The sequence below is a fragment of the Rhinolophus hipposideros genome (genome assembly GCF_964194185.1).
Source record: "Rhinolophus hipposideros genome assembly, chromosome: 10".
Classification (NCBI taxonomy): Eukaryota; Metazoa; Chordata; class Mammalia; order Chiroptera; family Rhinolophidae; genus Rhinolophus; species Rhinolophus hipposideros.
In genome coordinates this window covers 49,852,228-49,923,886 of record NC_138056.1, presented here as the reverse complement: position 1 = coordinate 49,923,886, position 71,659 = coordinate 49,852,228, and the positions used below count along the sequence as shown (strand labels likewise).

The following is a 71,659-nucleotide window of genomic DNA, read 5'->3' as shown; positions in this document are numbered from 1 at the left end:
TAATCATCAGAGAAATGCAAATAAAACCACAATGAGATACCACCTCACTCCTGTTAGATTGGCTATCATCAATAAGTCAAAAAACAACAAATGCTGGCGCGGATGTGGAAAAAAAGGAACTCTCATTCACTGTTGGTGGGATTGCAAATTGGTGCAGCCACTATGGAAAACAGTATGGAGGTTCCTCAAAAAAAATAAAAATAGAACTGTCTCATGAGCCAGCAATTCCACTCCTGGGTATTTATACAAAGAAATTCAAAACACTAATTAAAAAAAATATATAGGCACCCTTATGGTTACTGCACTGCTATTCACAATAGCCAAGATATGGAAACAAGCAAAATGACCTTCAATAGACAATTGGATAAAGAAATTGTGGTACATTTATACAATGGAGTATTACTCTGCCATAACAAAAAATGAAATCTTACCATTTGCAACAACATGGATGGATCTAGAAGATATGCTAAGTGAAATAAGTCAGATCGACAAAGATAAATACCATGTGATCTCACTTATATGTGGAATCTAAAGAACAATAAACGAGCAAAGAAAGCAGAAATAGACTCATAGATATGGAGGAAAAAACTGAAGGTTGCTAGATGGGCGGGGGTTGGGGAATGGGTAAGAAGGTGAAGGGATTAGAAATTGGTAGTCACAAAATAGTCACAGGGATGTGAAATACAGTATGGGGAATATAATCAATAATGTTGTAGACTATGTAGGGTGTCAGATGGGTACTGGACTTATCAGGGGGATCAGTTCCTAGATTATATAAATGCCTAACCACTGTGCTATACACCTGAAATTAATATAAAATAATATTGAATAGCAACTATAATTGAATATATATATGTGTGTGTGTGTGTGTGTGTGTGTGTGTGTGTGTGTGTGTATATATGTGTATATATATATATATATATATATATATATATATATATATATCTGTATATAGTCACGGGATGTAAGGTACTGCATAGGGAATATAGTCAATGGTATTGTAACAGCTATGGACAATGTCAGAGGGGGGTAGTAGACTTGAGAGGTTATCACTTTGTGAGGGGTGTAAATGTCTAATCATTATGTTGTTTTGTGCACCTGAAACTAATAATAAAATTAAATTAAATTTTGAAAGAAAAAAATTAAACCCATGGGTCTTTGTAAGCAGAGGTCTAACAACAGCACCAATCCGGAAAAACCAGCAGCAAAGCCAATCAGCGTCAGCCCTGGCACCCAGCCTCAGGGTCACTTCATCCTAGCAGCCTTAAATCTGAGGTTTTGTCCTTTGTCCCAGAAGCAGGAACTTTATGACCATCACCTCTAACAGACTGGATTTATCCAAGTGAAAGATCTGATGTAAGGTTTAGACTTCTTCAGAAACTAAAAATGTTTTTCATAAATGCAAGAGGAAGTATATCCACAGCTACTTCATCTGCTCTCCCCGCTTCCGCAGAGAGCCTAACATAATAGAAAGGAGAGTGGTTCTTGAAGCCACTAAATCAGCAACAACTTGCACCAGAGAAAATCACTTCTGCAGGATTTTCAGCATTTTTGTAAGGTCTGCGTAAACTGCGTCAGCTTTCTCGTGAGCTATGAGAAAGCGTGCTCCTGCTTGCTTCCAAACATGAGCCTCCTGGAATACGTTGCATATGGACCAATACGACTTCCATACAACTTGGACACTGCCCTCTCCACCCCTCATGGGCGAGCCATTCCTATGAAAGAAGCAAACATTTCGGCAGTATAGACTGTTTTGAGTCTTCCTTGGGGAGGGACATTGAAAGTGGCTTTTCCTTCAGGTGGTTTTCACAGAACCTCTGGCCTCTCCTTTCTCTCTGCTAATGGTCAGAGCCCACTCACCCTTCCCAGTGTGTGCGGCCCTTTATGACAGATGCTCCTGCACACTCTTTTCTTCAACCATCACACAGTTTCATGGATTAAGATGTGTAAGTGACAGACACTACCCCCACTGCTCCCTCTCAGTGAGGAGGGAGAGGGAATTAACCACTGCTGAGGGCTCCCAGGCCACAAGTCTTGTGCCAGACACCTGCCATATGCCACCTAATTTCATCATCACAACAGCGAGATGAGGCCAAGGAGGGTTTATTTGCCAGACAGTTTGATGTTGTCTTTACTTTTCAGGGGAAGAGTCAGGAGCTCAGAGATGTTTAAGGTCACCTCGCTGAGAAGTGACAGGGCAGGAAGGGAACCTGGCCCTGTGTGATAATACCTGTGGTCTTTCAGGGAGCCAAACTAGCAGTGGCAACGTAATGGGCAGGGTTATCCCACTACAGAACAGCCCTTGCAATCCTTCCAGACCCAGAGCAGGAAGCTCACATCTCAGCAGGACCTTGTGAATAATTCCATGTAGTGAACATTCATTTATTATAAGCCAGGCACTGCGCCAAATGCCCTGCAATGTTATCTCTCTAAACTTCTCCCAAGCCCCACGAAACAAGGATTTTTAAACTCAATTTACAAGCAAAGAACCCGAGGCAAAGAGAGGTTCAGCAACTTGCTCCAGGGGCTTGTTAGGCCATGGGCATGGATCTGAACCCACACCCCACTGACTCCTGGGAATCTAAGGAGTCTTGGAATCAGTGTAGTCTGACAAGGCTGAAACAACTTCCTGTTTTCTTCAGTGTTCAGGAGGCATCAAAAACCAAGGGTAGACAACCTACATGGGACATGCTTAGAGACTAAAACCCCCACAGTGAAGACATATGGAAGGCTGAGATTTTGGGGAATAAGAAAGGGGTGAGGAGGATCTCACTGGAGAATGGACAGTATTGTCCATCTCTGTCTCTGCCTGCGCCTCATTCTGACCCCCACGCGGGAAGGGTAAAGGGGAGCTTCTTCCTTACTTAAGCCAACCGAGGGGGGCTTCCAGGGAACCATCCAGAGAATGTGGCCTGTGTGCCTTGACATTTAGTGGTTATAGGGACTGGTCCCTGACCCATACCTGAAAATGTCTCTCAGTAGGAGGCTGACTTAGACTGCCCACTGGTGGCCGAGTCATGAGACGGGAGTTCTTTGGGAACAGCCCAGATTCTGGCTGGGCAAGGATGCCTGGGGTTTCCCATAGGCCAGATATGTCCCCTTGGAGAGGAGCTGGATTAAGAGGGACCACCAAGAAAAGCAGGTGACCCCTCAGAGGGGTCAAATGGGAGCTGAGCTAAGGGAAAAGGCATAGCTTTTAGCAAGACAAGGCAAAGCCAAATCAAGAGACTTCCTCAGGAATGGGGAAGGGCTATGAGGAACCCACGGACCCTCCCACAAGACAAAAATGCCAATGATTTCACACAACTATCTTGAATAAGTCCCCAGTGCTAAGTTATAACTTCGTCAGTCAAGTTAGACCTTGTATGTCCATTTTCTTTGCTCCTGTCCAACAAAGGGTTGGAGTTGGGGAGCGGGGAAAAACAACAGCTAGAGAATGGGGGTAGAGATTCCCAGCCTACCAAGGGGTCCCTCTGTCCCTTCTGAGGACAAGGGGGAAATCATTTAAAATAGTTATTATTATTATTTTTTGTAGTAATGAAACACTCCCCACCTGGAACGAATCACTTTTTTGTTTTATATTAGAAAGGTTCAGTCTAATATACATTTAAATATTGTCATTCCTTCACTCTGGAATAGGAGTGGGAGGGGCCTGTTGTTTTAAATTAATATCTGGTTATACTTTGGCTACTCAGTTCCATCCCTTACCTTCTGTGAGCACAGATGTACCTGATGGGAAAGCCTGGCTCTGAACAGGAGTCTATCTGCACATGTCATAGATGGGAGAAGACAGGGTGGAACCCAGCACTGAATCAACGTTGTGCACTGAGCAGGAACTTTCTCATGATTCTGCGAGATGGATGAGGAGTTTTGTGTGTATAAAGACATGAGGGAAAATGCCTATCCCCTCAGGCAGGGCTCACAGGTCACTGTGTCTCTGTGAGGACCCAGGGGGATTAAGCCCAAGGGAGACCCCAAGGCAAACATCGCTTACTTTGGGATGAGTAGGAAGCATATTGATTGCTTTACAAAAAGAAAGATATTATTTTTTTCCTTTTTCACATGTGTATTAACTTATTAATATTTATTGGCCTCACTATGAGCCAAGCACTGTGTTCCATTCTGTGTGTGATTGCAGATTTAACAAGAGCCTTCTTGGAAAACAAGAAATATTACTTCACTAAATGCATGTGTCAATTTCCAGATACATGTCAATTTAAAAAAAAACACAAAACAAGGAGAACAACGCACGTCTTGGAGGTAAGGAGCTATGGCAGTTTTCTGAGATGGGACTGCTCTGGGGCCATCCTGACTCTCTCCAGAGCTGGACCTACACATGGTTCCCCCACCTTGGCCAGGAAGCTGCCTGGGACCCTGGGGAGCAAATGCTCAGGACCCTGCCAAGGCCTACTCGGCCATCTGGGGAAGCCCTGGATGGCACAACAGGGTGGGGTCTGTGTCTCCAGATGGCTGCTGTGAACAGCTCAGTTTCTGGAAGCAGTCTGTGAGTGCTCTCCCGCTGACATATCAGGCTTTGCTGGGACTAAGAGGTTCAAGATGGATGATAATGGGATACGGTGAATTCCTTTACATTTTTTTCTTTTCATTACATAAGTCATATACTTGTGCCTTGTGGAAAAGTTGAAAAATGAAGAGAAAGTGAAAGAACAATAGCTATTAACCTCACTACCCAGAGATAAGCGCTTTTATCATTTCTGTGTGCTGTATGAAAACTGATTTACCTTCCCCCTGCCTGTCTGCTGCTTGCCCAACACACACACACACACACACACACACACACACCAGATGCACACATATTGCACACACAAATCGCACACACAAATCGCACACACATGCATACAACAGACACAACATACACATACCCACACCACACACAAGTCACACACGTACACATGCCCACATACAACACAGTCAACACACACCTCCATATCACACACATGCATACATATCACACACACCATACCACACTCACATACACACCACACACACACCATAAACACATGCAGACACACCCACACACCACACACACCAGGTGGAGAACTAAAGAATTCAATGAAATCCTTACTAGAATGGTCTATCTGAGTCCTTCCTTTATTTGAGGGAGAGAATCAAGAGGTAGAAGTTCCTAAGCCTCACTGGGTCTAAAAACCACTTGAGACCCCTGTTAAAAGCACAGATTTCTGGCCTCACCACCAAGGATCCTGGTTCAGTAGGTCTACGGTCAGGGGTTGGGGTGGATGGTGAGTCCCACGCTCTCTATGGTGGAACTGGAGTAGAGGCAGATGAGGCTTGTGAGAAAGAGGACCATGGAAGGCTCCTGGAGGAAGAGAGTTGTGACACTCAGAGCTGGGGAGGGAAGGTTAGAAACTGGGACATGCCCTGAGGGAGCCTCGTTCTTTATGAAAGATCCCAAGGATTCCCCTCACGAATGCTGGGAAATGTCAAGAGAATTAGAGCTTTAACTTTCTCTGCAGATATTGCAGTTCCTTTTAGGATTGTCCCAATCCTTCTGTGCAGAAGGGTTTATCCCATCTGGTTGGGTGTATAATCTTAGGGGGACAGAAGCAGTGAGAGGAAAGGAGGCTGTTCTTTCCCATCTCTTCCAGGACTTCTATGCAGAAGGGTGGTCACCATCTCATTGCAGTGGGGATGGGGGAGGGGGTGTGTGTGGCTGCAGCCCAGGTCCCTAGGCACAGACTTGTGGCTCAGTGGGCAGTGGTCCCAGCCAGGAGTGCTTCTGGGTGAACAACTCAAGAGAATCAAGAAGACTGAAATTCCCTGACCCCTGCCTGTCAGAAAGGGTTTCACTTCTGAAAGGAGAAAAAGCAAAAGGCACCAAGAGTACCAGGCTCCCTGTAGCCCACTTAGTGCCTTTGGGCAAATTAGAAAAAGGCACCCTTCCTCAACACACTTCACTTCCATCCATCAAAAACTGTCATAATATTTTTGCGAAAATAAGCACTTGATTACCATCCACCAGAAAGCTGTCATAACAAACACACAACTCTTAGTGGTGAAGGACACGTCCTTAGAAGGAGCACCGTGACACACTGCATGACTGCATGTGACAGCCCTGCTTCCAGGTGTCCATGAATTTTACAGATGAGGAGGCTGAGCTGAGAAAGGGCGTGACTAGGGTCACACAGCTGGTTCGAGGTGGATTGAATCTCAGGCAGTCTGACTCCAGAGCCCAAGCTCTGTTTTTATTGAAAATGTCTGTTACTCCCTCAACCCCTGACACACCCTTGACTATTATCCTTACAATGTCAGATTTTAAATGTTCAAATGCCACCTCCAAGCATTTGATGCCTTCTTGGACCTCACCAAGTCCAGCTGGCCATTCCCTCCTCCTGCCATGGTCCTCACTCCTAGACTTTATCCAGCTGCTATTAAAAAATTAGACTTTATCCAGCTGCTAATAAAATTTGATGAGTTTAAAGTCTGTCTCTACCTTCAGACTGTGAAAAACTCATCAAGGGCTGCTGAGGAGACTGAGGAATGCCAGCTCTGTGCCCAGAGCCTGGCACTGAGCCTAGCACAGAGGAACAGCTCGGTAGTGATGGACGAAAACAACTGAAATGAATTTGCCCATGAGAAGATTGGGCTCAACGCTCTCCCAGGATCCCTCCAGCTCTGACCTTCATGAGTGAGTGCATGGCTCAGTGTTTGATCCTAAACCACTGCCAATGCAGGGGGGCCAGAAACCACTCTATTTGGGGATCACTCTATTTGGTGAGTGGTGGACAACAGAGGGAGGCAAGATGAAGAGTAATTGCCAGGAAATGGCAACCACGTCTGCTCAGAACAGTCATTAGAGTAATTAGATGGGAATTGGTCTAGAAATCGAGGAGCTTCTTGGAAGGCTCACGTGAGCCCATGAAATACCCCTGAATGCACCAGGCTCCCTAGGCAGAGTGGCTGGAGAAGCTGTCAAGATCATTGCCAACTTTGAAATCCCCCAGATATGCCTACATTAATAGGTTTTCAGGAAAGGAAGAAAAAAACCAATGAGCTGCCATTCTGGAGTCAGGAAACATTAATAACGCTCTCATTAGGAAAAGGTCAGGGGCTTCCTGCCAACTTCAGTCAAGTGTCCAAGGACATCCCCTGTGTGCAGAACTTCTGGAAGGGAGTATAAGAAATTAATAAGTCCAGGGGAACGACAAGGCACTGCTAGTGAAGTCCCCAGTTCCATTCCCTTCTGTTCATTTAGTGGATTGTCACTGAGCTGCCATCATTGACTAGGCCCTGTCACAGGGAAGAGCGGGACTCAGCTGGACCTCCAGGGGCCAGTGGTGTCTCTTGTCCATTTGGATTTTACTAGGACTGAGTTCTGCTAATCAGGGGCTGCTGATATACAGCGACTAGCATTTGATGTTTTCATTAATTTCTTTATAATTCTGTTCAATTCACTTGTCATGTGAAAAAAAGAATTCCCAGTGTGTCCAAAAGATTCTTAAAGTTGATCTCTCCCCTTCATTAATTTGGTCAATCCATTTTTATCACACATCTACCATGTGCTCCTGGACCAGTTCAACCTTACCTTTGTCCTTTTCCTCTTCCACACTCTTGACCTTGGCCATACGCAAAGAAGATAGTAAAAGTATCCTTTGATTCATCATAAAAAAATAACCACTTTTAACTTTTTGAAGTTTGTTATTTCAGTTTTAAAAAATTCATATGCAGGTAGGTTGGCAGGTTGACCTCAACCCACTTGGAGTGAATTCCCAGGACCCTCCGAGGCCAGAGATCCTGATGTAATTTATGGTGATCTCTATCCCACCTGGAACACTTCCCAAAGATTAAGAGCGATTGTGCCACTCAGAATCTAGAGAAGCAGACACTCAGTCGGGCTGGGCCCCGGGGGTTGCTTCCCCATGTGACCAAGTGTCGTGCGGGGTGTCCGGCGGGGCGGCCTGCGGGGTCTCTGCTCCCGCTCCCCACATAAGAACGCAGGACATGGTGAGGCAAAAAAGGAACACCCAGGGGGCCATAGGTAGGGAAGTCATACCACTATGGTCTCACTGGAGGCTGGGTTTACACGACGTGCGACCTGCTGTCCGCTTTGCTGCCAACCGACCAACTCTCCTTGACTCTCCTTACTCTCCTTCAGTCTCCTCCTTCACTCTCCTCGGCTCCCCTCCGTAGCCGCGGCAGTTATATCAGTGACCAATGGCTTAATGGCTACAGCTGATGGCCAACCAGCCACAGCTGACGGCCATCCACTATCTGAGCCAGCACCTCTCCACATGAGGCCAAGAGCCTGGAAACTGCTTTCTGGGGCTCTGTCCCCACACCAAGCACCCAAGGTGTGGACACACACATGTGGGCAGAAGTATCTTCAGACCCTTTGGCATTGCTCTAAGGGACTGCCAGTCCAGACTTTATATTTCTTCATAGCAGAAGACATAGATAAGTAACATTTGTTGTTCCTTATGAAAGAATGGGGTAAATACACAAAGAAGATAGCAAAAACATCCTTTGATCCATCATCAAAAGATAACCGCTTTTAACATTTTGATGTTTATTATTTCCGTTTTAAAAATTCATATACAGACACATACAACTATTTTTACAAAAAAAGGATTATTCTGCAATACCTTTTCATGACCCCCTTTCAAAGCATAAGTTACTGTGACTATTTCCACATATCTCATATTTCATAATATTGCCTAGGATGGGTGCCACAGTTTATTTAACTTACCTTTTTAGTGACATCTCAATTATTTGCAATGTTTTTTTGCTATTATGCAAAGGGTGAATTTTTAAAAGAGACAATAACCATTTTCTGCTAACTCACAATGGATCCCTCTCCCCTGCCTTTTTCTTCTGCACTTCTACCACTAACTTGTCAGCCAGGCAAACCCTCTGGAGTCAACCCTGACTCATCCTTGTTTCTCACCCCCCCTCATCCAATCAGTCACCAGTCACCACATGGTCTCTTCCTCTCCCAACCCTCTGCCCTAGGTTGTACCTCATCATTCACTCTGAATGACCACAAAGGCTGGCCCTCTTAGAGACCTCCTCTGTTCCTCCTCCTCTCCATTCTGAATCATCTTAAAACCAGGATGATACCCAGTTTACACACCTACCATCCTTGAGGGCAGAGAAAGAAGCCAGAAGTCCCTCGTCTTGGCAGAGGAGGAGAACCATGTTTAATGGGGATCACTCTATTTGTGTTTTAGAGACGCAGGTCTCCAGGGGATAGGGGAGAAATTGGTGACTGCGCATCAGAATAAGATAGGACTTCTGATGACCTGGGTGCCTGTTAGGAGTCCTTGGGTTGAGGCAATGGGCTAGCTCTACTGCTGGGAGCTTAGCCGCTGGTCTTCCTTCTGCCCACACCTCTTTCACAAGTCCTCATTCTGGCAGGAGGAGTGGGGCCCAGGCCTTCCCAGGAGAAGCTCAGAATGGGATGCTAAAAGCTTGATTCTGGGAAGATGAGCCCCTCAAGACAGGAAAGGCTGTGCGTGGTTGAGGTGCCTGCAGTGGCATACAGACCTGACTTGTGAGTTCTGTAATCCTGTTACTTGGGCTGAATATCCTTTAGTCCTGAGATGTGACACTGCCTCTTGGGTGAAGAAGGAAAATAACCTTATGTTTTCCTTCTAATCAGGGTCAACTCAGACCTTAGAAAGGCCTGAAAGGCCTTTTATTCCAGCCTCTCTGTGCTCTGCCTCATGTTCTCTCCCCAGAGTATTCCAAACAAAGCGAGCTCCTTCCCAGGCCCTGACTTCACAGGAAGTCTTTTGGTCTTTGCGCAGTTCTTTAGAAATCTCTTCTTGGACCACAAGGGGGAGGCTCTTTCTCACATCCATGCCTTGGCTTTGTAAGTCGGCTATGCGATTCCCCAGTTTGCCCACCAGGGTAAACTCTCGTTCCTTCTTCAAATCCCAGCCGAAGTCACTTCCTCCTTCCTTGTATCATGCAGACTGAGTGGATTTCTTTTCTTTGGATTCTCCCACAATATCCTGAGTTTCCTTGTATCATTTGCAATTGTTGGTTTACTCAACTGCATTCTGGCCCTCTTCTCCACCTCCCTCTTGCCACCATGGACACTCCTGATTCATCGCTCTATCCCTAGTGCCTGGCCCTGGGCTTGGCTAAGAGAGGAAGAATGAATGAATGAATGAAAAGGGAAGAAAGGAGGGTGTCAGATCACTTCAAACAGGAATAGCTCCTGTGTCTCTTCTGTTATCCCATGTCTCTGATTTTTCTAAGCCCTTTCCTATCCCTGATCTTACTGGATCTTCACAGCAGCCCTGATGTGGTTTAGGGTAGAGACCTGCATCCTGGTTGGGAAACTTGGAGGCTGAGGTCCCAAGGGGAGAAGTGACTTGCTCAAGGTCACCTCAGAACCCTTTGTGGGATACCAGGAACTGTTTCCTTTCTTCCTCACATTTTCACCTCAGCTCCTCCCATCTGACACATTTCTATCAGGACTGAAAAGAGCAGAGCTGAGATTCCTGGTGGGACCTGAGGGATTTTTGGAGGCCTGGAAGTAGTTCTAAGCAATGAAGTATGTGCGTGGAGTATATGTAGACATTGTTGTCTCCCAAATTTTATAGATCTATTGATTATTCAGATTTCACCAGTTTTACATGTATTCATTTGCATTTGTGTGTGTGTGTGTGTATGTGTCTGTGCGTGGTTCTATGCAATGTTACCATTGGTATAGATTCATGTAACTACCACCACAATAAAAATACATAATGATTCCATTACCACAAGGTTCCCCCCTGCTACCTGTTTATAACCACACCAACTCCCCTCTCTCTACTCCTAACCCCTGCCAACCACTAATCTGTTCTCTATTTCTATAATTTTGCTATTTTAAGAATATTGTGCAAATAGAATAATATAATATGTAACCTTTTGGGATTGCTGTTTATAACAGCATAATTCCCTTGAAATCCATCCAAGTTGTTGCATGTATCAGTAATTTGTTCCTTTTTCATTTTACCAGTCATCACATGAATTAGATCTGAAGAATGTTACACATTTGCTGTCTCACTTTGTCTGCATGTGGGAGACAGCCTAAAGTGGGTGCTTAAGAATGTGGACTCTGGGCCCAGACTCTCCCATCTTTTGAATCCTAGCTGCACTTCTTAGCAGCTATGTGACCTTGGGCAACTTACCTTAATCCCTCTATGCCTCAGTTTCTTTATCTATAAAATAGGGTTAAAAGTCATGGGGTTCTGGGGAGACTAAATGAGATAATAATACTAAAGCAATTAGAATATTGCTTAGCATATAGTCGGCATTGTATTAGGGATTGCAATTGTTCTTATGCTTTCTCTGTCTCAGGACATGACCATTTTACATTTTAATGTAAAAAAGAAACTGTGAAACATTAAAATGAGAGGTAGAAAATTTAATAAACTAAAGAAAAAAATAATTTGTTTCTTTTTGGGAGAAGATCCAAGATGGTGGAGTAGATAAATACTATGTATGTTTCGTTCCATAAACACATTAAAATTACAACTAAATTATAAAACATAACCTGGAGGACCATCTGAAGTCTGGGTGAACAGAAGTTTTACAACTAAGGATATAACAAAGCCATGTCGAAACTGGTAGGAAGGGTGGTGATGTGAACAGGGCTGGCCCCAAACCTCTGTGTGGCGGTTGAGAATCAGGAGGCATATCTCCGCCACAGAGGTTCCCCCCAGAGGAGCGAGAGACCCCAGACCCACACCGGGCTCCCCCGTCTGGAGTACTGGTGCCAGGAAGTGGAGCCCCCACAACATCTGGCTGTGAAAAACACTGGGGATTCTGACCATCCTGGTGGGGTGGAAGGCAGCAGGAAACCCAGACGGCCTCTTAAACGGCCCAGCACAGACACTTCCACTTGCAGTCACTCACCCTGGTCTCCAGCGGATGGTTGGTAACTCAGGTGGGTGTTGGAGGCGTACGGTGAGGCAGACTGAGGTGTGTGTCTTCAGGGTGAGGACTGAAGAATAGGCGCCATTTTCCCTGTGTGGAGTCCCTCTCCTGTGCAGCTGACAGGCGGGAGCCATCTTTCCTGTGCTGAGCCATCCCTTTCCAGCAAATTCTGAATCTGAATCGGTCTGATGAGCTCTGCTAGGATTCCACCGTACCAACTGCCCCAATGCTGGAGGCACTTTCTCCCAAGCAACCAGTCCCATGCACATTGCATTCTTTCTTGGAAAACTGTCAGAGTCTGCAGACCCCAGAAGGGCAGCGACTGAACTAAATGTGCTCTGAGACCTTTGCTGGGTAGCTCCAGGCTCAGCACTGGCACCAAACCAGAGTCTACATTAACCTGGTCACAACTCTTCCCATTCTAGTGACTCCCTGAGACCCTGCCTCACCCAACTCATATACTATATGAGGCTTTATCAGTAGCTGAACCGTAAGGGAGCCAGCAGGTGGCACCAGGCCTCAGGGTATCCTGACTTTTTGAAGAGCTGCCTCAGGCCCAGTACTGGTGGCAGCAGTTCTTGTTTGAAAGCATGGCCTCTCCCACGTGGCTCCAGGTTTAGCACAGGTAGCAACAAATCACAGCTTTGTAACTCCTACCCTGGCTTGTCACAGGCAGTGAGTTACCTAGGCCTGCACCAGAGCCCTTCCCAAGAGACCCCAGAAACAACATACTTGAAGGTTGGCTTTAGATCACAAGTGAGCACTGCCCAATTAATCCCACAAGTAGCACACACAAAGGGTGGTCTCAACAGGCACCAGAGCCTTCAGGGGTGAATCCCACTCTGTGGGGCAGGCCCCCACACAGCAGCCTGTAAGCTGTAGATGTGGCCAAACCCCATAGCTAATCAGTCTGAAGGCCAATGCCACCCACTGATGTGCCAATAGCAATCAAGGCTGAACTATAACAGGAGGGCACATACAACCCACCCAAGGGGCACTCTTGGAGCACCCCGAGCAGGTGACCAGGGAGACTGTGCCAGGGCCCATAGGGCACCTCTACATAAGGCCACTGGCCAAGACTGGGAGACATAGCAGATCTACTTAATACATAGAAACAAACAGAAAGGCAGCCAAAATGAGGAAACAAAGAAATATGTCCCAAGTGAAGAAACAGGAGAAAACTCCAGAAAAAGAACTGAACATAATGGAGGCAAGCAGCCCACCAGAGACAGAATTCAAAACAATTTAATTCTGTAAGTATGCTCAAGAAACTTAGTGAGAACGTCAACAGAGAAATAGCAAGCATAAAAAAGGACATAGAAACCATAAAAAAATAACTCAGAAGTGAAGAATACAATAACTGAAATAAAGAATGTACTAGAAGGAATCACCGCAGGCTAGATGAAGCAGAGGATTGAATCAGTGATTTGGAAGGCATAGTAGCTGAAAACACCTAATCGGAACAGCAAAAATAGAAAAGAATCTAAAAAAAATAAAGATAGTTTAAGAGACCTCTGAGACAACATCAAGCATAACAGGGGTACCAGAAGAAAAAGAGAAAGCAAGGGATTGAGAAACTATTTGAAGAGATATGATTGAATATTTTCCTAACCTGGTGAAAGAAATAAACATACAAGTTCAGAAGGTGCAAAGAGTCCCAAACAAGATGAACCCAAACAGGCCCACATCAAGACACTTTAGAATTAAAATGGCAAAAGTGAAAGAAAGAGAGAATCCTAAAAGCAGCAAGAGAAAGGCAACTAGTAACTTATAAGGGAGACCCCATAAGACTGTCAGCTGATTTCTCAACAGCAACTTTGCAGGCCAGAAGGGATTGGCAGGAAGTATTCAAAGTGACAAAAAGGAAGGATCTACAAACAAGATTACACTACCCAGCAAGGCTATCATTTAAAATTGAAGGACAGATAAAGAGCTTCCCAGACAAGAAAAAGCTAAAGGAGTTAGTTCATCACCACCAAACCAGGAATGATAGAGGGACTTATGTGAGACAGAAAAAGAAAAAAGATCAAAATTATGAATAATAAAATGGCAATAGCTACATACCTATCAACAGTTACTTTCAATGTAAATGGATGAAATGCTCCAATTGAAAGACATAGGAGGGCTGAATGCATAAGAAAACAAAACCCTTACATATGCGGCCTACAAGAGACTCTCTTCAGATTAAAAGACACACACAGATGACAAGTAAAAAGATGGAAAAGTTGTTTCATGAAAATGGAAATGAAGACAAAACAAAAGCTGGGGTAGCAATTCTTATACCAGACAAAATAGACTTTAAAACAAAGGCAATAATAAGAGACAAAGAAGGACCCAGTAATACCACTTCTAGGTATTTATCTGAAGAAATGCGTGACACTACTTTAAGGGGACGTGTGCATCCATATATTCATTGCAGCAGTGTTTACAATGGCCAAGATGTGGAGGCAGCCTGGGTGTTTATCGATGGATGAAGGGATAAGGAGAAGATGGTACATATATACAATGGAATACTGCTCAGCCATGGAAGAGAATGGGTTCTTGCCGTCTGCAGCGGCATGGATGGACCTGGAGGGTGTTGTGCTGAGTGGAGTGTCAGACAGCGAAAGACAGTTACAATGTGATTTGCTTGTATATGGAATCTAAAGAACAAAACAAACAAACAAAAAAACCAGAAACAAACTCATAGATGCAGAAACATTTTTATGGTTGCCAGATGTGAGGGGGTTTGGGAGTGTGGGTGAAAAAAAAAGGAAGGGATTAAGAAGTACAAATTGGTTGTTAAAAAGTAGTTATAGGGATGTAGGGTATAGCATAAGGAATATAGTCAATAATATTGTAATAACTATGTATGGTGTCAGATGGGTACTAGATTTGTTGGGGTGATAGATGGGAGGGGGCTAAGGAGCAGGGTGAAAGAGGTGAAGGGATTCAGAAATACAAATTTGTAGTTACGAAATAGTCATGGGGATGTAAAGTAAAGCATAGGGAATATAGTCAATGAAATGGTAATAACTATGTATAGAGTCAGGTGGGTACTAGATTAGACAGGGGGATCACTTCTTAAATTATATAAATGTATAACCACTATGCTGTACACCGGAAATTAATATAAAATAATATTGAATGTCAACTGTAATTGAAAAATTAAAAGGGGGGAAGGTGAAGGGGAATAAGAGGTCCAAATTTCCAGGTATAAGTCATGGGACAAATAAGTAATGGGGATGTCATGTACAGCATAGGGAATACAGTCAATAATATTGTGAAAGCATGGTATAGTGTCAGAGGGTTCCTGGACTTATCATGGTGATCACTTCTTCAGGTATATAAATGTTGAGTAATTATGGTGTACCTCTGTAACTAATATAATAGTCTATATTTTTAATAAAAATCTGAATTAAAAATGTAGTGTCGATGGCAAGAGAAGAGAGGGAGACAGGTGGCCCTCACATTCTCAAGCAGGTGATGACGAGAATGGCCATTCCTTGAGTGTAATTGTGCCTCCCCAAGACACACCAGCCATAATGCAAGAGCAAACTTGTATTTCCCACCAAATTCTTCTCAATTATTTCATGATGTCATCAGGCAGTAGTTCACCTGATCCCCAAACACAGTTCTCTTGTCTACCACAGGCAGGTTGCTAGCCCCATTATTTCCTGCCTTAGCTATTTACAATGAATGAATTCCAGGAATTGGCTAACCTGGCTCATTCCTAATAATAATGATGGTAATAACACCCAATATTTACGGAAGACCAATGATATGAGTCAGTCAAGCACATTATCTTATTTATTCCTTACAACTCCAGATGAGAAATCGGAGGTACAGAGATTATGCATCTTATCCAAGGTCACACATCTGGTCAAGGTCAGAGCCATGATTCAAACCCAGGTCTGTCACACTCCACGGTATTGCCCTGAGACTAAGGACTATGTGTTATATCTTATATAGAGCTTTACAGCATGGAGCACATGGCCTGGCACAGAAAAATAATAATAATAATGTTTTTGAAAGGGTTAAAGGAATACAAAATCAGACACTCGAAGTCACATCCTTGTAGTTGTAAATATATATATATATGTACAAATAATTTCATATATTACATGTATATTTTTTAAGAGTGAGGGTCACATGTTAATGAATCAGGAAAACTGAGGTGGCGAGAAAGGGGCCTAAGAAATGTTAATGGTGGACATTGGAGGAAGAAAAGGTGGGTTTGCTGGGATCAGTAGTAAGTGGGGCAGTAGTTCTCTGAGCAGCAGGACAGACCTTCTCTCCAGTTGCCTGTAAAAAGGCAAGAGGGGTAGGTAGCGGGAGATACAGCGGTGGAATGAGAACCCAGACTAGGGTGGCAACAGTGGGAAAATAAATACTAGGGGCTGCTGAGTGAGTCAGGAGGGAACGCCAGAAAATTAGATGCAGGTGATAAAGACGGAGGCGTCCAGGATGACTCCAACTTTTCTAGGGAATGTGAACTTGATAAGAAACTTCTTGCCATTGCAATAGTCTAATAACACCTTATATTTTTATAGCCCTTTGTCATTTCTAAATAATCTCTGCATCTATTCAATTCCTGAAATCTATTTAACAAATGACACAACTAAGACTACTCAAAGGGTCTCAGACAAGTATCATCCACCCCAAAGCCTTCTTTTCACTTTGATGATCAGTCCTTGTGCCAACACACAGCTGGGAGCAAAGAAATCGAGGTAGCAGATATAGTTCATTAATTTAAAGGGAAAAAGTTCTGGGAGAAGGAGCCAGATAATTTCGGCTCCCTGTTGAGGACTGTATGAGATGTGAATTCACACTCAGTTCAGAGGCCAGTCTCTCTGCCCGAATGAAGACAGACCAGCAGGCTCTAAGAGAAGGGTGCATGTCCAGACTCAAACAAGGGACTATGGTCACAACACTCTGAAGAAATGAAAGTCATGAGGGGAAAAACCCTGACAGAAGAGGGACGATGGCTGCAAAACGTTACCATCTCTAACAAAATGTAATGGTTACTGTCGTTGGTTAACCACACCCAACCTCCTTTATGCAACTCCTGTCCTTTAAGTGAGAGACATAATAGGAAGCCTTTAGAATCAAGAGGGTAGGTCTTGAGTCCAATATCCCTCTCTTTACATAATTTTCACTATGTGGAAAGCATTGTCATTGGTGTGGTTCATGAGGATTAGACAAATAATCACATAATCCCATCAGATGAGTTATTATTACTAGAAAAAGAGACAGTCTTCATTCTTCTAACCTTTAATGAAACAATGTTTATTATTTCCTGTCAATTTTGTTCCTCTTTTTGTGTCTGTTTTTAAAAAATCGCCATATACTAGAAGTTAAAAAAAGTAAAGACATTTGTAAGATTCCACTTGGAACACCTAACAAGAAAAAAATTCTTTTCCTTTTTATTTCATGGTATAGATGTACCACAGTGTGTTTCACCATTTACCTGTTGAATAACATTTAAATTGTTTTCCCTTTTTGACTATTGTTAATTATTAATATGAATTTTGTATACAGGTTTTGTGTGAACATAGTTTTCATTACTCTGGGATGAATGCCCAAGAGCGTGATTGCTAGGTCATATGGTGAATGTATTGTTTAGTTTTGTAACAAACTGTAAAACTGTTTTCCAGAATAGGTATTCCCTTTTGCATTCCCACGAGCAATGCATGAGTGATCCAGTTTCTCCACATCCTCGGCAATATTTGGTGTTGTCACTATTTTTTATTTCAGCAATTCTGATAGGTGTGTGATGATACCTCATTGTGGTTTTAATTTTTATTTGATGGCCAATGATGTTGAACATCTCTTCACGTGCTTATTTGCCCCCTGTATTTGTATATCTTCTTCAGCAAAAATGTCTGTTCTTGTTTTGGGGTTTTTCTGGCCCATGTTTTACGTGGGGCGTTTGTTCTTTTATTATTGAGATGTCAGATATGTAGTTTCCAACTATTTTATCCCAGTCTGTATCTTGTCTTTTCCTCCTCTTCACAGAGCAAAAATCAAAATTCTGATGAGGTCTGACTTATCAGTTTTTTATTTTATAGATGGTGCTTTTGATATCAAGTCTTAAAATCTCTTTGCCCAGCCCTTGATCTTGAAGATTTTCTCTTGTATAGTTCCTGAAAGTTGTATAATTTTATGTGGTATATTTAGGTCTGTGATATATTTTGTCTAAAATGTGAAATTTTGATTAAGGGTTGTTTTTTGTTTGTTTTTGGTTTTGCCTATCTGCAGCTTAATTTTTAATAGTTAGCCAATATTTCTATCCTTAGCTAATTCATAAGTTACTTAAATAGCCGCCCTATTGACGATTCTTCAGATTATTTTCAATATTTTTTGCTATTGAGCAATACATGAGCAACAACTATCCTTATAGCTAAATTATTTACTTCTCCATGAACTTTTTCTGAGAAACGCATTTCAGAAGTGGAATTACTGTGGCAATTTTTAGGTCATTGGATGTGTATTGCCAAACTACTCTTCAGCAAAGCTTGTGCCAATGTTCTCTCTCTCAAACTGGGCATGAGACAGCGTACTTTTCCATCGCTTCCTCCGAGGAGGAATTACCTTCTAGAAACAAAATAAAAACAGTACAAATGGGATCTCCATGGTGTTTCCATTTGTCTTTCTTGATTACTAAAGGCAATTTGGGTGGGGGGCAGACATAGGGGGACTCTGTGCTCCCATGTCCTTTCCCCCTTCCCCATCTGAGCTTTCCCACTGACCCGTTCTCACCAGACCTGTGGAGCAGGACCAGATTTGACTTTTCTCTCTGTCACTAGATGTATGGCCGTGGACAAACCATAGACCTGACTTTCGGTTTCCTCTTTTGTAAAGGGAGCTAGCAATGCCATCCTAGCTCCTCAGAAGATTTTTGTGAAGATTAAAACCTATCATGAACGTGCAATTTCTTTGAAATGTTACATACTGTGCAGTGGTAGCTAGGCATTACTAATTTATTGTTACTTTTAGTTCTTTCACCTCCGTAATTTCTGGCTACACTTTGCATTCGTGTAATTTGTAATTTGTGTAATTTATCAGTGACCCTGGCTGAATGTCAATGAAATAATGACCCCATCCTCACTTGGGTCCAGATTAGACCTAATGGTGTAGAGGGCAGCAGGGAGCGGTGACAGCATTTAGGTACTAGCGCGGCACCAGTATTGCCCGGTCAAAACTGACATGTGGCCCTGTCCTGGGACATGCACCCTGAACCTCAGCCCTGGGCAGTGGAGGAAGCTGCTGACGCTAGTTGAGCCCCTCAGTGTGCCAGGCCATGTGATGGGACTCTGAGTGTGGTATAAATGTGTCATAAACAATGTTAATGTCCCCACTTCCTGGTGAAAAACTGGAGCTCAGGAGTAAGATGTTTTGTCTGGGGTGATGCAGCTAGAAAGTAGCAGGATTGGTTGGGATGCAAGATTCCCCCAACTTTCCTTACCATCCGGATTTGAAAAGCAAAAGATTTTCCCTGTTGCCCTACCTTAGTGCCTGGATATCACCACATAACCAAATCATTTTAGTTAAATCTCTGAGGTCCTTGCTAAAAAGCCACAAACTTGGGTGGGAACCATGTTGTGCCTTGATCTGCCATTAGCAGTAGCCCATGAGACATTGTTGGGGTTACCTTGTGCTGAGCAGGGACAGAGAGGAGACCTGGACAAGAAGGTCAAAGGATCCAGGTTCAACTCCATAACCACTGTCATGCAGGGTGTCATGCGGGGTCTCTGGTCCCCCGCCCCACATCAGAATGCAGAACATGGTGAGGCCAAAATGGAACAGCCAAGGAGCCATAGACAGGGGAGTCATACCACTATAGTCTCGCTGGCGGCTGGGTTGGAGACACAGGAGGCAGGAGCCACACGATCCGCAATCCGCCGTCTGCTTCTCTGCCAACCAGCCTCACTTGCCAACTGCAATCTGCCCTGCTACCTGCAATCCGCTTCTCTGCAATCCACAATCCACACTCCACGCTTGCTAGCTTAACCACGGCAGTTATATTAGTGGCCAATGGCTAACTGGTTACAGCTGATGGCCAACTAGTCACAGCTGATGGCCATCTACTACCCGAGACAGCAATCTTCCACGTGAGGCCGAGAGCCGGGAAACTGCTCTCTGGGGCCCTATTCCCACAACCACTCAGCTGGGTGGCCTTGAGCAGGTTACCCAAAAAGGGGCAGATGTAGACGGGCTTACAGGGCCTTTTGTTAGGAAGCTTCCCAACCCACAGTACCTGCCCTTGACCAGGAGAACAACCAAGCAGTGGTGACTAGAAGCTGCTCCAGAATGACCCTGCTTAGAGGTCAGTGGATTGGGCTGGAGCCTGTAGAACCTCAAGTCCCCAAGGTCTCCACCAAAACTCAGCCTTGGCTTCTCTGAGGGAAGAGCCAAGGAGGATAACACTCTATGATTCTCTGATCTGTGGGCTCCAGAGTTAGACAGACTTACTTTTAAAATCTGGAGTGTCTGTTGGTGGGAATGCAGACTGGTGCAGCCGCTATGGAAGGCAGTGTGGAGGTTCCTCAAGAAATTACGAATAGAATTAACATATGACCCAGCAATCGCTCTCCTGGGTATCTACCCCAAAAATATAAAAGCATTTCTCTATAGAGACACGTGTACGCCAATGTTCATTGCAGCTTTGTTTACGGTGGCCAAGACATGGAAACAACCAAAATGTCCTTTGATAGATGAATGGATAAAGAAGTTGTGGTACATATACACAATGGAATACTATTCGGCGTTAAGGAAAGATGATATAGGAGCATTTGTGACAACATGGATGGATCTCGAGAGAATAATGCTAAGTGAAATAAGTCAGACAGAAAAAGCAGAGAACCCTATGATTTCACTGATATGTGGTATATAAACCAAAAAGAACAAGACAAACAAATGAGAAACAAAAACTCATAGACACAGACAATAATTTAGTGGTTACCAGAGGGTAAGGGGGTGGGGGGTGGGTGATGAGGGTAAAGGGGATCAAATATATGGTGATGGAAGGAGAACTGACTCTGGGTGGTGAACACACAATGGGATTTATAGACGATGTAATACAGAATTGTACACCTGAAATCTATGTAAATTTACTAACAATTGTCACCCCAATAAAATTAATTAAAAAAAAAAAAAACAAGAAAAAAAAAATCTGGAGTGTCTCACTTACTTGCTGTGTGACCTGGGGCTAATTACTTAAGCTCTCTGAGCTTCACTTTTCTCATCTGTCAAACATCTTTTGTATAGGGAGAATGAAATAAGTCAATATATAACCATTGACTATTGGGTAAATGTTAATCCTAAAATTCTGTAAAACGCAAGATTGGAAGTTACTTTATCTGAGGCGAAGACGTGAAGGCAATGAAATTCTTGGTGACTGCCGAAAACCGCTGCTCATTTCTGCTTCTCTGAGTTTGCCTTCTGCTCTCTCCTCGTAGGGACACCCCCAAGCCTCAGGCCTGGGCTACAGCATCAACTCTAGGAACAGAGCAGGAAGAAAAGGGGCAAATGAGCTGAGAAAGGAAAGGGGAGTGCTGTAGGCAGCGCCCTCTGGTGGGGACAATGTTGTGACAGGTCAGAGACCCCGCGCCAAGCTTTGCCTGCAGCTCAGTTCTCTTTCCCCAGTTTACCCCTCTGTCAGATGGGAACTCCAATTCCAGCCCCGCTTACGTAAGCCACTTGCCACCTTGTACTGCCGTTAATGCGGAGCGGCTGGGACCAGCGCTGGGTTGGTCCACTTCTGGGTGCCCTGTGGCCAGGACTCTGGTGTCTTTCTGACAAACACAGGATTTAAAAGTGGAGTGTGTGTGTGTGTGTGTGTGTGTGTGTCCTGAGGCCTCGGGATTCACCCTCTGGGCTGTCCTAATCCTTTGAGTCACTCCATCAGCATCCTATTGCCTTTGTCCTAGAGTTTTATTATTCTTGTCACCTCCACCCCCATCTCCTAGAGAATGGGCTTAGTACCAAATGATTTAGTTCCCTGCCAGGGATAAGCAAGTTCTTTGGGTAGGTCTAACCAGCCAAGCAATTATGTTCGTCTTATTTATTTATTTATTTATTTTTTTTGAGCTTGAATCACCGCAGAGGAGTGGGAAGAAGGACAGTTGGAACAGGGCTTCTAAACACAAGTCCCAGGTTCTGCCACCTATTCTCTAGGCATCACGTTTCCCATTTGTGAAATGGGTTAGTGATAAGCCCTGCCCTGCTTTCCTCACGAGAAAGTTGTGAAGAACACATGAGGTGTGGGTGTGAAATGAAAGATCTGTGTAAACTCTCAAGTCTTGCCCACCTCTGATTACGCATTAGAACGATCTGGATTCATTTGCTTTTAAAACATGAGAACTACCACCACCATCATCTGTGTGTGTGTGTGTGCACATGCCCAAGAAAGTTAAAAAAACTTATGTATCATTGAAGTAAAATTCTACTACATTTGAAAAAAAAAGAGATGTCTGGGCCTTTCGGGTGTTGGATGAAGGTTTGTGCTTTGTGCCACACAGTAAGCAGCACGGAGCTGGGGTGCCAGCTTTTTCAGTCTTTTTCATAGGGGTTCACAGATCCTCAGTTAGAAGGAGCCTCCCCATCTCCTAGAGTGACTCATCTTCCAGCTGGGGGCAGCAGGCTCAGAGAGGTAGGACCATCCCTCCACAGCCAGTGGATGAGGTGGGGCACAGAGTTAGTCACCCAAAGGAAGTCAGAGCAGAGGAGATGGAGAGGAGGAGGTGGCACCTCACAAAGGACTCCTGCCCCACCCCAGCTTCAGGCCTGTCAGTGGGCACATCTGTCACCTGAGGGAGAGAGGAGGGGCAGGGAAGGGAGGTTCCTATTGCAAAGGAACTAGAAGTCTCAAGACCTGGTTTCTGCCATGAGTTCGCTGTGCAGCCTTAGGAAAGCCACTTACCCTCTCTGGGCCTGCATTTAATCATTGATAAAATGGATGTAACAGACCCATTTACTCATTTATCAGGCATGTATTGATGACCAAGTATGTGTTAGACACCAGCCTGGTTGCTAGGGACCCTTTGGGGAGCAATGTAGGCACAGTTCTTGCCCTCAGTGTAAAGTGGAAGCTAAAAAATAAACAGAAACTAAATGTGATGAGTGTGACTCCGGTGGGAAGATGAGGTACTGAGTTGGCACAAAGGAGGAGCATCTAACCTTGTCTGGGGTAGGATGGGGGGAGGCGGTCAGGGGAGGCCTTCCAGAGGAGGTGTCACAGAGGCTGAGACAGGAAGGATAAGGGGGAGGTAATCAGGATGGTGGGTGGGAGACCAGGGAAGCATTCATTGCCCCCTCCCCTACTTCTTCTAAGGTCACCTTCCTTTAGAAAACATTAGCAAGGGAGGTTCTGTGTCGCCCCTCCTGGGAGATCTGCTCTGAGTGGGGAGACACTGCCTCCTAGATCCCGTCCTGGAACCCATCCCTTACTTCCTCACGTGTCTGCACAAGATGTCAGATTTAACCAGCGGGTGGAGCAAGTCTAGGGAATTACAGTTTCTGTGTCTGTGTGGGAGAGTATTTTTAAAGCCTGTGCTAAGTATGACTTGTCCACAGTCTGCGGGAAGCACCCAAAAACTACGCCTTTCCCAGGGTCAGCTGGGAGTGCCCTGTGTTCCAGAGCAGCTTTTCTGTCACCTTCTCTAAGCAGCTCTCACAAGCCTCCACCCAGTGACTGGCCTCACCCCAACCTCAGCTCTCCTTATATAAGGCCCTGGGTCTGGAGGAAGCCCCCGAGGGAAAGGGAAGGCACCTTAGAAAGACAGTGGGTTTAGGTCTTTGTTCCTCCAGTTCCCAGCTGGGCTTCGGGGAGAGACAAAGGGGACTCCCCTCGTGAGAGGTGGGTCTGTCTGGGGATCTGCAAATCATTTATCTGGGCTGAGGGTGGGGGAGGGGCTGGGAGGAGAGTGTGAGGCTGAAGGGAGACAGGCCAAGCCTGCTGGGTGGCTGTGAGACAAAACCATAACAAGAGATGAACTCAAGTGCAGGGTGGTACCTCATAAACTTTAAAACATTGGGTACATGTGTTTCCTTTTCACTGTGTTTCTCTGCCTGGTCCCTTGGGATGGGCCATCTTCAAGAAGGCTCTGGCTGTTCGGCTTTGTCATTTGGCATCTTCAGCTGCTCATGTTTCATGGCGAGGTTAGCAACTCTTTAACCAAGGGAGCCAAAGGGGGAGGATAAGGGGTCCTGGGGCTGAGGGGACACGGAGCCTGTGACCTGGTTGTTTTGGTTGTCTATTGCCATGTAAGAATGGCAGAATGACTTTAGCACAAGGACCATTTTATTTGCTCATGATTCTGCAGTTGAGGCTGGAATCAGCTGGTTGGGTCTTCCGCTGGTTTTGTCGTGGTCACTTGTGTGCATTTAGCTAGGGGGTCAGCTGGGGTCTGTGATCTGCCAGATACTGAATAGTTGAGCTTTTCTCTCTCCATAGCCTTAGGGCTTCTCCACATGGTCTCACCAGGGCAGCCCCAGGCTTCCAAGATTGCAAAAGTGAAAGCTGCCAGGCTCCTTAAGACAGGTCTGGAACTGACCGGGAGCCACTTCTATTATGTTGTGTTGATTAAAGTAAATGCCAGGCCCACTCCAGATTCGAGAGGAAGGTTCTACACAGGGTGATAATACTAGGAGGTATGGGTCACTGGGGGGCCACCAATATAACAGGATATCAGATTGGGTGGTAGAGAAGCCAGCATATGTAAGAGACCTTATCTTTCAACTACTTTCTTTGTGGGTCTCGCCATCTCATCTCTAGCTTTGTGGTCTTCACAACTTTCATATCCACACAGCACCTTAACATTAGTTTTAGGATATATCATGTGTGGAGAAAGTGGTCAGGTACCCCTTGCTTCCCAGTAATAAGTGAATGAATGCCCTACTCCCACACAGGCACTTGTCTCTGTTCCCCCAATCACACGCTTGCTGTCCTAGGCCACTACTTATCTAGCAAGGACATCAGACAGCAATCATTGCTTAGGCCAAAGAGTAATGGAATTTCAGGCAGAGTGAGGCTCTCAGGGAGAATGAGACAAGTGAAAGGTTTTCAGTGTATCTCCAACCACAGAGGTCAGCCATTCCATCTGTGAGTGCCAGGCCTGCGAAGACAATTGTAGGGACATTTCCTAAGCACTGTGTCCTTACAAGAGTTGGGTCAGAAGGAAGCAGAATGGAGAGACAATTTTGAAATGCACTAGTGCGGGGGCTAGAACCTCTTTTCAGACCAATTCCTAAGCATAACAACTTTGATGACATTGCCTGCCGAGAGCTCATGGCCACTGAAGAAACCCTGAGAATATTTTGAGCCATACCATGCTTATCAGTTTGACTATAAAAGTAATTTTTTAAAAAATAGTTGTTCATATGATTTTTTAAATGGCACTGATTATATGCCAGGCACTATTCTAAGTGTTTTATGTACATTGACTGATTCGTATTCTCCACGATAACCCTGTGAGGTAGCTACTATCTTCATTTTACAGATGTGAAAACTGAGGCTCAAAGAGAGGTTCAGTGGCTTACCCCAGGCCACTTAACCGTAAACAGCAGAGCCGGGCTTCGGGCTTCGAGCCCGGGGAAGATTCCCTTTGGAGCCCGCGTCTTAATCTTTGGTCATGCTGAGCCCTGGTGTTGTGCCTCAACCTTATTAGGGAACCTGGCTTTTTTCAGCCCAATGTGGGGCTCTTTTAAAATTCTTCGCCTGAGCAGGAGGGCTGAGGCCTCCCTCCAATCATCACTCCTCTTTAGAAAAGTTGCTGCTTCTAAGAATCATCTGATTAGGAAGTTGTTCCAAGGTTGACACTTCTGTTCTCAAACTAGTTTCTCTTTTTCTCTGTCTTTCTGTATTGTGTACGTAATAATTATATACACATGTTATATATACAAATGTGTATATATCAAGAAACATAAATGTACGTTTGTATTCCTAATTCAGAATATTTTGACTAACGGGTATGTAAAATAAAATGATAAATAGCTTTTGGAATGAAACTGTAAACACAGGAAGAATTTCCCCTCTAGCTCAGCAAACACAATAATTCCTGTAAATACAACTTTTGGTACTTAAATAAATAAAATAGAAGAAAAAACACAGGGCATTTGACTTAACTGGGTGGCTATTTACTGTTTCCAGATGTTGACCTATGGATTGACATTAGGGCTTGATGCACAAAGCAATTATAATTGCAATTAGCTACCTGCAAACACCGGGTATTTGTACATTTGGAGCAGTAGTAGGCATTGCCACCACTGCATATCTGCCTTTGGTGAGAGCTGTCATTGATGGACATTAGGTGTTGATAACCATTAGGTATCGATGGACATTTGCTCCCTGGTGGACATTTGCCGACATGGAACATTAAGCATTGATAGGGAAAGTCCTATTAGCCCATGATGCCCTCTACTGTCTTGGTGGACATAAGGTATGAGCAGAAGGCAGGCTTCTGCCCCCCATGAATTTGGCAGTCTTGTCCAGAGACACATTCTGTGAGTTGGCATGGAGTCAGATGAGTATACACATATCCACCTACCCTCTCTCTCTCTCTCTGAAAGTCTTATAGCCATGGCAATTTGGGGAAATCAGAGGGTGGTATGGGTAACACCCATGGAAGGAAATTCCTGGGTTTGAAAGAATCTAATGAGCTCCCTGAGCTACAGAGAGATTGGGTTACATAAGAATCCACAGGCTCTCATCTGCTGTCCCGACTAACAATCTGAGTGTCCCTTCCTTCTCTGTAAATGGTATAATTTAAGCATGCCAAGCCTGGCTTCATGGGCAGTGGGACCTTAGAAGAGCCCTGCACTTGATTTAATGCTCTCCTTTTGCCATCTGGAAATTCTCAATAATTTTTAAACAAGAGGCCCCATATTTTCATTTTACACGAGTTTCCACAAATTATGCAGCCAGTACTGAAACACAGAATCCTGCCCATCTGCCAAGTGACCTTGGGCTGCTCCTCTCTGGGCCTCGGTCACCCCATCTGTAGGCGGGGAAGGACTTTGACTATGACCTTTGGCTTTTCATGCTCTAGGATCTAGAATCAAAGATCTGATTAAAGATATTTAGAGCTGCATAACTTGTCCAGTTTGTCAACAGAAAAATAAATGGAATCCCAGTGTCTTTTGGTTTCTCAGACCATCTCTGCCCTCTCTGACATGTGGGATCTGCACGGCTGGCCCCACTACTGAGGTAGGACAGGCAAAAGTGAGGGACAAATCATCTGACAGATGAAGCCATCCAGGCCCAGGCTGGTTTCTTCATCTGTACAATGACAATAATGCCAGGGGCAGTTGTTGGGAGGAGGAAATGATAGCGTACACACACACAAAGTCTGAGAAACATGTGCCTAGTAAATGGCAGCTGTATTATTAATGAAATTCAAGGAAATGTTTGTGACCCAGCCTGTGCCATGATGGCAAGCTGTGCCTCAGTTGTTTCTCCACCTCTAAAACCCAACTGACGTGTGCTTTGAAGCCCTACTCCATGTAAGGCACACAGAGCAAAGGTCCTGCGGATTATAGTTCTGTAATGCTAAATCTTAAAACTTTTATGAAATCCTTCAGTTCTGAGTCAGTTATCAAAACATGAGCCTAAGACTACATGGTTCTGTAATCTAATTCATAATTCTATGGCTAAATGAGGGAGTTCCAGAACAAGCATTTTTGGAGTGTCAGTTTTGTGCCAGGCACTATGCTTGATTTTTTTACACACTTACTTCATTTATGCTTCATACAATCATGTGGAGGGAGACATTTTCATCTCCATTTTCCAGGTTCAGAGAGGTAACGTGACTTGGCCAGTTACACAACTGGTTTGTGATGGACCCAGGATGGTAACCCTTTTCTGCAAACTCTAAGACGGAAACTTTGCACTCATTTCTATAATTGCACTAATTTCTGTAAGACTCTAATGACACCATTCTTGGCCCCAGGATTCCAGGAGGGTGGAGTATGGCGGGTTGAAAGCAGTCTAGCTAGACAGACAATAATTTAGTGGTTACCAGAGGGTAAGGGGGTCGGGGGTGGGTGATGAGGGTAAAGGGGATCAAATATATGGTGATGGAAGGAGAACTGACTCTGGGTGGTGAACACACAATGGGATTTATAGACGATGTAATACAGAATTGTACACCTGAAATCTATGTAAATTTACTAACAATTGTCACCCCAATAAAATTAATTTAAAAAAAAAAGAAAGAAAGCAGTCTAGCTAGGAGAAAGTGAGGCTGGCTGCACAAACTGTGTAGTTCCACTTTGGCCTTGCTCGGGCGACCCCTCTGACCAGGGGTGTCTGGTTTTGAGCGAACACGAGGTGGCGCTGTGGGATGAGAGCCTCGGGAGGGGCTGCAAGGATGCCCGATTCACCGCGGGGCTTCTGCTTTCCCTAAAACAGGCGGGAGGCCAGGGCTGGGGGTGCCAGGTAATGTCCCCACAGGAAAGAGGAACCCGCACAGTGTGATGGCGTCGGCGCCCAACCTCCCACTGCAGCTGTGTCTCAGGGAGGAGGCGACCTGCTTCAGAACTCACTCCTGTCCTGCAGGAGCCCCAGCCACCCCTCCCCTGCCTTGCAGGCAGCTTTGTCCCTAACTTTAAGACTCCTATGATCCACGTCCCTCCCCTAAGGGCTCCTTCCTCAAGCGTGGCTTTGGGAGAACCCAGCCCCACTGTGTGAAAGTCCCCTGTGTTCGAAGCCTCTTATCCAGGGGATGTGGGAGGTAGAGATCCAGAGGACAGGGCTGGGGTCTCACCCTGACAACACCCCCGCCCCTGCCTCAGCCCCTTCTCAGATTGGCTATGGGTGCTAGCCTTGGGCTTTTGGGGGGTGGTGGCTCAGCAACAAGCGAGGCAAAGCTCTCCACCCATACCTGTGGCCTGAAGGTGCTGGGTTCTTTGCTCATCTATGACCCCTCCCGAGTGCCAGCCCTTTCTGTGCAGGCCCATGTGTTCTTCTCAGCTGTGTGGTTGAACTTCCTCCAGGAAGCCCTCCTAACCCTACCACAGGGCTCTCAGCTCCCTGTGCTGTTTACTCATACATGCTCTGTGTGTCCTTCCCCCGCCCACCCCAGGAACATGAGTCTCCTTAGAGCAGAGATGGGGGTGGACCTGTGGTTGTGGGTGATGGACATTCCTGCAGACGTTAGCCAGTTAGAAGAAGCATTTGCTGACAGTAGAGCCACTTGGATGAGCTGGAAATGAGCTCCCTGTCCCTGGAAGTGTACAAGCAGGAGTTAGGGTACCACAGCAGTCAAAATGCCAAGATGGAATAGGTACTGTGGGAGCTGAGGAAGGAGGTGGAAAGGGACCTCAGGGAAAGCTTCTGAGAAGGCGAGGCAGGAACTGGGTCTACTAGGATGGGAAGGAGTTGAGATATAGGGACGAGGACAAGGGCAAGGTCCCAGAGTAACAGTCTGAGCAAAGGCAGAAGCATGCAAGGGCCTGACAAGTTCATGGAGTTGGTACAACAGGGACAGAGGAGATAGGAAGGTGAGTACGGGTGCAAGCTACAATGAAAGGTGCAACCCACCCCCACATAACTACCCCCTCATGTCACCTCACTTCCCCATCCTGAGAGGTTATTAGGCTTTTCAGGAAAAATGCACTGCCCAAGGCAGGGCTGGTCTGGATTCACCCTTGTAGCCCCACAGGCCAGCCCAGGGAATGTCAGTGGACACTGGTCAAGTGATAGAAAGAGGGACTCTTTATGTTTATTAAGCCAAGGACCAGTTAGGTATTGGGTGGGGCTGGTGGTGGAGGACAGAGCTTTCATTGTCCTGTGGGCATCTTTGTGGGACTGGCCTCCTGATGCCCACGGAGCCGCTGGATGGCTAGCTTCCACCCAACACCTCCTCCCCCAACACCTCCCCAGGACACACTATTACAAAAGTGAACAAATACAACTTTTTTTTCTTTTACAAATGAGACGTTGCCATCCCCTGCCAGCAGGGGTGGAGGGCTGGTTGAAAGTGACAGTCCATTAAAAAGGCAACAACTTGTATAAAAAGAGGACTGAGAGCCCATGGCTGGGAGTCTGAGATGCCACGCTGGTAGGAGATAAAACTTGGACGGGAGCTGCCTGCCTACTCCTGCTGCATTCTCCGCCAGGGGAGACAGGCTGTGGGGGCTGCATGGGCTCCGGCCGGTGGGGCCTCCGGGACCCAGCATCTTGGGGGGGTCCTGCATCAGCATCAGCATCTTGGGGGGGCATCAGAGGCAGTGCCTCAAGAATCAGTGGGTGCATTTCCAGTCCTGAGGCTGGGGGACCCCACCCCAGAGAGGGAAACTGGCAGGGCTGGATTGGCATGCCTGAAGCTACCAGAGGCTGAGAGATGAAGTGACCTGGCCCGTGCCACAGTTGGTCACTGGGCCCAGGCTCCCACCGCTGAGGCCCTTGCCTGTCCTTCTGGGGATAATAAGGGAAGGACACAAATGGCAGCAAGGGGGAGCCCAGCTGGGGAGAGGAAAGGCATGATTTAGAGAAGACAGCAAAGTGCAAAGGGGCCCAACTGGGAGGCCAGACGCTGGGTCCAGACAGGCCTCCATGGTAGTACCTCAGATTAGCAGTTTTCCTTCTCTAGGCCTCAGTTCCCTCATTTGTCACATGGAGGTGGACTTGATTTTTTTTTTTTCCAGTCTTTTCTATAACAAAAGTTCTACCCAAGGTTCAAGGGGAAGAGAAAAGGATAAAAGGGCCTCATGTGCCCAGAGCAAAAGAAACTCATGCCCCTGAGTGACTGGACCATGGGCCCAAGGGGGCACTCAGCCGTGGACCTGACCTTTGACCCTCCTCCTGTCATGATCAGGTTGGGCCAGACCTGAGGGAAGGCACTTTGGGGTCAAGTGGGGAAGAACAGCAGGGGACTGCTGTCTGGTTTGGCATCGAAGACCCTCTGCTTCCGGTTTGGGAGCAACGCAAAGGGGCAAGACTTTGCTCCTGGGTGTTGGTCCCAGGTCCAAAGCCTCTCCCCAGGTCCATAACTGTCTTTTGATGACGTTGCCACATAGGCCTGCAGAGTTCCCACTGGCATTGGCACATTAAAATATAAATTACCCGGGACTTGAGTCAACCCAGGGCAGAAGTCTGTTATGTGGCCCCAGGCCATACCGTTTGTCACAAGGTGTGGGGGTCCCTGGCAGCCGGTTCCCGGGTGTCTATGCAGTGCAGGGCTGCCTTGGGGCTGGAGCTAGGCTGCCGGGGGTAGGCACCTTCCCGTACAAGTCGCCGGCACCACACACCCTGGCCCACACTGACGCTCTGCAGCGTTGGCAGGTGGAGGAGCAACATGTCAGGCAGGGGCACCAGGCTTGTGCCCGACAGGTCCAGCTCCTGCAGGGAGCCCAGGCCGGAGAACACCTCAGCTCCTGCCCACTTGAGCTTGGGATTGCCTGACAGGTCCAGGACCTGCAGGCTCTGCAGCTCACGGAAACCATAGGGCTCCAATTGCGGGAGGCCCTGTAGGCTGCCCAGCGACAGGTGTGTCAGGCCCGCCAGCCCCGTGAAGGCACCTGGGCCGATGACAGCCAGCGGGTTCCCATCCAGGCTCAGGTAGCGCAGGGGCAAGTCCCGGAGGTTGGGCACGGTGCGGAGCCGATTCCAAGCCAGGTTCAGGCTCTGAATGGTGGGCGTGGGCAGGCTGGCCCGGGCAGGGTGGGGCACGACGCGGTGGATGAGGTTGTGGGAGAGGTCCACATGCAGTGCCCTGCCATGGCTGTGGGTAGTGAAGGCAGACACTGGGACCTCACGGAGCCGGTTGTGGTTGAGGTTCACGTCACTCAGGGGTGAGCTGGCAAAGCTCTCGGCTGGCAGGGCTGCCAGGCCATTGTGGCTGAGGTCAAGGGACTCCAGGTAACGAAGGCGGGAAAAGGCAGTGGGCGAGATGCTGGTGAGCAGGTTGTAGCTGAGATCCAGGCCGGCCAGCGTGGTATAGCCCGGCCCTGCCAACACGGACTCATTCACGGTCTCCAGCCGGTTGGAGGACAGGTCCAGGTGGGCCGTGTCCAGAGGGATGGGCACGGGCACAATGGAAGGACCCAGGCCGCTGCAATCCACTCGCGTCAGGCTGAAGCTATCAAACAGGCCGAAGGTCTCCACCTCACACTGGCATCCAGGGAAGCATGGCCGGGTAGTCTGGACTCCGCTCACGGCCAGCAATAGCAGTGGGGGCAGCAGCAGAGGCCACAGCATGGTGGGGGCTAGAAAGAGAGCCACAGGTGAGGGTTGACAGTAGGTGCCCCCGACGAGATGGTTCTAACCCCACCCCGTAAGACCTCAGCCAATGTGTCTAGGCACAGCTGAAAGTTGCCACCTGCATGCTGTCCTCTCAGGATGCTTTCCCTGAATACTACTCCTCTTATAATTCCTCCTCCTTGTGTCTCTCTGGCCTCAGAGTCCCAACCTGATTGGTAAATGGGGTGAGGCCAGATTGGTGGGTTTTACACTGGAAGCAGCAGAACCCTTTCTTAAGATTAGCAGATGAAAATGGGCCTGTTCTGGCTGAAGTGAGGGTGGGGACCTGGAGCCTTCCAGGCCTGCTCAGCATCTCTGCTGTAGGGTGTTAAGAAACCCAGCTGGGAACCCACTGAACCAGATGGGTCTTTGGCTGGCCTCTCCAGCTCTGATGATCTAGGACCATGGGCCGGTCCCAACCTAGGCCTTTTAGGTAGGGGGCGGGGCTCACAGCTGAGAGATCAGGGTCAGGGTGCCCCACTGACCTGGGCTGAGCATGTGCCATGTGTGGGTGCTGAGCTAGCTGCCTCACTACACGGTCTCACTTAACTCTCCCAACCACAAACATTACAAGACAGCAATTTGTCACCACTTCACAAAGAGGGAACTGAGACTTAGAGAGGTTCGGAAACTTACATTCCACCATAAGTAAATGTAAAGGGAAGCACAGAGATGGAGCAGAGAAAGCATGGCTCACTGTCACGATTTGGCAGTGGCTGAGCCATGCCTGAGACACGCACTCCAGCCTCTCAGACCAAGGCCTTTCCCTGCACTAGGGCTGGTCCTACCTCACCTCTTTTTGGGTGACAACGTCTGAGTCCACAGTTCTAAGCCCCCTCACCTGGCCTGGCCTGCAGAGGAGGGTCCTTCATTCCAATTGGGGACCATGTGTTTAGACTTCCAGATGGGCTATGGGGACGCCTGTACCAATCTCCTTTCCCCTGGCCCTGCCCCTACCCACTGCTGAGACAGGTATTACCCCTCTTTGGCTCTTCCTTTGACCTAGGGCAGGCAGCTGGACTGGTTCACCATTATATAGACGAAGAAATAGAGGCTCAAAAAGGAAAAGGGTTTACCCCAAACTAGTAAAAAGCAGGGCAGGACTAGAACCCAGGCCTGCTCAATTCCAATTCCTCTTTCATCTGCTGCCTCCAGCAGGAATGGCAGGGTGGTCAGCGGAGAGACTAGATCCAAGAGGGATTTTCCCCACTGCCACATGCTATGACACAGCCATCTCCCTTCTCCTGGCCTCAGTTTCCCTCCCTGTACAACTATCACAGTAGCTGCCACCGATGCCAGGCACTACATGTACGTTGCCACACGCAGTCCTCACATCCACGCACAGCTGTCTGACTCCAAGCCTCGCTCAGCAGATCTCTTCATCGAGGGTGGCCCCCCTCTGCCGCACTACCCTGTCTTCCCCCCCCCACTCATACCCCACATTGGCCTTCAGGGAGAGGTCGACCAGGGGCCTGCCCACCTCCTAGAATGGGGTGGGTGGGGAGGGAGCCGCGGGATGGTATCACCGTCCCTCCATGAAGCTGTAAAGGGGTTACCACTTGGTCCACAGTGACTGCCTGGGGCAGGGAGAAGTGGGGCTCTTTTCTCCACCCGCTCTGGGGGCCTTCCTCTCCCACCCCTTTCTTTTGTAGAGTCCGGTTTGAGGATTAAACCCAGTCCAGGTGCGTCCTGGGCTTGGCCCCAGCTGAGGCAGGACAGAGTGTTCCCATGTCTGGAGCCAAAAGGAAAATATTAAATTGCTTCAGGCCCCCTTTGTTCCCCTGGGTAAGCCTCTCACCACAGAGCTTCATTACCATTCAGGGCCCCACCTTCTCTGCTAAGCCGATCTGCTCATATCCACCCTTCCAGGGTTTAAACAAACACCACCCTTACAAAAAAGGGCCCTGAGATTACCCTTTGATTCCCAAAGGTGCTTATACAACATTCCTATTAAATGCCAAATGGCCTCTCTCGTGAGCGGCTGCTTATGTAACCAGGAGCCCAAACACAGCCAAATGTACTCCTCTCACCACCCCTCTCCAGGCCTCAGCCTTGTCCTCTGAACCCCAAGGCAGTAATGCTTGCTCTGCCGTCCTCACATAAGTTGACTGACTCTCACATTTAGTGCGATGCAAACTGTGAAGAGCTGTGCACACATGCAGGGTGGTCATCACTGGGCCACTGTACATATGGAACTGAGGCAATGGTTGGGACAGCTGATGGAAAGGGAGCAGGGGCGTAAAAGGAGACTTAGCTGCCTAACTGTGACCGTGCACGCTCCCCCAGGGACCCTGGAGAGATTCTTGCTCAGCCCTGCACAATGGACAGCTCTCCCCAGGCCCCATTCTGTGCCAGGCCTGGACATTCACATGAAAAGTGCTGATGGTGACAGCCGGAGCCAGTCCTCCTGTGTGCTCGTGCTCATATGTTCTCTCATACTGTCCCCTGTCATTCGAGGTCAGTGGCCTAATCTCTATTTTAGAGCGGAGGAAACAGGAGGAGCAAAGGAAGGTGGCGGAGCCGGAAACTGAACTGAAGCCTTTGTAACCTCCTAATTGGTCTGGTTCCAGAGGAATGTGTGCTTCTGTGTGTCGTTGGGAAAAGAAGAGCTAAGTGTCCAGAATCCTAGGGCCAAGCTCCAGCTGTCATTGACTGCTATGATGAGGTAGGTGCCAAGCTTTTTAGTACTTAATGGCTCCAAGGCTTTCCTGAGGTCACAGCAGAGCCCAGAGGCCTCTCAGGGGGTGTCCCAGGCTGTTGGGAGAAGAGAAGAGAGAAACCCCTGAGCGGCCTCACAACTTTGGATCCAGAAGGGGGCAAAGGCAGAGAGGTGTGGGTTAGTGGTCTTTGAGAGTCAGCGCCCCTGTTCTGCTCAGAGGAAATGTCCCTTTTGGGGTAACCCAAGGAAAGGTGCCTCCACGATGCTAGTGTCTGGCACTGCTGTTACAAGTCCCTTAGCAAAAGGCTCAGGAGCAGAGGGTGAGAGCATAGCTCCAAGGAGAAGACTGGGGAAGATAAGCAAAGTTCCTCCTGGGCCCCAGCCCTTTGTAGTTAAAAAAGGCCTTTATTCATTTGCTGCTGGGAGGGCCCAGAGCCAGTCATGCAATCCCTCACCTGAGTGAAGCGAGTATGCAGTGACTAGTCTGGGGATCCCCAGTGAGGTATGCCGGCCAGTACCTCAGAGCTCAGGCTCTGGCCTTCTGACTCCAGGCTCAGGGCTTCCCCAGCCCCTCACGATGGTTGCTGACTTTCCTAAGGATCTTAGGGAGCCAATAAAAATAACATGCAGGAGAGTTTGCAACCTCATGGAGGGGGCTGATGCCATAATGCAAGGTATCATAAAGATAAATTGCATAGTTATAGTCTAGGAAAACTATAACTATGCATTAAAAAAACAAAAAAAAACACCCAAATCCTAATTTTGGAAAGTCTAATATATATATCAACACAACAGTGGCTTTTATTTAAATGGTGGAACTTGGAGTGAATTAAATATGTCTTAATCTCCCTCCACCCCATGTCCTCTTAAACTAAATACACACACACACACACACACACACACACACACACACACACACACACAAAGTAACAAACACTGCTAATAGGACTGCCTCATGGCCATCTCTTTCTCTGGTCTTGGCGAGCCACACTCTCTGAGCCTGTCTATTTATCTGTAAAATGGGGTATTAATAGCCACCTCACAGGACTGTCATGACCATGAAACAAAATAGTGGAAATAATAAAAAGGCACCGAGCAGGGCTCCCAACACGTGGGAAGGGCATAGTGTGAGCTGCCCTACCTTCCTCCACAGACAGCGAAATGCTGGGGTGGGGATCAGTGGGTGGGCCTGACCCCTTCTTTCCTTTAGTAAACATGTATCAAATACGTCAAAGCTCTTATCAGTGCCCTCCTGGAGAGCAGTTCTTTCCACGGAAGCCATACTGTGCTATTTCTCAACAGGGCTGCTAGATCTGGAAAGGAATGAGCAACGTGAGCTGCTCTGGACAAAAATCACCAGCCTCAGCTCTGTGGAAAAGAAAGGCCTTCACAGAAAGCCAAAAGGCCTTGGACACCAACTTACAGCGTGAACCAGGAGAGTTACTTCACCTCTCTGGTCCAGTTCCTTCAACCGTGAATCTGGGATGGTAATGAGGGTCCCACTGGCCTGAGAGAGAATAGCTGTGAAGATCAGACTGAGAAGCTGATCACTCCTGTAGAGAAATGAGGCCCCAACAGATGGAAGCCACATCATGGAAGGACTGTGAATCTTCATCCTACCTGTACCCATACCCACCGCAGACACAGTCAACCACAGCACTGCTTCCTGGGGAATCTGCACAGCACCTCAGAGCTCTTCTCAACATGGTGCTCTAAGAAGTCTCTACCCACTGATCAGAGTTGGCCCTTGAGATGAAAACTGTCATTCTGGGATCGATTCTCTGATCTGCGGGAGCTACAACGCTAGAAACATGAGTCACCTGCTAAACTGGGCAACTTTGGGAAGTGACTTCCTCTCTCGCAGCCCGTTTCCTCATCTAAAATGGAGACCATCCCTTCCTCAAGGGGTTGCTGTGAGGACTAGAGATGACAGCGCCAGGACACTGACAGACGTGCAGTCGCAGGGTGCTTGTGTCTCTCCTAGGCTATATGGTAGGAGTTCCCCTAGAGAGGGCACCCAAGAGCCCCCACCTCCTTCACCACTCTCCAGGGGGCCGAAGGGGAAGCAACTGGCCAACTGTGCATGGTGATAAGGCGGGTCCTAGCGGGCAGTCACGGGTCCTAGCGGGCAGTCACGAGCCCTGGTCTTAGTTCCTGCTCCAGGGCCATTCATATCTTTGGACAGGTCCCCTCCCCTCACTGAGCCTGTTTCTCCAGCTCCACAATAAGAGGTTTCTACACAATTCAGTTCCAGCGTTTCAGGATTTCAAAATTTAACAACAGCATTTACAAACGCTCTACTAAGTGCAAGGTACCATGTGAGGTTTATGTCAGGGTGGAGGTGGAGGAAACCAGGGCCTCTCTCCTCGGGCTAATAGACCAGCAGTGGGGACAGGACACCAACTCATGACAAGATCAGTAACACCTGCCTTGGATCCAGGCACCCAGGACTCTAGTCCCAAGTCTGCCACCATCTACGTGACATTTGCAGTTTTCCTTATGTCTTTGAACTTCGGTTTTCTCATCTGCGTAACAGTATGAACTCTGCCTCCCTCTGGGACCTGTGATCTGCCCTCTGGAGAAAGGGAAAGGCAAACAGGTGGCCACCATAGGAGTCTGAGGGAAGAGGGGATATTTGGCCCCCCATACATCACCTCTTCTCCAAATCCTGACTTGCAGATACAAGATAAAAGATTTCCCCAATGAGCGAGGTTATACGACACAGGGTAGGAGGACAAGGCTTAGAAACTGTACTCACTCTTAGGTTGGGGGACAAAGCATAAGGTCCTCTGAGCAGGGGCCATGAGTATTCCTTGTTGGACCCACTGTGACTCTAAGGAAAGTTTGCTGATGGCCTGTGGGGTCAAAAAAGTCAACGGTGTGGCCCTAACAGGCTCCAGGCAGGTTTCCCCGCTGTGATACTCCAGGCCCTGCGACAGCGCCTTTAAAACAGCTTTGGTCACACCACTCCCCATCTCAAACACCTCTTCACTTCTATTTTTACCAACAGAAATCAAGTTCTCTCTCACCCAGAGACATCTGTTAAGTTGTCTCCACCTTCCTCCCTCCCTTACCTGGGCTCCCCATTTTGATTTGAACCTACGGTGATGGTGACAGCCTCTGAACAATTTTCAGCCTAGCCTTCGTTCATACTTCCCCAAACTCAGGGAATTTCAGGGCTGGGAAGCTAGAGGGCCCCTGGGAGATCACATTCACTGAGGCCCAGAGAGGGGCAGTGGCAGGAAAGAAACAGCAGAGCAGGCCCCAGGTCCTGCGTCCCGATGCCTCACACTACTGCCAGCACCGCCTGCACCTCCCGGCCTGCCTTGCGCCGCCCATGGAACAAAACCCATTCTATCCACTCAGGTTCCTGGGCCACCCCTCGTTCCCCTCCTTGCTCCCTGGGCCCTTCACACCACACTTTGGGCACACCTCCTCTGACATATACTGAATAAATTCTCTGCCATTAGTTACTTACCTGATGTGAAGTCTGAGCAACTTGGGGCAGTGACCCTGCCTTTTTCACCTGTTCAACCCTTCCTCCACCTGAGGCTGGAGCCGGGCCTGGTGTGTAACTACTGGATACACAAGCAGCCCAGCAGTTAAGCGTCAACCACCGGACTCAGGCCTGGTGTGAATTCAGCTCCATACCTACTAGACTCAGGCAAGTTTCTACCTGGTTAAATCTCAGTGTTCGCAATAGCACTAACAACATAGGGCTGGCTAAAGCATTAAGTGACAGCATGTAAAGCAGTCAGTTCACTATCTGCCACATGTGAAGGGCTCAGTGTATGGCACACCACGATGGTGATGATTTATTAAGCTTCCTGAAGGCAACAACAGTGTCATTTTTCTTTATGTTCCTCCCTACCCAAGCACCCAGTGCCAGGCACCCGGCAGGTTTGTGACTGTTGTGCTAACATTCTCCAGTCACTGTGCTGGCGTTTGCTGGCAAGACCCCAAGCTGTCTCTCCTCTGAGAGACCTCTCTGGGGTTAGGGGTTCTGGCTCAAACCCGGCCCCAGCCCCAGCTGCCTGCCTCTGGTGCTGCAACATGGCATCTCTGGCCCATAGCTTTGCCAGCTCCTGACCACAGCTTTAAGAGGGAGCTCCTGGCACAGGAACAAGGTGGGTGGGGAGCTGAGCCTCAGGCTGGACCAGGGCCCCAGGACCCACTGAGACAGGCCTTTGCTTCAACCAGCTGCTCCTCAATGCCTAGCTGTCTCCCACCCTACTCCCTTCCTCGTGAGCTCCCTCAAGCAGACACCAATGAAATCCCCAGGTGGAGATTCCATTAACATCTTGACCCCAGCCACTTAGTCAGCTCTGGAAACGCAAGGCAAAAAGAATTTCAGGGCCAACTCCTGTTAATGGCACACATCTGTATAAACACGTCAGCTCACCACGCACTTCTACACCAACACCTCATTGCTGCCTCACCACAATCCTTGACCGTGGGGGTTACTGTCCCTGTTTTGCAGACAAGGAGACTCACATTACTCATCGGGGTAGTAAAGGAACCAGCTCTCAACACGAGGTCTTAGCTCCAAATCCAGTGCTCCTTAGGTACTACTGTACCTCAACGTACAAATCGGTGCATGGGGCTGATGGCTGAGGGATTGTGCTGCATTACAACTACGTTTACTTGTCTGTCCTCCTGTGGACAACGCTGGCATCAGATTCGTTTCTATGTCCTGGGAATTGAGCACTGGGCCTGGCACACAGCAGCTACTATAGGAAGAAACAGCAGGCATTGAAAATACTTCCACCTCACACAAGGACACGTAGCCTTTCAGGGCGTCCCCAGCTGTTATCTGTATAGTCACACTGCAAGGGCAGCAGGTTAGATGGCATCCTATCTATTTTACAGCTGCATAAAGAGACGCAGGGAGGTTCAGTGACCCGTCCAGAGTCACACAACCACAGAAGCCAGGGATGGACTCAGGATCCGGATAATCTGACACCCAGTACCTGGCCTCCTCCCTGACATCTTCCCTGGTGCGGATGGGCCATGGGGGCCCATAAAACCCAAGGAGGATTAACTACAGGGAAATGGGCAAGGCTCCCAATACTACTTTCTCCTTCCAGGGTCTTCTTCCTGAAGCCTTTCAAGTTCCCTTTGGCCTGAGGAAGCATGTGTGGACACATGGGAGGGGTGGGGGAGGCAGTCTGGGGCCCAGGAAATGGGTTTTGCAGCCAGGCAGAAAGGGCTCCAACCCCAGGGTCTCCCCCACCATGAGGCCTGCGTGTGCCCTCACCCCTGAGTCTGCGTCTTCATCTGCGATGCGGTGAGACCCCTAGCACTGCTCCCAGCGGGTCACTGGGATGATACCATGAGAAAGAGTGAAGACAGCCTCAAGCCTGGCACACGTTGGTGCTCACTGCATGCTGGTTCTTGTCCCCTAATAGGTGATCTCAGGGGCCAGGAAAGAAAAAGTAGCTGAGACATTAGCAGATCCTAAGGCCAAGCAGGGGTAGAGGATAGAGGAGAATCTAAAATGCATCCCCCGAGGCCTTGGATTCTCTCCCAATGTACCATCCAGGACCCCCCTGGTGCTGTTAGCGCTGACTGGGCTATACCAGGAATTTGGGAAGGGGTTTTGGAAAGGTCAAAGAGGTCAAAGCAGTCTGAGGTAGTTGTGTCTCCTGTGATAGAATGAGGACAGAATGAGAATCAGCAGCTACCCCTGGGTGGGTCATTGTCTTCCCCCCCTCAACACCCCCCAAGCTGGGCAGTCAACCCCACCCAAATCGGGCTCAGGAAGCCTCCTGGCCTAGACTGTTGCAACAGCCTTGTTCCTGGTTCCCTGACTCCAATGGCCAGCCTTGCTGGGTGTCAGAGTATAATCTCAACAGAAGACAAGGACCCCACCACTGTTCTCTGTTTAAAAGCCACCACACAAAGGCAGTTTGCCAGTCTAGAGTCCAGTCTTGCTCTGAGGTCCCCATGCCTTTGCACAGGCTGTTCTCTCTGATGAATATGACAGAGATGGACTTCTTTTGTCTCCATACAAACTCTCACGCATTTGATTCCAAAGCCAACTCCTCTGTGAGACCTTCCCCGTCTAACCTGACCCTCATCTGGCAAAAGGTGACCCTCCCCCTGAGCCTCTGTGGCCCCTGGGCTGTCCTACAAGGAAAAACACACTTTGTGGTCTGTGGCTATCTCCAAATCTGACTGTCCAGTTCCTCTCCTGCGTAGGGCCTGGCCATGTGAAGGGGGATTAAACCACATGAATGAAATGCCCTGCTCAGAAAGCTTCCCTCTGCTTGGAGAGAGTAACAATTGGTCCAAGCTTGCAGGATACCAAGGGCTTTGCCAGGTGGTGAAAGCAGGTGTAAGACCATAGTAGATGTTATCTCTGCCTTCTATTGTCAGTGCAAGCCAACAAATGTCTGCACAACGTAATACATACTACACACCTCTTCTCATTTTATTAGCTCATGTAATTAATTATCCTAGTTAACACTCACAACAGATCAGTGAGACAGGAATTCCTGTCCTCATTTGAAGGATGAAGAGACTGAGAATCGGAGAGGTCAAGTTACTTGCCCGAGACCACAGTGCTAGGAAACAAAAGGAGTAGGAGTAAACTCCAGGTTCTTCTGATTCTAAGAGGCTGGAGTACACACCCACCTCCAGACTGGTATCTGAGTTTCCAAAACGATCCACAAGCCAGAGGAGGGTTTCTTAAATTACCAATCTCATACTGTCATGTCTGTTAACCCTCTAGCAGCCCTCTACTGCTTACAGGTTCAAATACCAGCTCCTCGGCCTGGCATTCGAGGTCTTCATATTTGGCCCCTACCTTCCCTCTCAGCCTCAAGTTGAATTCTAACATCCCCACTCCCCATCTGAGGGTCCACAATGCCAACCATTTTTGGGCTGTTATCAGAACACACAGAGCCATGCAACGCTGCTGCTCCCTCTGTACTCGGTGGGAGACACTTTCTGTCTCCAGGGGGTATTCACCTGACTTCTCACCTGTTGCATTCCAGCCTTCCCTTCCTGGACTGCAGGGGCTCCTGACCCACCTCACTTTATCCCTCCCTAACTTCAAAGCTACCTCCCACGCGCCCTCCCCCCCCTTAAAAGAATAAATTAGTGCCTGGGAATTGGTCAAGAATGGGGGTGTGTGTGAATCATCAGTGCTTGTAGGTTCTGGGATCTCAACCAGTCAGGGAGAACAGGAATGGAGGAGAGAGGCTGTCAAAACGTCCCTTTCCAGAGGGGAAACAAGCCCAGAGAGGGAAAGGAAAGTGGCCTCCTTCCCGTCTGCAGCATCTGGCAAAATTCTAGGTATAAGACTGGGACGAGGTGGGAGCCAGGGTGGGAAAGTGTTAGGATTATCTTCGCAATTCAGGATCAAAAGCCCCATGGGCTCCCGCAACCTGAGCCTGGCCTCCCGGGTCAGACTTGGGCTCTGCAAGCCTGGACTTCTCCAAAGGATAGAGCAGGCAGGGAGGAAGAATCCGAAAGGTCCCTGAGTCATATCGCCTGGGCCAAGTGTGGGCGGCCACTGCTCTCCAGCCGGCTCTCCAAAGCTGCACAGGTTATCCCCACCTCACGTTAGGCGCCACAAGGGAGTTCTCACCCCCATCCATAACAGGCTGTGCAACTTGCCCAGTTCTATACTGCGGGCCAGTGGCCGGCCCATTCGTAACCAGTATGTGCAAGGTCCCTCTTCTCCGCAGTGCAGCTGGGGGTCCTGGGGCCAAAGCCACGGACAGGCCCGGATCCCGAATAGCCGTCGCCTTCTCACCTATGAGATCAGAGGGCTGGTCTCCCCACCGTCCCCCCACCCTGGGGGCGGGATGCAAACCGAGAGCGGATCTCCAAGCGGAGCCGAGGCTGGGGCTGGCCTCTCGGCCCAGCAGACACGTCTGTCTCGGTCACATACACTCTCTCCGAGAAGCGCGGGGCGGGCAGTAACGGCTACCCTTTCCTCCCCACTCTCCAGCTCCCGGCGGGGGCCAAAGGGCTGCTGCTTTCCCTCTCCCCCCACCAGCTGACTCGGCGCGGGTGTCCGGCACATTCCGCCCGCCCTGACCCGGACCAGTCCCTGGGCACTGCCCATCTCCCCCCCCGCCCCCCCCCCGCCAGCCTTATCCCATCCCCTCACAACTTTAAGGACCCCAGGAGACGAAAGAGGGCAGCGCTACCAACACCCCCTGCTCGGGCTGCAGCGGGGAGGGCCGGGGCTGCTGCCGGAGGAACCGGGAGAAAAGTTTGAACCCAAGTCGGGGCCTGAGTGGACAGCAGGGGAGCGAGGAGCTGGGGCGGTGTCTGGCTCTCCGCACGCACACACTCCACGGACACCCAACCCAGACACGTCGACAGTCACAGAACACGTACGCGGGCACACAACCACGGGCCCCCCAACAGCCACAAACAAACGCGGGCCCACAAAACGTGGACACGGGCGAAACAGCCACGCAAAGCCACGGGCACACAAAGGCGCAGGCAGATATACATCCATGGACCCAAATCCACAAAGACCCACAAACGTGAGATGCACGTGTCCGCACAAAGACCCCAGAGGCGCTGGCCCACGCCCCCGGCCCGCGCCTTTGTCTCCTGGAAGCCCTCTCCCCCAGGTTCGGGTTCCCCACTCCGGCCGAACCCGGGGAGTCCAGCGGCCGCTGCCGATACCCTGGGTTCAGGAAAAGTTGAAAGGCCCGGTCCCCGCCCCTGCGTCCAGCGCCGCCCGCCCGCCGGATAGGGCGGCCAGGCTGGGGTCGGGGGCTTCGGACCTTCGCTCGCAGCTCGGACTCCTGCTCCGCCCGGGGACCCACACCCACCTGGAAGCCTGCGCCGCAGCCGCCTCGGCACGCTCCACCCAGGCGGCCCGGCCGCGGGCCCTCGGGCCGGCGCTTTTCTTAGTACCGCGCCACCCGCCTCCCCCGGCCCCCGCCCGACGCCGGGCGAACCCCCCGCCCGCTCGACGCCCAGGGGCGGCTCCGCTGGCTGCCCGAAGACTTAGGGAATGTCGCCAAAGTGCCTGCCTTTCCTGGCGCTCTCCCCGCCTCCCGCCCGCAGAGCCCGCGCCGGCCGGGTTCCACCCTAGGGAGCGTCTCAAAAGTGCGCGTGCAGCTCTCACCCACTCCGCGGCCTCGCTCACAGCTTCCGGCAACCCGGATTCCCTGCCCCCTCCCGGGAGCGCCTGAGCAATCTCAGCAGATGGCTATTTGGTCGGGAACATCTGGAGGTCGCTGGAGTGTGTGTGCGCGCGTGTGCGTGTGTGTGTGTGTGTGCCGTGAGAGAGGAGAGGGGGAGTTGGTAAGAAAGAGATTGGATGGGTGAGGCGTCCTACTTCTGGAGTTTATTCCCCTATTTTTTAAACCAGGTCCAAAAAGAGGTCCAAATGTAGGTGGTCAAATAGCACAGAGCCTGCAGCTGGGGAGAACAACCTTGAGTTACGTCTATTCTCTTTGGGAGTGTTCTCCCGGGCGCATCAAGCTTTCACTTTAATAAACCTTTCTGCAAAACTGTTTCACCCACTCTCTTGATTTCTATCCAGAGAATGGCAAGGACCCCCTGCACCCAAATACAGAGACGTTAGTGAGAGGGAGACCAAAATCCCAAGCAGAGAGAGACCAGCTGAAAGGTAAACCATCAGAGAAACAGAGAGGAGAGAAGAGGACGGGATTTGGGCAGAAAACTTGGCAGGACTGGAGAGAGAAAGCAACAGACTTATTTTTTATGGAGGGGATCATCGAACTTCTGATTGGGATTCTAAGAAGAGAAACTGCGTGTGACTAGGCAGCAGTTTAAGTCTACTCCTCTCTCCAACCCACCCTCTCTCACCTCTCTTTATGGTGAAAAGGGCAGGAAAGCATCCAAAAAACACTTTAAAATGAAGGGTTGGGGGAGAAATTGCTTGGTAGATGCATTCCCTACAAGGGCAGGTGGAGGTGAGTTTGACTCTCCCAGTCTACAGACAGAAGAGGGACCCCAGAGGCATGGGGTTGGGGGTATGCCTTGTTGAAGGAGGCTTTGGTTTTGAACTCTGGAGCTTCCAGGAACTTCTCTGCTGTGCAGAGATTGGGCAGTGTTTCCCCTACAGTGGCCCAGGCTTGCACATCCATTACTTTTTCTTTTTTAATTAAAAATGTTACTTAGGCTAGTGTGTTTGTGTCTGCTGTCTGTCTGGGGAAGGAGGGAGGCAAGTAGGGAGATGGGGAAGGAGAAATAGAGGTAATTGCCCCAGTCCTCAAGGCAGCAAAATCAAATCTGCCCAGAGAACAAAGTGCTCTTGCAAGTCCTCCCCCTGCATTCAAAGTCTCTGTGGGGTGGTGGCAGCAGTGTGGTGACTCCACTCACCTGGGCTGAGACCTGTGGACCCTGCTAATCAGGGAGGTGCAGGGAGAAGCCTGGGAGCCTGGTCTTACCAGTAGGGGACCCGGAGAGCTCCCCTCTCTTCTCTCTGCCCATTGTCCTCCCCCAATTAGAATCCCAGCTTACAGAACCAGGAGGCTACCGAGCTGAGATTTCTTATCAAACAGCCTTTGAAATTGTATCATAGACCCCTGTGCATCCAGTCATCTCCTCACAGTCAAGCTGAACAAATGGGTTGCTGAGAGTCAACTCTGTACCCTCTAAGTATACTCTGTGCCCTTAGGAGGATTCAGAGCCGTTCCCCCCTCCCTCACTGCCACTTGCCTAGAAGGGAGAGACTAGAAAACCAGTAAAAAAAAAAACAGCATTTGGTGAGGGCCCCAAGCTTGGACAGGGGTCAGACGCCAGCCCTGCCACTTACCAGCTGAGGGTAATCTTAGAGAAGTTACCTCCCCTAAGAGATTGTTGTAAGGAGTAAACAAGGTAACGGTAAATCATTAGTCTGGCTCACAGGAAGCGCCATTGTGCGTTGTTATTGCCGTTATTATTATCCCAAGAGATCTCCTGTCAGGGATGGGGTAGAATCTGGAAAGCCCTGCAAGCTTGGGAGGGGAGGTGACAGGGGAATGGTCACCTGACCCTCCATCCGGTCTAGCCCATCTGCCCGGGGCCTCCGCGCCTCCTGTGGGGGAATGGCTTTCTTTCAAAGGAACCGCCCCCTTGGCCCTGGCCTAGAGACTTTCAACCTCTTCCCTTGATGTAGAGTTAGGCTTACCTCAGCATCTGAGAAACGGAGATGAATACTCCACACCCCCTAGGGAACTAGGGGGTGCTAACTCACACTGCCCTTTGTATGCAGGATCGAGCCAGCTGGGCTGTAGACTCCAGGCCCCGCCAAAGGGCCTCTCACTTACCATAAGCATGACAAACAACCCTTCATACTTGGGCTGGTGGCTGGCAGCAGTTTCTGAGCACCTCTACTTTCATGATATCCTGATCTTCCCTAACTGAAAGGTGGCCTCCAGGGGCTTCCAGTGGAGAATCTCCACCAGCCCTAAACTGCCCTCTGCACGATGCCTCAGTTGATTGTCTCTTTCAGTGTTAGTTTTTTTAGGGTGGTTGGAATGCAGGCCTGTGAGCTGCCAGGCTCACTCTCCTGTCTGCTGTCCCCCTGCCGCAAAAACTGGCCTTTCTGAAAAAAGAAAGCAGAAAAACACACAAATCTATGGAGATTGAACAACATGCTACTAAAGACTGACTGGGTCAAAGAAGAAATAAAAGGAGAGATCAAAAGATTCATAGAAATAAGTGAGAATGACAATACAACATATCAAAACTTTTGGGATACAGCAAAATCTGTAATAAAAGGGAAGTTTATATTATTACAAGCCTAACTCAAGAAACAAGAAAAATTCCAGAGGGTAAAGGGGGAGGGGAGGGTAAACAGGGTCTAATATATGGTGATGGAAAGATAACTGACTCTGGGTGGTGAGCACACAATGTGAGATATAGATAATATATTACAGAACTGTACACCTGAAATCTATGTAACATTACTAACAATTGTCACCTCAATAAACTTTAATTAAAAAACAAAAAAGAAAAATCCCAAATAAACAGCCTAATGTCACATCTTTAAAAATTAGAAAAAGAACAAATGAAGGTCAAACTCAGCAGAAGGAAGGAAGTAATAAAAATTAGAGTAGATTTAAATGAAATAAAGAGCAAAAACACAATAGAAAAAATTAATGCAACAAAGAACTGGTTCTTTGAAACGATTAATAAAATCGGCAAATACCTGGCTAGGCTCAATATGGAAAAAAGAAAAAAGCAAACAAAATCAGAAATGTAATAGGAGAAGTTATAATGAATACCACAGAAATACAAAGGATCATACAAGGATATTATAAACCACTGTACACCACCAAATTCAATAACCTAGAAGAAATGGACAAATTCTTAGAAATACAAAACTGTCCTAGACTACAGGAAGAACTGGAAAATCTAAATAGACCAATCAACAGACCAATCAAGGAAATTGAAACAATTATCAAAAGTTGAAAGTCCAGGACCAGATGGCTTCACTATTGAATTCTACAAAACATTCAAAGGTGATTTAATACCTGTCCTTCTCAAACTTTCCAAAAAATTGAACAAGAAGCGATACTTCCTAACTCATTTTATGAGGCCAACATTACCCTGATACCAAAACCTGGCAAGGATAACACAAAAAAAGAAAACTATATACCAATATCCATGATGAATATAAATGCAAAAATCCTAAACAAAATTCTAGCAAATTGAATACAACAATACATTAAAAAGTCTATACATCATGATTCAGTGGGGTTCATTCCAAGGGCACAAGCATGGTTCAACATACACGAATTAATCAAGGTGATACATCACATAAACAAAACAAAAAACAAAAGTCATATGATCATATCAATTGATGCAGAAAAAGCATTTGACAAGATATAGCATGCACGTATGATAAAATCACTTAGTAAAATGGGTATAGAAGGAAAGTTCCTCAACATAATAAAGGCCACATACAATCCTCAGTTCATATCATACTTAATGGTGAAAAACTGAAAGATTTTCCTCTCAGATCAGGAACACGGCAAGGATGCCCTCTCTCACCTCTGTTATTCACCGTAGTATTGGAAGTCCTAGCCAGAGCAATCAGGCAAGAGAAAGAAATAAAAGGCATCCAAACTGGGAATGAAGAAGGCAAATTGCCACTTTTTTCAGATGACATCATTCTTTATATAGAAAACCCTGAAGACTTCACAAAAATACTATTATAAATAATTAGCAAATGCAGTAAAGTTGCTGGATACAAGCTCAATGCACAAAAATCATCACATTCCTATATACTAACAATGAAATTTCAGGAAAAAAATGAAAAAAGAACAAAACAAAAAAAACAAAAACCAACCAATTCCTTTTGCAATTGCAACAAAAAGAATAAAATATCTAGGAATAAACTTAACAAAGGAAGTGAAGGAACTATACACTGAAAACTAGAAGATATTATTAAAAGAAATTGAAGAAGACACAAAGAAATGGAAAGATATTCTGTGCTCATGGATTAGGTGAATCAACATAGCTAAAATGGCCATATTACCCAGAGCAATATACAGATTTAATGCAATCCCCATCAAAATCCCAACGGCATTTTAAAAAAAGGAATAGAACAAAAAAATCATCAGATTTGTATGGAACCACAAAAGACCCCAAATGGCCAAAGCAATCCTGAGAAAAAATAACAAGGCCCGAGGCATCACACTCCCTGACTTCAAATTATACTACAAAGCAACAATAATTAAAACAGCATAGTATTAGCATAAAAACAGACATACAGACCAATACAACAGAATTAAGAACCCAGAAATAAACCCACATATACATGGGCAAATAATTTTTGACAAAGGAGCCAAAAACAAACAATGGATAAAAGACAGCCTCTTCAATAAATGATGCTGGGAAAATTGGAAAGCCACATGCAAAAGAATGAAACTAGACTGCTATTTGTCACCATACACAAAAATTAACTCAAAATGGATCAAAGACCTATATATAAGACCTGAAACAATAAACTGCATAGGAGAAAATATAGATACTAAACTTATGGACCTTAGGTTCAGAGAGGATTTTATAAATTTGACCGCAGTGGCAAGAGAAGTAAAAGCAAAAATAACTGAATGGAACTATATCAATCTAAAAAGCACTGCACAGCAAAGGAAGCCACCAACAAAACAAACAAGCAACCAACCAACCAAATGGGAGATACTTACAAACAACACCTTTGATGAGGGGCTAATATATAAAGAACTCATACAACTCAACAACAACAAAAAACAAACAATCCAATTAAAAAATGAGCAGAGGACTTGAACAAACACTTCTCCCAAGAAGACATACAAACGGCCTACAGATATATAAAAAGATGCTGAACTTCACCAATTATTAGGAAAAGGTAAATCAAAACAGTGAGATACCACCTCACACCTGTTAGAATGGCTATCATCAACAAGACAAGTAATAGGTGTTGGGGAGGGTGTGGGGAAAAGGAACACTTATACGCTGCTGGTGGGAATGTAAATTGATACAGCCACTATGGGAAACAGTATGAAGATTGCTCAAAAAATTAAGGATAGACGTACTATATAACCCAGGAATCCCTCTTTTGAGTATTTATCCCCCAAAATTTGAAAATATTTATCTGCAAAGATATATGTGCCCCTATGTTCATTGCAGCATTATTCACAGTGGCCAAGACATGGACACAAACAGAGTGTCCTTTAATAGATGATTGGAGGGAGGGGAGTGGTTGATGAGGGTAAACAGGGTCTAATATATGGTGATGGAAGAACAGACTCTGGGTGGTGAGCACACAATGCGATATATAGATGATGTATTATAGAATTGTACACTTGAAACCTATGTAACTTTACTAACTAATCATTGTCTCCACAATAAACTTTAATTCAAAAAAAGAGATGGCTGGATAAAGAAGATGTGGTGCATATGTACAATGGAAAACAACTCAGCCATTAGTAAAAATGAAATACTGCCATTTGTGACAACATGGATGGAACTGGAGATTATCATGCTAAGCAAAATAAGTCAGATGGGAAAGGACAAGAACCACATGATTTTACTCATATGTGGGATACAAAACTGAAAGCAATTAATGAACAAGACAAATAAAAACTCATAGACACAAACAATAGCTTAGTGGTTACTAGAGGGTAAGAGGGGGAGACAGGGAGGTAGAAAAGGGTAAAGGGGGTCAAACATATGGTGATGGAAGCAGATTTAACTCTGGGTGGTGATTCCACAATGCAATATATAGATGATGTATTATAGAACTGTACACTTGAAACCTATATAATTTTATTAACCAATGCCACTCCAATAAATTTAATAAAAAGTGGCCTTTCTAAACTGCAAATCTGCAAAACAGACCATTACACTTGACTGCTTAAAACCTTTCAATGGCAAAATTCAAACTCCTTGGCTTGGCATTCAAGGCCCATGTGATATGCCGCCTTCACCCTGAGGGGACCAAGAATTTTGTCTTTTGGGATATTGATTTTAAGCTGGTTATTGAAACAAAAGACTCAGAAAGAGGGGCAGCTGGATGTCTCATTAGGTTAGAGCGCAAGCTCTCAACTACAAGGTTGCCAGTTCAATTCCCGCGTGGGATGGTGGGCTATGCCCCCTGCAAGTAGAGATTGAAAACAGCAACTGGACTGGACTTGGAGCTGAGCTGCGCCCTCCACAACTAGATTGAAGGACAATAACTTGGAGCTGATGGGCCCTGGAGAAACACACTGTCCCCCAATATTCCCCAATAAAATCTATTTTTAAAAAAAGACTCAGAAAGAATTTTTGATCCTTCCTCTTTTCCTGCCCAAGAAATTCACACGGAAAAACTTGCTTCAGGAAATCTTAGGATGCTCATCTTAGTATAATTTTAATTATGGTAAGTACCAGTAGAAGGGCTTCAGACAGGGGCCTGCTAGCTAGATACCGACGGTGTCCTATTGTTTCTGAGTTGTCTAGCAAGAATTTGCCTGCCATGTGTGTTCTTCTCTTTTGCAACTATCTATAAATAGCCCATTCCCACTTCTGAAATCTAAGAACCTGTGTACCCCCCACCCCTTTTCTCTTTTGTCCAAAATGTCATACCATATTTTGCCATGTATAATGCACACTTTTTTGCCCAAATTTGTGAGGGAAAAATAAGGATGTGCATTATACATGGGTAGTACTAATTCTGTATCTATATAAATGTTTTTAATTCTTTTATTTATGTTTATGAGTTAAGTCTAACTCTAGAAATCAGTAACAATATCCATATGCAAAATAAAACCCTGGAATACGATAATCAGTTTTATTGAACTTATGACGAACGTGCAAAGACTTACAAAGAGTTCTTGGCCTTCTATGATGGGTAAATATGGTAAATTTGTTACTGGTACATAAAATTTTTTGTACCTTGTACCTGTTCTTGTGTTTTCTAATTATTTGTTACATTAAATTTCTTTTACCATAATATGCTTAAAAATAAATGCTAAAATTCTTTATAATGCAAAAAACAAATACCTAAATGTAAACCAATAACATTTGAATTAAAAAATTAAAACGAATGATATTTTTTTCCCCTGAAAGTTTGGGCCAAAAATGTGTGTGCATATTATACATGGCAAAATACGGTATAGACCCAAACTCTCACTGTTAATTTGATTATTAACCCAGGTAGAAGAACTTAGAAGGAGGGAGGAAAAGTTTTAATTTTTTTAGCCCCACAACCCCCACCTCTTCAGCCTCATTCCTGGCCACCCCCTCTTATACATCCCACACTCGACTTTTCTAGTCACTTGGAACTAGGGAGAGGGAGGGAAGTGCCTCTGCATTCTTCAAGTCTCTTTCCAAATTCTCCTCCCCCAGGAAGCCCTCTGCCTGGCAAGAGGTGTATGTTGTTACACCCTTTGTACATATGCACTATCATATTCCTTCTTCTTTTCATGTTCTTATGGTCATTTTGGCCATTATTGTTGGCTACTTTTCAGGTTATTACATCATTTAATCCCGACAACAACCACCTTAGATGGATAGTTGTGAGGCCCAGAGAAGGCAAGAGATCTGTCCCAGGCTGCACAGCATGTTCTCCGCAGAGCCGGAACAACAGGGCTCCAGTGTTCTTTCTACTATTTTACAATCAACACAAGAAGCAGAATGGGGTAGAGAAGCCGTGGAACCTGAGTCCTAAGTGCAAATCATTGCTCTATCCCTGGCTACCTATGGACTTTGGTCTACACACTTCCTCCTCGAGCCTCAGTCTCCTTACTGGTGAAATGGGAATAAATAAGAATCCCTATCTCAAAGGAATATAGGGAGGATCAAATAAATTAATACAGATGAAAATTTGTAATAAGCTGTAGGGTGCTGTGTGCTTTTAATTGATTTTCTTGACCACCATACTGCAACTGAGGGTGATTGGTTGAGGGGTCTCTGTTCTCTCAGGACTCTCCAGACTGAATGTCAAGGGCACCAATAGTCCCTTTGGCTGCCTTGTTCATTTCCTATGTTTTGAGAAAGCTAAGAGGTCTTTCTTTTTCTTTCCCTTATCATAACTGTCAAGCCTGGCCAGAAAACCCTCTAAATCCCATGTATTGTCAGGAACCCCCAGGATCTCTAATTATTTTTCTTGCTGTGATGTTCCTCTTCCCAGCTGGCAGAAGCTGGCAGATCTAAAGTTAATAGACATCAGGACCATGTGAAGAAATAATAGAAAAGAACTGAAAAAAAAAGAATGTCAGTCCAACCCTTTCTGATTCTGTAGGTTGGGCTGACCTGTGGTATGTTGCCGTTTTTAAAAGCTCTTGTGGTGATTCTGAGGCAGTACAAGGATTGGGGGACATGGCAGAATGCCTTAGGGTTTGCAAAGTCTTTCCCCACCCATTCTAATTTTTAACCCTGTGAGCAAACATCTTGTCACCTCCATTTCACAAATGTGGAAACAGACTCAAAAGTGACTTATCCAAGATCACACAGCTAGAATTTAAAACTTGCTGTTTGAGCCTTTCCATCTGGCCACAGCCATCAGGTAAGCCAAAATGGGCATTGGCAAGTCCATCCAGGAGCTATGGAGGAAGCAGCAGGCCGATGCAATGTGGTTTCTTCTCAGGGTGCAGGGCTGGCAGTACCACCAGCTCTCTGCGCTCCACAAGGCCCCCTACCCCATCGGGTCCTATAAAGCACGTAGGCTGGGCCACAAGGCCAAGCAAGGTTATGTCACATATCGGATTTGTGTGCACTGTGGTAGCCACAAACGCCCAATTCCTAAGGGTGCAACCTACAGCAAGCCTGTCCATCACGGGTTAACCAGCTACAGTTTGCTCGAAGCCTTCAGTCTGTTGCTGAGGAGCGAGCTGGATGCCACTGTGGGGCTTGGAGAGTCCTGAATTCTTATTGGGTTGGTGAAGATTCTGCGTACAAATTCTTCGAGGTAATCCTCATGAATCCATTCCATAAAGCTATCAGACGGAATCCTAACACCCAAAGGATCACCAAACCAGTCCACACGCACAGGGAGATGCGAGGGCTGACATCCGCAGGCCACAAGAGCCGTGGCCTTGGAAAGGGCCACAAGTTCCACCATACTATTGGTGGTTCTCGCCGTGCAACGTGGAGAAGGCGCAATACCCTCCAGCTCCACCGTTACCGCTAAAGATTAATGTTTGTGAAATTCTTACCTTATACACAATTTAGGATGGTCAAAAAAATAAAAATAAAACTGGCTCTTTGAGATAACTCCAGCCATTTCTTTGCAGGGTGCAATTCTGTGCATGGGCTTTCCTGGTGTCTCAGCACTCACTACGGGATGAACACTCCTCCCCTCCTGCCAAATCAAATGCTTCCCTAAATGTTTCTCTCCCACTTGCCCACCTCCATGCAATTCCCCCTGCCTGGCATGACTTTCTCTGCCCAATCTGCCAGTTGCAGTCCTTGCGGTCTTCCAAGTCCTGTTGCCTCCTCCACAGAGACATTTCCATCTCCCACACTTTCTCTTCCTTTGAGCCTGGAAGCACTTGGTTTGTGTCTCTGTGCAGTCCTCTCTGCAGCCCTGCCTCCTGCTGCAATTTGCTGTCCCAACACCTCTAGCTATTGGGGTCCTCACAGATTCTGCCAGTTCTTTGCTCCCTTCATGTCTTTGCCCCTGCTGTTCCCCCTTACGGAAGTTCCCCTTTCCCCATCCCATCACTTACCATTCCAAATTCAGCTCAGTACCACCTCTTCCAGGAAGCCTCCCCTGACCTTCCCAACCCTAAACTCTTCCTTGGTGCTTCCATTGCACAGTGAGGATACTTTTGTCAAGAACAGATGGCCTCTGCATCATCAGGTGTTCATCTGAGAAAGCCCCAGGGAAGAGAGAAGGCTCTGGGAGGCCTTGTCCCTCTCTTGTTAGCCTGTCAGTCTCCTTCCCAAGGCCTGGCAACTCTCTCTAGCCTGCTGCCCCCTTCCCTACATACTATTCCTTCCTTCCTCTGTTCCCTTCTCTCTCTGTCTGTCTCTTTCTCTCTGTCTCTCCTTTTAGCCTTTCAGTCCTTATCAATTACTTGGACCTTCCCCCCCTTTCCTCTTTGTCTTGTCTTCCTGAGAAAAACAGGCTGTATTCTATCACCACAGTCTACAGGCAAAGGGCCCCTGACTGGAAGTCAGGACATGGGATTCCAGTTCTGGCTTTGTCCCCAACTGAGGAGAGCAAGAACAGCTTATTAATAACAATGTATCTGCAGCGCAATTTCCACCTGACAGTCTGTCCCACCATTGTCTCATTGCCTCCTCGCTGCAGCACCCTCTATCAGGCTGATATTTCATGCACACCGTGATGCCAATGACTAGTCTAGTCCTTAAGGGCCAGTGAACTTTGTTATGAGGCTTGAGTTGTGCGATTACGTTATTGCGTGCAAAGGGCTGTGTGCTCAATTTATTACCTTCTGTCCCAAGACACAGAGAACTACAGAATGCTACCCCCCACAGAAGCTGGCTCTCAATGAACATTATAATCATGCCTATCCCTTGAACAAACAAGTTCTATCAACAGGTTTTCAGGGGGTGGCTGATTAGCTCAGTTGGTTAGAGCATGGTTCTGATAACACCAAGATTGCTGGTTCGATCACTGCGTGGGCCATTGTGAGCTGCGCCCTTCTTAAAAAACAAAAAATAAAAAGAAGAGGTTTTCATTTTTTTTTAATGACAGCCCATAGTAAGAAATGGATATTATCACACGACCTGGGAGAGCAATACCTATACATGTATATAAAGGTGAAACAAAAGTTTGCAGAGCACTACATACCCTTACCACAGGTAATACAATCTGCTATTTTCTTTCCTATTCTATTCCATTAGGAATAACAGTTGTGGCCACAACCCCGCAACTTGATTTTACTTGATTTCACACTTAATAGGCAGCTTGAGAACCACTGTTTCAGTATCTCCCATGTTCAGACAAAACAAGCCACATGAACAGTAGAAAGCCTCCTCCAGCCTAGTTGCTCCGTGCTCACTGCTGTCTCTCTCCCAAACCTTTCTCTGATAAACTCATTTAGAAATATTTACTGAGCATTTACTGAGTTCCTCGCCTTGTATCAGTTAAACTTCTTCAATGACAGTCTGGATTCATTATTTCCACTTTCCATCCATCCCCTCTAGAAAACCATAAACTGGCCTTTGCTATGGCTACGCTGCTGACAATGGCACACCAACCCTCACCATATGATGTTTGTCACAGCTCACTCTCCTGGCTTCTCTCCTTCTTTTCTCCCATACCATGGGCTGCTCCTTCTTGGTCTCTTTTGCAGACTTCTCCTTGGACCACAGCCCATACATCACTGCTCTGCACCCCTTACTCCTCACACTCTGCAATCAGTTCCTGGGGCTGTTCACCCCACCCCCATCTCACGCCTCAGTTGCTTGCCATGCTGAAGAATGTGTTATCTGCATTTGTAGCTGTCACTGCTCATGTCAGCCTGTCAGACCTCTCTGGCCATCTGCCTGCACATCATCTCCACTTCGGAGAGTCCCACAGACCTTACACTCCATTTGCCTGAATCAAAGATTTAACTCCCTCTCAAACCTGCCCTTCACGAGTCCTCATCTTAGGGAAAGATACCACCACCCACCCAGCTGTCTAAGACCCTTTTCTCTTCCTTGTCCCCACATTCAGTACATGCCCAAGCTTCTCAAATCTGTCCTCTTCTCTCTGTTCGCATTATCTGATCCTAGTTCAGGTGATGGCATTTCTTGCCTAGACCGTGGAAATCACTTCCTCGAGGTCTTTCTACTTGCATATCATCAATCTCTTTGGAGCAGTAAGATGGTTTCTTTTAAAATGCAATACCGGTTTTGTCCCTACCTGGTTTAAAATTTCCCCAAAACTGTTGCTGTTACTATGAAGTTGTAATTGTTCACCACGACATAAAGAACCCTGTGTGATCTGGCCCCAGCTCCCTCTTCTGCCTCACCTGCCGCTTGTATCTCTGTGTTCAGACATACACAACCACCTTCAGTCTTTGGACAAAGTGCCCTCTTTCTTCCAGCCTGTGGATCCACTGTTCTCTCTAACTGGAACATTGGCTAAACTCTACAGCTTTGCCTGGCCGCAGCTTAGCTGACAACTCTGTAGAAGGCTTTCTCTGACCCACTACGCGTGGGTCCTGTGGTTTGCCTGGTGTTCCTGTAGCACCCTCTGTTTCACAGTCTTGGTCCTTAATCACACTTTGTCGTGATTAACTCATGCTTGTCCGCTCCACCTATGACGGTTAGCCCTGTGAGTCTAGGGACTCTGCTGTGCTTGCTGCTGTGTCCCCAGCATCGTGAGAACCTAGCACATTGTGGGTCCTCGGTGAATATTTGTAGAACAATGGATATTTAGACTGAATGGATGGTAGAAGCGTAACAGAACCACTGCCGTGCTACGAAGGGACAGTAACCGGATGTTTGGAACATAGACTGTTACAATTAGAGTCATCAGATGTTGGAATCATGGAAATATAGTGATTATATTCACAGAATGTAAATGCAAGGAACCAGAGAATATTCCAGTTTCCCTACTTCCCAATTGTGGTCTCGAGCAAGTTGATGAAACCTTTTCTCTGAATTCCCATTTGATTTTTTTTACATCCATAAATAAAGTTTTATTGGAATACAGCCTTATCCATTCTTTTGCATAGTATCTCTGGCTGCTTTCTCACTACAGCAGCAGAGTTGAATAGTTTTTCTTTTTCAATTACAGTTGACATTCAATATTATTTTACATTAGTTTCAGGTGTACAGCATAGTGGTTAGACACTTATATAATCTACAAAGTGGTCCTTCGATAAGTCTACTAACCATATATAATTATTACAATATTATTGACTATATTCCTTATGCTGTATGTTACATCATTGTGGCTATTTTATAACTACCAATTTGTACTTCTTAATCCCTTCATGTTTTTCACCCAATCCTCCAACCCCACTCCCATCTGGCAATCATCAGTTTGTTCTCTGTGTCTATGAGTATATTTCTGTTGCTTTCGTTCATTTGTTTTGTTCTTTAGATTCCACATATAAGTGAAATCATATGGTATTTCTCTTTCTCTTATTTCACTTAGCATAATACACTCTGGTCCATCCATGTTGTCGCAAATGGCTGAGTAATACTGCATTGTATATATGTACTAGCTCTTTTGCATCCACTCATCTATCGATGTGCACTTAGGTCGCTTCTGTAAATATCTTGGCTATTGTAAATAATGTTGCAATGAACATAAAGATACCTATATCTTTCCTAATTAACATTCGGATTTCATCAGCTAACTACCCAGAAGTAGATCTCAAGGTTCTTCTATTTTTAATTTTTTGTTTTCCATAGTGGTTGCACCAATTTGCAGTCCCACCAACAATGCACGAGGGTTCCCTTTTCTCCACCTCCTTGCCAATACTTGTTGTTTGTTGATTTATTGAAGATAGCCATTCTGACAGGTGTGAGATGATAGTTTATTGTGCTTTTAATTTGCATTTATTTGATGATTTGTGATGCTGAGCATCTTTTCATATGTCTATTGGCCATTTGTATGTCCTTTTTGGAGAACTGTCTATTCAGGTCCTTTGCCCATTTTTAAATTGGCTTTTTGGTATTAAGTTGTATGAGTTCTTTACATATTTTTAATATTAACCCTTATCAGACATATCATTGGTGAATATCTTTTCCTATTCAGTAGGATGTCTTTTCATTTTGTTGATGGTTTTCTTTGCTGTGCAAAAACTTTTTAGTTTGATGTAGTCCCATGTGTTTATTTTTTCTTTTGTTACCCTTGCCCGAGGAGATATATCAGTAAAAATATTACCAAGAGTAATGTCTGAGAGTTTACTGCCTGTGTTTTCTAGCAGTTTTATGGTTTTGGACCTTACATTTAAGTCTTAAATCCATTTTGAGTTTATTTTTGTATATGCTATAAGAAGGTGGTCCCATGTGATTTTTTATACAGTGTTGATAAGTGGCCCTGCCTGCTCAGTCTAGGGCTTGTAAGCAATTAGACCAGGGAGTCTAACTGCATCTGCACATCTTGTTCCCTCTGATAGGCAGGGTGGGTGTCTGACCTGAGTGAGTCTCTTTGTAATAACTGTCCTGGGGCTCTGATTGGGAGACCTCAGTTGGCTACTTTACTCAACCTGACTGTGCTTTGGGGCCTGTTTTCCTCGGGGCCCAGAGGACAGAGCCTCTGCCCTGGCCTGGACAGGATTAGGGCCTGGATGCGAGAACAAGCACCCTTCAGGAGGGATTTTCTATAGTCAGCACAGGCTGAACTACTGTAGAAGCCTGGATTTTACAGATGGAAAAAAAAATGAGATTCAGAGAGGGTAGGGGCTTGTCCAGGGTCACATAGCATTTTGGGGCGGAGCCACAGCTAGAACCCACTGCTTTGGGCTCCAACTCAGGCTCCTTCTTAAATTCCCAACCTCTCTAGTTGTAGACCGTCAGTAGGCATTTGCTTTGGTCTGGCACAAGGAACAATGCTTGAGATTTCTGAAGACAGTGGTGTTCAGGGTCCATTCTTTAAATGGTGCCAGACCGTAGCATAAATTCTGAGTCTACCAGCTAAGCCAAGAGTTCTGGTTAATTAATGGTTCCTTACGTCATGTGCACAAAGTGGTTCTCCCACCACACGTGAGAGTAAGAGAAGAAAAGAGGCATTTAGGTCAGGCTATGGTCTGAGTGCACGCATCCATTGCTTCACCTTATTTCTGTTGTCTAGATGAGGAAACCGAGGCTCAGAGAGGTAAAACGACATGCGCAAAGTCACTTAGCTCACAAATGGAAGAGCCAGGACTTAAACCTGAGTCTGATTCTGAGGCCTCTGCTATACCATATTGCCTCCCAGGGGCACTCAGCGCCTCATAGCGTGGGAAGTGGACAGAGCAGAGAGGCTGCTGGGAAAACGGATGGGCTTAAAACATGTGGTGGGAACAGCAAGGAAAATTGGGGAAATGCTCAACTCTGAGATCACACAGATCTGGGGTTGAATTTTGGCCTTGCCACTTTCTTTAAACCTCTTGAAGACTCCTTTCCTTTTCCATCATAAAATGAAGAAAATTACTGCCTTGGAAGGTGGTGGAAGGGATTCAATGGAATCCCTTATGTAAAGTGGTTCACACAATTCGGGACACACAGTAATTGCTCAATAAGTATTGGTTATTCTCATTAACAACCATCTCTTATGATAAACGTTTTAGAAGCAGGTGTTCAATGATGCTTGTTGCACAATAGGTGTGGCTCCTTTCACACACCTGCTCTCTATTACCCTGAGAGCAGAGGGTAATAGAGTAGAGGACAAAGGAAGAGACTAATAATTATTGAACTTCTGCTATGTGTCAGGCACTGTGCTATGTGTAATAACTGCCAGCACCTGTGTGAATGCTCACAACAAAGTAAGTGCAATTATTAGTCTGATTTTATATAGTTGGGGAAACGGGGCGTCAGAGAGGGGACGTGGTTATATGGCTTGCAAGTGGCTAAATGGAGATTTTAACCTCGGACTGTTGGACCTGAGAGCCCTTGAGCCCTCCATGCTCAGAGTGTCACTCATAGCTGGTTTAGCTCTAGCTTATCTGCTGAGAGGTCCCCTGTGCCACACCCCATGGTGGGCCACACCAGACCCTCCAAGTGGGCTCTGGTCCCAGGGATCACACTGACCACCAGGGCTTTGGCCCATTGCCTCTGCCAGCCCCAACCTCTCAATGTTCTCAAGGGACCACGAGGGGAGGTCCCATCTGCCTGTCCAGCCTCATTTCCCACCATACAACTGCCCAGCCCCATACAGAACCAATGGTCACCCCCGCTGGGTAATAAGCCCCCAGACACTTCAGTGCTTTCCATCCTCTAAATCTTTGCTCTGGCTGTGTCCACTATTCATTATAATCATTCCCTCATCCCCAAAGATAGAAATTCTGAGTGTCTTCAGTTAAACCTCCTGGGAGGTTAAAGTCTGTTGTCAAAACTAGGGCCTGAAGGGAGGAAGTAGAATGGCCTAAGTTTGGGGGGCAGGAATTAGAGAATGAGAGGTGAAAGAGAAGGAAGGTAGGGGAAGGAGGGAAAGGAGAGAATAAAGGAGCAGGGCAGGATCCAGTGTGCAGTTACATAAGGGCGTGTGCCCAAGGCCAGTGCACGACAGAACTCAGGTGCCCTGCCAGGTAGTTGAAGAAAGTTCATCAGCCATGGGCGTTGTGCTATCAGAATAGATAGCCCAAGAACAATTACACAAAGAGAGAGGCTTCAGCCTCTGATAAACAGCCGGGGTCAGCGCACTGCCTGTGGCTGAGGCAAGGGCTCCTCTCTCCCCCAGCCAGTGCTATTTCCTACGATTTGGAGCTACAGGGGAGGACTTGTACCAAAAAGAAGAAAAGATGTTTGTCTGTCAACATGCTTTTATTTTCATTTCTGTGCTAGTCACAGGAATTAAACATTTGTAGAGCATTTCCCTGCGTTCATGCCGTGGTCACCTTTGCTGCTCAATGTGACCCTGGGAAATGGGGTTCATGCCCTCGTTTTACAGACTAGGGTTCAGCGTGGTTGTCCAAAGCCACACCCTGAGAAAGAGGCAGAGCTGAGATGTGAAGTCAGTTGTGCTGTTGGCACCTGTGATAGTGGCCCAGGTAAATAAAACTTGAAGTCAGTAACTTCTCTGAAAGTTACAACGGGCAAGATATAGTTCTTGTTGTAACTCATTTAATCCTCACAACTCTTTGTGGAAGGGAGCTACTATTATTATCCCTATTTTACAGAAAGGGAAACTGAGACATAGAGACGTCCAATAACTTACTCGATTGACAGAGTTAGTAAGTAATGGAGCTAAGACTTGAACCCAGGCCCTCTGGTTTCAGAATCTGTGCTCTTAACAGCTTTCCTTATATGGGATCGGGGTGGACAGAATTCCAGTGATGCCGTGAGGTCCCTGCCTTCTCACTCATGGATAGTGGCCCAGCCAGGCCCTGTGGTTGACAGAACAGAGAGCTGGCCTGGCCCTGGATAGGCAGATAGATAAGGCATCTCCTCTAGGGACGGCTGCCAGCCTCATTCAGCCCAGCCCAAGTCAGGAGAGGTGAGGACACGCCAGGGAAGTCTGGTACCCTGATCTCAGCTTCTTATCTCCAGGAGAAACCGACAGACCAAGAGGCTATTGAACTCACAGGCAGCCCTCGTGGGGTGAGGCAATGGGTGGGCATGGAAGGCTGGTTCTGGGGGCATCTGGGCACTTGGGCAGATGTGGTCAGGGAGGTCAGCATGGGGTTCCAGCCTTGGCTCTGGCTTTGCTCACTGGACAGACCTGAGGAAATCCTTGCCCCTGGGCCTCAGTTTCCCAATCTGTACAGTAAGGGGCTTGGACGGTATGATTTCCCAGGGTCCTTCCAGCCCTGCTCCCTCTGCTCTGAGTTACAACTCCTTAGATATGGCTTCTCTTTTCAAAGGAAGGAAATGCCTTCTTGTCAAGCACCTTCGAGGCCAGGAGGAGTTCCTAGCAGTTGTTCCATTCCCACCAACTAATTCTGGCTTTTAGCCATCGTCCTAACCCCCAAAGGAATGACTATGGGAGGAGAATAGGGTTGGTGTGCAGACTGTACGTATCAGAACTGCTTTACCCATTATAAAAAGACTAATATCTTGGTTGGTAAATAGCCATTTCTGTTAACTTCCCCCAGTACTCCCCATTCTACCTGCGTACTCCAGCAATTAAATGGTTAATACCTGGCAGTCCTCTGCCCCAGCCAGGAGTGCATTACATCCATTTGGCCATGCTGCCATACCGCTGGAGGAGAAGCAGGGTGGTGGGCTGGAGAGGGTGAGACATGCGAGAGTACACCCTACCTTGGCCATGAACATCCTCAAGCCACTTCCCTTCCCTCAGCTTCAGCTTTTTCACAGGGTTGTTTTGTTGAATGAAATAATAGGGGCAAAGCACCTTGGATGCAGTAGATGCTCAGAACATGTTAACTCGCCTTGTGGCAGGCCAATGAGAAAGGTTTGGGTTCAGAGGAAGAGGGGAAATGTGGTATGATACAAAAAAGGTAGATTTTTTGAACCAGAAAGACCCAGTTTCAGTTTGGCTTTACCATGTACTCATTGCTATGTAATTGCTCCAAAGTCCATACTCATATATTGGAGTCCTATGTCCAGTACCTCAGAATGTGACTGTATTTGGAGATAGGATCTTTAGAAAGGTAACTAAGTTAAAATGAAGTCATATGGGGGTGCCCATCTAAGAAGAGGAGATTTGGACAGAGACACACATGGAGGAAGAGTGCCTTGTGAACATGAAGACGGCCAGCTACAAGCCAAAGAGAGAAGCTTCAGGAAGAAACCAACTCTGCTGACACCTTACTCTAAGACTTCTAGCATGCAGCACTGTGAGAAAATTAATTTCTGTTGTTTGAGCCACCCAGTCTGAAGAACTTCGTTATGGCAGCCTAAGCAGACTAATATACTCATACAACATCGAGCTAGTTAGTTAAACTCTCTATGCTTCACGTATTAGAGAAAGCACCAGCACATAGTAGGCCCTTCCCCTCCAAGCATGGGAACAACAGCAGGGGAGTAGAGATGTTATTGAGTCATTCTGCCTCAGCATGAATCTGCAGGACTCCTGACCCTTGAACCGGCCCTCACCTTTTTCCAGACTGGTAATGCTGTCCTCAGCTCCACCCGTGGCCTTGACATTGACTTTATGTCTGCCAGGCTGCAGGGTGATCAGAGTTCATAGAGGCGCTGCCCTAGGTCAGCAGCACATCTGCAATTAGGGGTCAGCTAGCTTGGCTTAGGCCCTGGCACCAGGGCAGGGTTGGAGGGGTAGGGAGGGTAGTCCGAAGGGGAGTATGTGCAAATCCAAGCTGTTTTGCACATACTAAAGGATGTGCAAATCCGAGCTGTTTCTTCAAGTCCGAAGGGTAGTGTCTCAAGGACAGAAGGTTTGACTGTGTGTCATGGTGGTATTTTCCAAAATACTTGCCCACCATATCTCATCTGATGCTCACAGCAAGGTAGGCTGGGCTAATGCTCTCTTTTTGATGCAGAGATGATAAGAAACCACACTCCTACTGACTCAGCAAACCCGTGTAGGGATTATGACCTTGGAATCCAGACTTAGGTCCTGGCTCTTTCCACCACTGGGACTACTTTCTTGCCCTCCAAAACTTTGGGGGGCTGTGGGGTACGGCGGGAAGCACATGTACCCAGGAGTCATCAGACCTAGGTTCTAATCCCAGCTGGGCCAGGGACCAGCCAGGGACCAGCTGTGTGACTCGGGGCAACCCCCCACCTGGCCAGGCTGTTAAGAGGCTCTGTGAGAGAAAGAGGCCATTTCTGCCCCTGGAACTCTCTAGGCCTGCAATAATTGTCAGCTATTGTGACTGTTTCATAACTAACTGTTCAGTAACTGTTGCTGAATCGAATTCCTGGAGAGCCAGGCAGCATGTTTGTGGGTGGGAGAAACGTCTGGCACTTTAGGGGTGGGGGTGGCCCAAGGCTTCCTTCTCACATGCTTCCTTCCCCCAGCGCCTGGCAGCCCTTGAGAGGAAATGGAATAGAGGGTCCTCTGGGCAGGGGTCGGGGGAGACGGGCCTGGAATTTACCTCCCCTCAGCCCACTGTACCTGTCTGAAACCCCTATCTCCTTATTTTCAGTCTCTGGTTCAATAAACAAAGTTTTATTTTTTTCATAGCACCTGTCATCCTCCAAACTAAATTGGATTGCTCTGTTTTCACTGTCCCCCCACCCCCCAATCACGGGCATGTAGCAGGGACTTGTCTGTGCCGTCCTTGCTCTATCTCCTATGCCTAGAACAACACCCAGCACATAGTCAGTGCTCAGTCATTATTTGTGCAGTGAATGAATGAGTTGATCCTCAGCACATTATTTTGCAGAGAATAGTGTTCTTGCTGCATTTGGGGATGGGCCTCAGTCAGAGCCTCACCCTGTTTTCTAGAGACCTTCAGTCTGGTGGGGGAGGCAGACACAGTGACCACTGGAGCTACCTGTGCCATGACAGGTGGAAGGAGGCGCCTGGGCTGGGGGAAGCCAGAGCAGGCAGCCTCTGATCCATTTCAGGGAGCAGGAAGGAGCAGGTGGACGAGTCTGGGAGGCCTCTCAGAGAAGCCTCAGCCAAAGACATGAAAGACAGAAAGAGTTAGAGGGACCAGGGAGGGAACAGCATTCCAGGCAGAGAACAACATATGCAAAGGCACGAAGGCATGAGAGATCATGCTAAGCTGGAGGCAGCTGATGCTGTAGAGGCAGGACAGCAACTGAGACGACGGATTCTGGGGGTGGGGAGGGGACACCGGAGGGAATAGTGGGGCTCTGATGGGAGCATAGCTGAGGGATGTGCAAATCCGAGCTGTTTTTTCTCCAAGTTCTCAAAGGTTGCCCACCTGTTGAGAGGTAGGGCTGTCCAGGGGAGGCAGCTATTTGCCCAGTGGTTGCAGATGTATCCTCCTTGCTGCCTGACTTTCCCAGGTTAGTGCAATCTCCACTCTGAGCTGGGGTCTGTCTGTCTGTCTGTCTGTCTGTCTGTCTGTCTCTCTCTCTCTCTCTCTCTCTCTCTCTCTCTCTCTCTCTCTCTCTCTCTCTCTCTCCTCTCCTGAGAGAGAACAGACTTGTGGCCAAGGCCTATGCTGCCAGGCCAGGGTGGTGCTGGGGTCTTGGAGCAGCAGCTGTCCTTTCCAAGCCCAGTTTTCTCCTCAGATTCACAGCTAGTGGGTAATAAGTGCCCTGAAGGCCTTCCCTCCCGGAGTTTTGGTGTTTTGGCGGATAGAATCAGGAAAGTGTGTGGTGGCTTTTCCAGCCTGGAGACGCTGCCCGGTGGCCCCAGGAAGCATGACTCATTCCAGCCTCGCTAGGGGTGGAGATCAGGCTTCTGGCTCCTACCTACTCCTCCAGCCAGAAACCTTTCAGCCCAGGCAGCCATGGGGGAGTCTTGAAGCCAGAGACATGGATTTTGCTGAGACTTCAGCAAGTTTCCACCTCTTTCTGAGCCTCAGACTCCTCTTTCGTAAAATGGATATAACAGTACCTGTCCTCTTTCTGCAGAGCCAGTAGACCTGTTCCTAATCCTGCATTTGGCATTGGCTCACCTGGGGCAAGTTTGTCCCCCTTTTGGACCTCAGTTTCCCCATCTGTATGTATGTTGAGGTGCTTGGACCTGAGGGTCTCTGAATGGCTTTCCAATTCAGACACTCTTTCCCCAGGCTCATAGGTTCTGTGGATCCATTTGGTCCTTGGTGATCACACTACTGCCAAATACCCACCCAGATTCTGCTTGAATCCTTCCAGGAAACTCACCACATCTCCTACAACTTGCTTCTACCTTTGGACAATTCTAGAACAAAGGCCTTTCTTACACTGCACCTTCCTTCCTGCATCACCCAGCTACTGGGGTCAGTTCTGCCTTCCGAAGCCACAGAACTCTGTATAATTCAACAGACTGTAGGCACTGGGCACCCTGGCCAGACCTTGTGCTGGCTTCCAGGTCCCAGAGGAACCAGAAATGGTCATAGTTCTTTAAGGGCTCATTGTTAAATTGGGGGAAAGGACATATTAAGCACGTAGTAAACATGTCATTTCACTAAAAGCTTAGGATGTGAAAGAGAATTCTGCAACTGCTGGAGCAAAGCATGAGTGAGGGGAAGCAGAAAGGCAGATGTGGTCCACAAGGACAGGAGAGATGTGGCAAACCTACTTGCTCTGTCTGACCCCAGACTGACTAACAATCCCAGTTTCGATCTACGAGTATATCCCCTTCTGGGCACCAGGCACTGTTGTCTCGTCAAATACCCTCAATATCTATCTCATTGAATCCCCACAACAACCCTGCCAGATAATAACTCTTATTCCATTTTGTAGATGAAAAGTCTGAGGCCCAGAGCCATCAGATATCCTCCCAAAATTCACATGGTCAGTTCATTTGGAGCCCAATTCAAACCAATCTGGCTAAAAGCCTCCCCCCACACTATGCTGCCTCTCGTGTGTTCGTCTGTCCCTGTCATGGCTAGGTTTGGGGCCTGCTCCCTCCCAGAGTCTCCTCAGAACCAGTCTTTGGCTGTCTGTGCATTTCCTAGGGTGAGGGAGCCAGGATGGAGACATTGTGTGTGCTCCTCAAACCTCAGAGGGATCTCAGTCACCAGCAGCAGCCTTGGGGGTAAGCCTTTGTGTGGGTGAGGGGTCTCCCCAACACCTTCCGATTCCCCCTTAAAGATGTCCTTTGCCGCGGTAGCCTGGCAGTGGCAGGACCCTGGTCTGGGAGCCCCGAGTCCAGGCTGCAGCCCTGGTTGGCTGCGGGATGAGGCTCTTTCTCTTCAGGCTTCCAATTCTCTCTTCGCAGACAGGAGGGGCAAGTTCTCCAAGCAACACTCATAACTACTGGTAGCTGAATCACAGTCTCGCTCTGATCTCGAAGGGCAGCCATGACTCTGAATGTCTTCAGACACCCCTCCCAAAGCCCCTCCCAAGTCTCTGGGGCTGCCATTGGGCCCAGCCTACATCCTCAGCGGGATGTCCTTTCATTTAGGAAAGGAGTTCCCGACAACAGTGATGGGATGGGAGGGGCGGGAGGGGATGAGATCAGTGGGGCCCAGGGGCCTGCTGGTGAGGTGAATAGTGTTCTTGGGTCAGACAGACCATTAACCGGCTGCGTGACCTTGGTCAGAGTTCTTAACGTTCTCAAACTTCAGTTTCCATATCTGTAAAGTGCTGGTGGTAATAGTACCTATGCAATAAGAATTAGAGTGAAGTATGTCTATAAGGCACTTGGCACAGAGCCTGGTATGGAGTAAGCCCTCAGCAGTGTGGTCTTGATGACAACCAGGATGACGCAGGTGATGATGGCGGTGAGGCCCGCCAACAAAAGTTATGTCGGACAGTATGAGACACTGCCACACCCCCTCCCAGCACGCGGGTACTTTCCCGGTTTCCAGGCTTTGCACTGACTGTTTCTTCTTCCTGGCTGCCATTCCCCGACACTCTTCTCCTCCGGTTCCACAAATGCGTCCTGAGTAACCAAGGGCCCTTGTGGCACCAGGTCCTGTGGAGCGGAGCCTGGATGAAGAAGACCTCGTGCAGATGAGCAGCCAACAGCTATGTCCTGGGCCGTGGGGGGAGCACCAGGTTTGGAGGAGTTAGTAGAAGGTTTCCCAGGGGAGGCAGCTTTTAGCTTGAATCTTGAGGGAGGAGTACGAATGGGCTAGAAGAAAATAGGATTTCTTTTTCCATTTAAAAGCATTCCAGTCAGATGAAATAACATGTGCAAAAGCAGAGAGGTGTGAAATAGCATGTTGAGCTGGGGAAACTGCAAGAAGCACAATATGGTTCGAAAGTTGAAAGCAGGTGGGTAGGGGTGAGAGAGGAGAGTGGAATGGAGAGAATGCTGGGGCAGAACATGAAGAGCCTGGTGTGCTAAATAAGACAATCAGAATACATCTTGAAGCAAAGGCAACTTACTCTTTCCATCGTGCCGCAAACATTTCTGAGAATCTACTCGACCCAAAACACCTCTGTTGCGGGCCCTGTGGTACAGTGCCCAGCTGCCCATGGCTCCTCCTCAATATCTTGCATTCATCCCTTCGAGGGCTGACGGCTCCCAGCTGAGACTCTGCTCCTTGCCATTGCTTTAGGCTCAAGAGACACTCCTCAGCTAATGTCACTCCCCTTCCTGGACCAATTCACATCCAGCGATCCGTCCATTTGGGGGTATAAAGTTGTCCCTAGTGTGGAACAACTGTGAAAAGTCATTCCATCTCCAGAGCTCCCCGAGACTTGAGCTGAGGCCTTAATGAGGTCTGCATCACAGCCCCACTTTTTCCTGTGCCCAGTCCTGCTTTAATTACTCCCACACAGGTACTGATCTTAACATCAATCCCCAATAAACCTCCTGCCAGCAAATCTTCATCTCAGAATCTCCTTGCCCAAGAACCCAACCCACAACAACCATCGTTGAGGGCTGTCAATAATGGTTGCCATTTCATTGAGGGATCCAAGAGAGACCCCTGCTTTCGGAAGATGTTTCTGCTCATGGTATGAGAATGAAATGGAGGGAGAGACTGGAGCCCAGAGGCCAGTGAGGAGGTTGTTTTGATTGAGCAGAGGAATGATGAGGATACAGGGGGGTGGGGGCAGGAAGGGGGTTGAATCTGAAGGATTTAGAGAAAACAGAATTACCAGACAGGGGACAGACTGCGTCCTGGAGCTGCCAGGCACAGCTGGGCAGAGGTGGAACCAATTCCTGGGATGGATTTAGCAGGACCCAGTTCAGTTTCAGAGTGGACAGCATGCCATGCCTATGAGACATCCAGGTGGAGCCCAGGAGGCAGGGCTGAGTATCTACACTTAGGAAAGGGATGTGAGCCGGAAATCTGAATCTGGGGATGAACCAGCACCTGGCAGTTTACAAAGCATTTCCACACACCTATTATTTTAATATGGGCACCAACCAATTAGAAGGTCACTAGGGTTCTGGAGATTTGCTAGCCGGCTACTTGTTAACCCTTTAGTTGCTGGATCATAAGGTGGGGTGGGGTGCTAGACGGGAGGGGCACGCAGGAGGCTCTGAGCAGAAGCTATTTACCAAGCGGTAAGTTACATAGCATCTTTGCATGCCAGTGGAATATCAGCCCTCTTGGTTCCTCACAATCCTTACAGGAATCTGCTGAGTCATATACTACTATAATCCCTTCTTAAAAAGAGGAAAGCAGGGCTCCCTGAGGGAAAGGACTTGCCAGCAATCGGACACCTCCTAAACATCAGAGCTGCAGTTGAACCCAGGTCCATCCAATCCTGCATCCCATGCCTGTAATTGCTCAAGTGGAATCAGAACCCAGAATTCTTGCCTCTCCAGTCAGGATCCTTTCCCCTTGTTCAAATGACTGCTTACCGTAGTGAATTCCAGGATTTCTGATCACGAGCCATTGTCTCTTTCCAAGAAATGGTGCTGAGAATATTCAGGCCTGTGGGTGACGTGGGGTGGAGTGAGATAAGCCCAGTGCCAGGCATGAGGGAATTTCCAGACCTGGGGATCCCCCGGTTCCTTGTGTGGAGCCCAATGTGTAGAAAAGCCGTGGCCTCTCCAATGGATAGCTCCTCCCAGTGGCAGGAGACCTGGGAGACTGGCTGTCCCCTACCTCAGCTGGGGGCCCACCACCTCCAACCTCTTCCCTCCAGGGAAATGGGCAACCTGCCAAGCAGTGAGCATCTTGTTACTGAAAATGTTCCTGTGAAGCCTGACTTGTCATTTGTTCATCCATTCATTTAACATTGAACAACTGTTTAGAGAGGACCTCCCATGTGTCTTCAACCACCTGGGTTCTGCCCTCACCTTGGTCCAGCATCACCTGGGTCTAAGCTGATGGAGAATTGGGTGCTAAACAGGGAGACAGACTGGGGAGAGTACAGGACTATTCTGTTTGTCCCCATGTCCTCTGTGCCAACACCATGAATCCAGCACAGAGATGCTGTCAGGAACTATTGAGTAACAGACAAAGAAAGGAAAGGCCGGGATTGGACAAAAGGAAGGGCTTCCTGACTGGCACAAGAGAAACTCCTTCAGGGGGAATAAGGGGTGAGTGTCATCTCTATCCCTAGAGAGTGCCAGCCTCTGCCCGCGGTGTTTGACAGCCACCCATCGAGAAGCAGGAGGTGCTGGAGCCTTCTCAGATCTGCCATCTTCAGTTCTGCTATGGCTCCAGGTGGCACCCAGCTGCCAAAAGAACATTTTGGCTGTTTGCTCAGCTGTGACCCAGAACACACTGAACTGACTTTCTTGCAAAACCCTGCTCAGGGAGTCTGGAAGAGTGTCAGCAGCGGGGATGGAAAGGGGAGAGGGCCTATCTTCCGTGCTCTGGCCTCCTATCCCCCAGCCCACCAGAAGTCCTAGGTGTGACGTGACAAGGTTGCGTTGTCTCAGGTTTTAAAAAACATGACCTGGTGTGTTCTTTTTTTTTCTTCTTTTAACTTTGAAAACGTTTCTGAGAAGATGATTTCAAAAGTCAGCTCCTTACTTGGCACCCATCTCTCGGTCATCATTTCATTTTCATCCCCACGGGGCTGTAGTACTCAGCAAACAGGCCAGGTTCCCCTGTGGCCACCGATGGAAGAAGAAATGACTGCATGAGAAGGGGGAGGAGAGGGAAGAGACTAAGCTTTAGTGAGCACCTACTATGTGCCATTTTTTTGGATGAGGAGACAGATAAAATGACATGTACAAGAACACACAGTTGATGGTGACTGAGCTAATACTAATAAAGATAATAATTATCAGGTGAAACCATTTTTGAAAAGCCAACAGTTTCTTATGGTTAAACTTAATACATGTTATTCAGGCACAACACAGGATCTTCTTGTGGGAAGGAGTTTTCAAAGCCAAAGAAACTGAGGCTGAGAGAGTTCAGGTGACTTGCCAGGGCTCCCATCATGTCAGTAGGGGGGCCAGGCTTTGAACTCAGCTCAGTTTCCAAAGTCCCTCAATTCCCTGACCTCAAGCCACATTGTCTCCTGTCCTGAAAGTCATTATGACTCAAGAGGTGGAAAGACACTGGCCTCGTGGTTGGGAAATCTGGGCTGGAACAGGCTGTGTTCCAAAGTGCTGTGTGGCCTTGGGCAGGTCCCTGCCCTTTCTGGGACTCACTGCTCACATCTGTCAAGGGAGGGGTGGAACTCACTTATTTCCCACTGTGACCGCCGCTGGATGTGTGATGTGCATGGTAGGCTGCCTGCCTCATCTGTGCTCCCAGGGCCTGGGGTGGCCCTTGTCTCAGAGGGGGCCTCAGGGAACCTGCAGTGACTATGGCGGCAGGAGGGAGCCTGTGTGGCTGAGCTGGGGGGTGGGTGGGGGTGGTGTGGCTCAAAGGCACCAAGGAGTGGGCAGGGAACCCAGGGCTGCTCCTCATGGGGGCTGGCTACCTTCCTGGTGACAAGGAGGGTCCTCCCTGCCCAGGCCTTGGACAGGACTCTATGGGGAGAAGTTCTGGGGATCCTTCCCAGACTTTACTGAGAGGCTTGTCACCTGGGATTCTCCTCAATAGAAAGGATTCTCCTCAACTCTTGACCTTTATTGGGTCTCCTGAAAAGTTGGAGTTGGAAGCTTGCTAGAGGGCTGTCTAGAGGTTTCCCCTGAATTGCCACAATCATTTATGTCACCAAGTACTCCGTCATGACCCCCCACTCCCACTCTAGAGAAAGAAGCCCAAACCCAAGGTAACGTCCAGCAGGAGACAGCTGTGTGTCTGCCCACCTCAGGTAACCACCCACCCAGCTCAGAGGGGAGGAGTGAGAATAAGACGAGTTCTTTCACAGCTAGGCTCGGGGAAGAGAGGACAATCAGGGATTCCCAGGGAAAGAGCTCAGAGATGTTTTACACCTGGGTCAAGCTCCTGGTTTATGAACTTCAGGTCTCTCACAAGGGAGCATTGTGGGCCTTCATTTTACTATCGACT

General features: G+C 47.5%; 1 protein-coding gene and 1 pseudogene across 8 annotated transcripts; one reads left to right on the top strand and one right to left on the bottom strand.

The window, feature by feature from the left end:
• Window positions 1-20,574: 20,574 nt before the first annotated feature.
• TSKU (tsukushi, small leucine rich proteoglycan) lies at window positions 20,575-69,240 on the bottom strand. Of its 7 annotated transcripts, none has more exons than XM_081063696.1 (3): window positions 43,589-43,680; window positions 31,007-32,094; window positions 20,575-21,387 (listed from the first exon to the last, which is right to left on the bottom strand). In XM_081063696.1, the coding sequence occupies exon 2, from the start codon at window positions 32,084-32,086 to the stop codon at window positions 31,013-31,015; it is 1,074 nt and encodes a 357-aa protein (XP_080919822.1). In that variant the 5' UTR covers window positions 32,087-32,094; window positions 43,589-43,680; the 3' UTR covers window positions 20,575-21,387; window positions 31,007-31,012. The 7 variants fall into 7 exon arrangements, with proteins under 7 accessions (XP_080919822.1, XP_080919816.1, XP_080919819.1 ...); XM_081063690.1 differs by lacking the exon at window positions 20,575-21,387 and adding an exon at window positions 34,248-34,882 and having other exon boundaries at window positions 27,994-32,094; window positions 43,589-43,637; XM_081063693.1 differs by lacking the exon at window positions 20,575-21,387 and adding an exon at window positions 34,817-34,882 and having other exon boundaries at window positions 27,994-32,094; window positions 43,589-43,637.
• LOC308503653 (large ribosomal subunit protein eL15-like) lies at window positions 52,757-53,370 on the top strand (annotated as a pseudogene). Its single transcript has one exon. The product of its transcript is annotated as a large ribosomal subunit protein eL15-like (transcript).
• Window positions 69,241-71,659: the final 2,419 nt, after the last annotated feature.

Bases quoted from the DNA above. Each gene is read 5' to 3' on its own strand.
- TSKU (XM_081063690.1), bottom strand. From the start codon at position 34,317: ATGTACAGTGGCCCAGTGATGACCACCCTGCATGTGTGCACAGCTCTT. The intron at 32,095-34,247 runs GTGAGAGTCAGT...CTCTCTTTCTAG, and splicing joins CAGTTTGCATCGCACTAAAT to CCCCCACCATGCTGTGGCCT.